The sequence below is a fragment of the Pleurodeles waltl genome, chromosome 8, assembly GCF_031143425.1.
Source record: "Pleurodeles waltl isolate 20211129_DDA chromosome 8, aPleWal1.hap1.20221129, whole genome shotgun sequence".
Taxonomy (NCBI): Eukaryota; Metazoa; Chordata; class Amphibia; order Caudata; family Salamandridae; genus Pleurodeles; species Pleurodeles waltl.
The window spans coordinates 231011509-231083597 of record NC_090447.1 but is presented as its reverse complement, the minus strand read 5'-3'; positions in this window follow the sequence as shown (position 1 = coordinate 231083597).

The window sequence follows — 72089 nt, the reverse complement described above, 5'->3', positions numbered from 1 at the left end:
AGGACCTTTGGCCTCCTGAAGGCCAGATTTAGGTGCCTGCATATGACAGGGGGATACCTGATGTACTCACCAAAGAAGGTGTGCCATATCATCGTGGCCTGCTGTATGCTTCACAATCTGGCATTGCGACGTCAGGTTCCTTTCCTGCAGGAGGATGGTGCAGATGGTGGTGTTGAAGCTGCTGTGGAGCCTGCGGAGAGTGAAGAGGAGGAAGACTCAGAAGACGACACAGACAACAGGGACAGAGTAATAGAACAGTATTTTCAGTAGCACACAGGTAAGAATCACCCATGCCATTTTACATTTCCTGAAAGCCTCCTGCATCTCAACTTTGTCTATTTCCCCCCAGAACTTTACAACTGATGTTTGATTTTCCGTTCCCTTTTCAGTGCTGTATGACCCATGCGTGACTTCTGCTTGGTTAGCCCATGGACTAATGCTAAGTGACCTCGGTATGTGTTCAGCACAAAGTTAACAGAACGTAATTGATATGTAATGTGTTATACATTTGTAAATAATACAGGCTGAGTCCTGATTGATTTCAGTGCAATGAGTGATTTATTTTTAGTGCAAGATGATGGTACATTCTATTCAAACGGTGATGGGTGGGGGTGGAGTAATGTCCATGGCGGAGTCCAGTTCTCAGTCTCACAGGTGCATTGTCCATATGCCTGTGGAAGGATGGAGCAGGGGCAGTTCAAGGTTTGACAGGGTGGCAATGTGGGACAGTGGGAGGACTTCAGGGGGTATCTGATGCTGGCGGGGGTCTTGACATCCTACTCTGTCGATTTTTTGGATCTCAGGCTCCTCTTGCGGGGTGGTTGTTGTTCAGCAGGAGGTGGGGTTCTGGTGGCCTGTCGTTGTGGTGGGGCCTCCTGTCCACTAGCGCCGGCGGAGGTGGTAGGCTGTTCCTGTTCCGGGCTAGTGACAGGGGCCCTGTGTGATGCCACATGGTCCCGAAACGTGTCCTCTATACGGTTGAGGGCCTGGACTATGCTCCCCATAGCGGTAGAGATGTTGGTTAGTTGTTCGCTGAACCCCATGTAGCGTTCCTCCTGCTGTGCCTGGATCTCCTGGAACCTGGCCAGTACCGTCGCCATCGTCTCTTGTGAGTGGTGGTAGGCTGCCATGATGGTGGTGAGGGCCTCTTGGAGAGTGGGTTCCCTGGGCCTCTCCTCCCCCCCCTGTCGCACAGCAGCCCTCCGAGTTGCCCTGTTTCCCCCGGCCTCTGTCCCCTGGACGGTGTGCCCACTACCACTGCCCCCAGGTCCCTGTTGTTGTTGGGGTGGTGGGTTACCCTGGGTGCCCTGTAGTGGCAGACACACCGCTGATTGACCTGTCCTAGAGACAGAGGCATGGGCCCGCTGGGTGGGAGCTGTGCTGTTGTTCCCAGAGGGGGTTGGGTCTGCAGTGGCCTGTGGCTGCCTGAGGGTAACCGACTGTCCAGAGGTCCCCGATGGTCCGGGCTGGTCATCAGGTTCCAGGTCGACAGAGCTGCTGTCATCACTAGGGGCCTCTTCCGGGGTGGGATGGACATTTCTGGTCCCTCCTGACCGGTGTGTTGTCGTTCGGGTCCTGCATGGGGTAAGAGAGTATGGTTATTGTTTCTGTGTGTGCAATTGCGTGCGATTTATGGGTGCCCTTGTCCCCCAGTGCTGGCATTCCCTTGGGGGAGGTGTTGTGAGGGTGTTTTGTGGGGCGGGGGGTATGTGCAGTGGTCATGCTTAGGTGATGTGTGTCCATAGTTTGTGGTGGCATGCAGGGGTTGGTGTTGGGTGGGTTGTGCTGGAGAGACATTCTCAGGGAGGATGTGTGATGGGGGGTTGGGGGTGAGGGTGGGGGTGGTGGTTAGCATGCTGGGGGGGGGTGAAGTAGTTGAGCTTGTACTTACCAGAGTCCATTCCTCCGGATACTCCAGCGAGGCCCTCAGGATGCAGGATGTTTAGTACCTCTTGCTCCCATGCTGTGAATTCGGGTGGTGTGGGTGGTGGTCCCCCGCCAGTCTTCTGCACTGCGATGTTGTGTCGCGAGACCATCGAGCGCACCTTCCCCCGTAGGTCGTTCCAGCGTTTGCGGATGTCGTCCCTATTTCTGGGATGCTGTCCCACCGCGTTGACCCTGTCCACGATCCGCTGCCATAGCTCCGCCTTCCTGGCTATGGTGGTGTGCTGCACCTGTGAGCCGAAGAGCTGCGGTTCAACTCTTATAATTTCCTCCACCATGACCCGGAGTTCTTGGTCCGAAAAGCGTGGGTGCCTTTGGGGTGCCATGGGGTGGTGTGTATGAGGTGTGGGGTGTTGTATGTGGTGATGTGTGTGTTGGTGTGTGGTGCTTTGTGCTTCTATGTGGTGTGTGTGATGGTGTAGTGTGCCTCTGTGTGATGTAGCTCTCTATTTTGTGATGTTTCTCTCTCTTCTTCGTCTCAGATTTTTGTTAGTAGGGGTTTGTGGGTGATGTGGGTGTGTCTTTTATATTGTATTGGGTCTGTGGGTGTGGTGTGTGTATGTGTTTCAGGTGTGTGCCTTTCACATTGTCCAATGTGGTAGAGTTTTGTAAAGGTGTGAGTATTTTGACCGCGGCGGTGTGTACCGCCAATGGACTACCGCGTTTGAAAGACCGCCGCGTGGATTTGCGGGTCGTAATTGCATGGGCGTATTCCTGTTGGCGTGGCGGTGGAGGTTTGGTCATCTCCAGTTTACCACTGCCCACTGATGTGGCGGACTGCAGTGGAGGTCGGATTTTTGGAGGTTTTGAAGTTGTGGGTCAGAATATCCGTGGCGGCTAACCGCGGCCGCGGCGGGATTGTGGCGGCCTTCTGACCGGCGGTAAACGGCTTTTACCGCCGAGGTCAGAATGACCCCCTGAGACTTTCGAGTGAGCTGTGGGTGTTTGCCAGGAGGGCACTCCAACTAAGCAGTACTTTTCTCACGAAGAGGCCTGAATTGAGAGGCCCATGCGAAAGAAAACAACAAAAGAAAATTTGAAGGACAATAGAAGCCTGCCAGAACGGACTCTGGGCATAATTGGTTTCACAAGAGGTTTCCGTGTGATTGTATAGACTAGGTGTTAGGAGACTGATTGTTTTGCTGGCATTGTTTTAAAGTACTATTCTGTTTAGTAAAAGCAGAATAAAGTCCATTTTCTGTGGAAAGAGTACCCCCTTTTCACCTTATAGCATTGATGAGAGTCACCACTGTTCCACCTGAACATACAAAAATTACTGAAATGCAGAGGAGCCCTAAAAATTTTACTAGATAATTTTAAGATTTGCTTTTTGGTTAGGGTTGTGAAAAATTATTATTTCATTTGTAATAGTGGTCACTACTTTCTCCAGTTGTCTATATGTTCTTAATAACGTGTTTTCTAGTGTCTTTTAAACATGACGTTGTCATTTATGGGTGGGATTGTTTTTCTCTACTCAATTGACTTCTGCACCCACTTCCCAACCTATGTCTTTTCCTACTATTGTTTCTTTGCACTTTTTTCACCCTTTTCCTGAACATGAGCAGGTTAGAAGATCAGAATTCGTAAGCAATTCTTTTGTACAGCTTCTGCATCAACACTAGTTAGTAGTGAACATCACTAATTGTTGGGTGTGTGATCTTATGCCACCTACTGCAGATAGAGGTATTCCTTATTTTGTCCTGCCATATGTGGCCTTTTGTGCTACTTCATGTTCAAGGAGACCTGTCCAGAGAGAGTTACCAAGTACTAGAATTTTGCTCCAGCAACATCTCCATGGCCTTATAAACATAGACCTGGACTCAGATTAGCATGAGAATAGGTTTATTGCCTATGTAAGGGCAAAAGGAGGGTTTGTGGTTCTAAAACTTCTGGACCCATGTAATTTACTTTGCCACAGCAGTACGATTTTAGTATCAAAAGACCGATAATGACTAGTACACTAAGCATGAGCATTTTTGCTCAATTCCAGCAGCGTTTTCACCTCGAAATCGCCATTTTTGTCCTGCACTCGTGGCTCCCATTTTATACACGGCAGCCATTTTAAAAGTTGCCCTCACATAGGCTTATAATACAGTCAGATTTGATTCCAAGGACACGTACACCTTGATTGACTTTTCTCTGACCTGGGCAAGCTGGAACCATTGCCTCAGGCCAAACCTGTTTGGTCAGTCCCTCTCCCAGTGGCCAAATCAGATAGCATCAAGGCACACCATGCCATAAAACCCTTATTATCGCTCACACACCCTGCCTAATCTTGCTCACACCTGCACCTGCTCTTTTCTTCTTCTTACTTTACGAGGGGGAGGTGCCCGTTTTTATTGGGGGTCCACACTTATCTGATGTAAAATACTAGGCCTTGCCGGGTAATTTATTATGGGTTGGATGACATGAAATATGAGGTTTCTTCATGACACTGTTTTTTCCTTTGTAGTGAAAACATGTGAATGACCAACCAAAATGTCAAGAATGTTTGCCTGAAGCTTAAAAAACTGTACATAAGGAAACCTGACTTTGCATTGAAACACAGTCTCCTGAGAACATACAAACCGTGCTGTTGTACTTCTAGGACGCTTGTTACTTGGCTGCAGCCAATAAATTCGATCTTTGACTTCACCTAGAAGACTCTGAGTTTCTGTGGTCTGAATCAGGAAAGTACCCGAGGTCTTTGGGTGTACCCTGGCACCGCTGGGTTACCGGATCAGTACCGGTTCTGAAAAACCCAGTACCTCAAGGGGGAGCGCTATCCCTCCCCCAGGGTCCCATAGCAAGACGAGCTCGTCTCTTCCTTGCCATCGGGCAACCGGTGCCGAGGGCAAGACCAGCTCATCCTGGGCACAGAAGCGGTTAAGAATTGGCACATCAAGCTCTTTCATAGCCCATGTCAATCTACAAATAATAACGTTTCACCTCAGAAAAAAGTATTAGCAGCATTGGGATGAATTGATAAAAATAAGGGGCATATTTAAAAGAAAGTGGCGCATCAACCCTGATTCATCACTTTTTTCCATCGCTGTGCACCCCTCTATTGACACCATGTGTGCGCCGTATTTACAATACAGTGCAATATGGGGAAAGTTAGGACAATAGCGTCAAAAATGTTGACACTATTGTGGCACTTTGCAGGATTAGCACAAAAAATTATAGCTCTAATCTTGCACAGTCAAGCGAGGCAGATAGAGAACAATGGCAGCGTCACTTCAAAGCCTGCCTCAGGCAGGCATAAAAAATGACACTAAAAATGGCACAGTGAAAGCCTGTCAATTTCACTGCACCATTTTTACGAGCCTCCCTGTGAGGGAACACCCCCCCTTCCACACATTATGCCTGGCACTGGCACAATGTGGCGCAAGGTGTTAAAAAGTGCTGCAAACCGGGCCAATTTGTAAATTAAGAGTGGGGAAACGGCCTTCTTTTATCCACATCACCTTTAAAAAAGTTGCTAGTGTGGCAAAGGCCTTGTAAATATGCACCAAAGTATTAACACTTTAGAACATCTTAACAATTTGATCGTTCCAGCAATTAATTTGAAAACACACTCCAATTATGAATGGTCACAGAACGTTTCTTTCGTGGAGAATCATGATTCAACTCATTGTCTCCTGTATATTATAAGTAATCCCTAAATATAGTGCATTTTGGACAGGAACAACTCTGTAATCAACCAAGAAGAGTTATATATATGTATTTAATTTAGATCTAGAAATTGTCACTGTAGAGCAACTTTTTTGTCTTAACTGCACCCACTTCTCAATGATTTGGCAGAAAATGGCAACATTGGCTGCATATCCATATTCCTTTCACTTCAGCTCTACATGCTCAATATTCTTGGTTTTAATTATTATACACAGATAGGGATCTAAGTATAGTACAAACAAAAGTGGAGAAATTGCACAAGCTTGACGTGTTCCTTGAGAAACATTGAAATACTCAAACCTAATACCCATGATGACAATTTTTGCTAGAGTATTTCTATTTAAGTGATTGAGAAGCATAGTGGACTTTGCACTGTCATGATACCTTATCACACTTTTTATTAAAAAGAAACCATACTGTCCTTCTTTACTAATCTTTCTGCATCATCAAATTTGACAAAAGCAATGTTAATATGCATGACTGTAACACTACCTGGTATAAAGCCATTCTGTTGTTTCCCCTCTCTATTACATTTGATATCTGCATGGCTAATATTTAGTAATACATTTTAGCATCCGCTTTGATCTGCACATTTGGTGGGTATGATCAATTTCTGTTGGTGTTTTGTCTTTAATCCAACCTTCTGCTGCCCCGGAAATGGTCAGCGTTTTATCTTAATCAAGGGCTGATGTAACTAGCCCTACATAATAGAAAATGAACGTGATCTCCCTCACAATAACTAGGGTTGCACAAAAAGGACTTTTGTCATGGGGAAACGTGATTTTCATTTGGAGGAAAAAACTAATTGCATTTTGTCAGGCCGTTCCATTCGATATTAGTGAAATTTCACATTATGTAGAATTAAGCACAGGGGGAGCAGGACCCTATGAGAGATATCACATGCCATTACCAGGAGTACGGCTAGAAACATTTTCTTGGTTCTGCTTTACAGGTTTACTACTGTTTAGTGAAATCCCCAAAAATGCAAAACCCAGCTGGTATATGTGCATACTTCTCTAGCTGCATATTTACTATTTTGTACATGAATAAGGTCCTAATATGTTCTAGTATGCTCAATCCTTCTTCAGATACATAACTTTCCTTTAATACATAGGCCCTCATTATGATATTGGTGGTAAAAACCGCCTTGCGCCACGGCGACGGCCTCCAAAAGACCATAGCCACAACTACCAGCCGTCCGCCATAATATGACCACAGCCGGATTTCTGCCAGAAAGGATGGGTGAAATCTGGCTGTGGCCATGCCGGTGGACGGCAGTACGGTGGCGTTGCTGCCAGCAGCAGTGCCACGCCAGCAGTCAGCCGCCAGCCGTATTATGAGAATTAATACAGCCTGGCAGTGTTCTGCTGGCGGACGCTGCTGCTGGCAGCAGTACCCCATCCCGTCTCCTGCCAGAGTACCCCCTATACAAAGGTAAGTGGGAGCTCCGACAGGGGAGATGGGGTGGGGGATGTTGTGTGTGTGGGTGTGTATGTGCATGTGTGTACGTGGGTTTGTGTTACCTGTTGTAAGTGTGTGCATGTTTGGGTGTGTGAGTGCATGTATGTTGAGTTGCATGAATGTGTGTCTGCTTGTATGTATGTAAGTGTGTGCGGATGTGTGTGTGAATGGATGTATGCATGCCTAGATAAATGTGGGAATGGGTGTGTGTATGCGTGTGTGAAGGGAGGGGCATTTAGGGAGGGGGTGGGGGGAACCTGTGGTGGGGAAGGAGGGTGGGGAAGACCCCTATCAGTGATAGGAAAGGGATTGCCTGTCACTGAGAGTACCTACCACCATGGTTTTCGTAGCGATAAGGAAGCCACGAAAACCATGGCGGTAGGCGGGGTCATAATCCTGTAGGCAGTAGAGTGACGGTAGCTTGGCTGGAGATTGATGTCTCCAGCCTGACGACCGTTACCGCCATGGCGGTTGGTGTGGTACATTGGCAGTTTGGCTTCAGCCAAACCGCCAATGTCATATTATGAAGGAAAGTACCGCCAGCCTGTTGGCAGTACTTTCCTCCATATTACCGCCGACCGCTGGGGTCATAGTGACCCCCATATGTCCTTACTGAGTTCTCATTCACAATCTTTTAATATTTTTCTGCTAAGAATCTCACATCTCATTCTCATTCTCAAGCTCTTCCTCATTGATTCTTCTTCCCATCATGCCCGTACAAAACATGTACAATTGACCACATTGTGATCTGTCAAAGCTATTGAACCCTTCATCATCGAAATGAGAGCATATGTTTCCCTGAACACTCTCAAAAATGTCCCAAGATTTCAAACTAACCACTTAAGGAAGACTCCTTAGTCTTTTGTGGACATTCATTTTAATAGTTAATTTGGTAAACGTATTGCTTGACAGTGCAAGTAAATTATGCATTGATAATTGTCTAATTAAATCATAATATCTGATGTATCACTGTTTCAATAGTCATTGTTTGATGTGTGTCTCACTTATTACACTGTCCTAAGTAGTTAACTTGACATTACTCCTGCACAAATAAAAAATAAATAGGTTACAAATACCAATGTTTTCTCATGTTGGTTGCTCTTTTGAGATCAGCAAATCTTACAATTATTTTCCGATTGCTGGTATTTTTGTGCACTGCTTTAACATCTACTTACTATGGGGGTCATTCTGACTCCCGCCGGGCGCGGTCACTGCGCGCCCGGCGGGAGCCGCCAAAATACCGTACCGCGGTCGGAAGACCGCGGCGGGTATTTTGAGTTTTCCTTTGGGCTGGCGGGCGGCCTTCAAAAGGCCGCCCGCCAGCCCAGGGGAAAACGACCTTCCCACCATGAAGCCGGCTCGTAATCGAGCCGGCGGAGTGGGAAGGTGCGACGGGTGCTACTCCACCCGTCGCGTATTTCACTGTCTGCTATGCAGACAGTGAAATACAAGCGGGGCCCTCTTACGGGGGCCCCTGCAGTGCCCATGCCATTGGCATGGGCACTGCAGGGGCCCCCAGGGGCCCCGCGACACCCCCTACCGCCATCCTGTTCCTGGCGGGCGAACCGCCAGGAACAGGATGGCGGTAGGGGGTGTCAGAATCCCCAAGGCGGCGCAGCATGCTGCGCCGCCTTGGAGGATTCTGACGGGCAGCGGAAAACCAGCGGGAGACCGCCGGTTTTCCAGCACTGACCGCGGCCAAAGCGCCGCGGTCAGAATGCCCTGCGGGGCACCGCCGGTCTGTCGGCGGTGCTCCCGCCGACCCTGGCCCCGGCGGTCTGAGACCGCCGGGGTCAGAATGACCCCCTATGTGTTTAGAATGAGCAATTTTTGTTGCAGGAGATCATCTCTAAGCTGTGATGCCAGACTTACTTGACTGTGCTTCTCACTCCATCCTCTTTTTCATTGTCAAGACCACATGGCTTCTCTTACACGAAGAAACTAACCTCTGCCTCTTCACTTCAATTCCCTCAGTAGGTATCAACAGTTGCCTGTCTGCTATGGAAATAACCATCTTTTGAGTTGCATTCCCCCAGATATTTTGCCTTCCCGTTCCTACTTTTCCTGAACCAGTTTGTGTTGGCTTTAGGGCTCTGCGTACTTTACTCCTGCTAACAAGTAGTAGAGTACTTGTGCTCTCCCTTCCAATCATGATAAAAGTGGTAGTCACCTCACCTAATTGGCGCATTTAATTTACAGATAAGTCCTTAGTAAAAGGGTACTACATGTACCCAGGGGCTCTTAATTAAGTGCTATACAAGTGGGTTGCAGCAATTAGGGTGCCACCTACTAAAGCAGTACTGTACAACACGTCTCAGGGCTGACATTGCAGCCTGCAGTGCAGTTTTAATCTGCCATTTCAACCTGGCAAATAAACCTTTTGCTTGGAAGTAAACCAGCCTTTTTAATACTTATAAGTCACCCATAAAGTAGGTTCTAAGGGCTCATAGGGCTAGGTGCTTGGTATTTTAAAAGCAGGACATGTGTACTTAGTTTTTACCGGCCCTGGCATTAAAATAAACCCACATTTTATGTTCACCATAGCACGGCTGGCAATCTCATAAACTAACACTGGGTTACCTTGTTACATTTAATAAGTGATGACTTCTGTTTTGGAACAGCTAGAGAAATACTTCTTACACTTTAATGGTAAAATTGGGTTTTACTATTTTGAAATTGCCACATATAGAAACATGTAATTTTTCAGTTTCAATCAAATGTGCCTTTCTGCAAAGTGTACATGGTCACATTGCTATTATTGGCTCTCTTGTGGTGTGATGTATATTCCATTCAGACAGGGGACAAAAGGCTTTGGTTGTGGGGAACAGCATTTCTCTCCTGAGCAAGATGTCTTAATGGATTGTATCCAGGCATTCCTGAACTTCAAAGGGTAACCTAAGAGTTATAGTCAACAGTTTCCTGACTTTAAAAGATAACTGCCATGTCACTGGCAAGTGCAGCTCACACCTGGGATGCCTGCCCTTTTTCCTTACATAGACTGGAGCTAAACCGAAGGAAAGTGGAAGAGCTTAGCCGGATCAGTTTAGGGGTTAGAGATAAGGAGTGTCAACCGCACACAGGCTGGAACTGGATATATAAGTGACGTCCTCAGAACCTCTTGTCAGAACACTCCAGGACCTATGGGGACTCAGGAGAAGGACTGCCCACCTGTCTGAAGCCTGAAAGAAGATTTGGCCTGCTATCTTTGAGCCCAGGACCCCAGAAGTGACTCCAAGGGTCAGTTAGTATACCTATTGTTTTAACTACAGGGACAGAAGCACCTTCCAGGGGCCTTTCTCCATTATTGCCCAGCTGACCTGTACCAACTGAACCTTCCTAAAGACTGCTCCTGGCCTTTGCTAGAGTGAGTCCTAATTGCACCCCAGGTCCTGGACCTTGGGCTGGTGGTAAGGTGTATTCAGCCAGCCTTTAAACTGCAATAACTGGACTCCAGGTGAAAAAACATACGCTCTGGGCCCTTTGCATCAAAAAAGAACCATCCCCGGTCTTGAGAGGACTTTACCAAGGCCGGCATGGGATGTATCTGACTGCCAACAAACACTTCCGAGATAAAGACCACAGACATCCCTGCTGGAGTTCTTTCCTTGGATATGACCTCCTGATGTTTCCCACTAACAAAAAGTTCCAATCACTGACTGGCTCTTCACGGCAATGTTGATAGCACCATCAATGTGCAGTTGCCAATGAGAGGTGGAACTTCAGCAACCCACTGTGGAGGAGCTCCTATCCAGATCCAACCTGTATCCTGACCGCCAACGACCCTATCAACAACTGCTTCTCGCATGAAACTGGACTAATTTAGAGAGTAAGCTTCACACTGTGATGAATGTGGTCTCTCTTTTGTTATACTGGGATCATTTGATTTATTGAAATGTACTATCTCTCTTCTGGTTTGGGTTTTTTATGTTGTGATTCCCATTTTAAAACTGCTTGTGTGCTACATATATACTTTACGCATTGCTTCAAAGTCAATATTGACAGTTTGGTGTCAAGGTATCAGATAGTTAAACATAGGTTAATTTAGTGTCTTTTTGTGGTGCACAAACAAGGATTATGGTTGTTGCTTGACTGGGGCTTCCACACCTCTCAAACAATAACCTAATATTTTACATTGGTGTTCATTGATGGGATGCAGTACTTGTGTTTATGCAGTGTCACCCAGTGTTATATGCAAAATCACAAATCCCATAGAAATATTTAGAAACCAGATTTGATTTTTTTTTAATTCTCTTCAATTGGCTACTTTTTCATTTTTCAAAATGTTATTCATGCCTTATATTTTCTCCATCTGTGACACCAGCTTGAGAAGATGGGGCAGGAGATTGGCAGCATTTGCAGCCTCATGATGGCAGAGCTGAGAAAGTTCAGTGATGAAAAGGAGCCAACTTTGAACAAGGGGAGCATAAAGTGAACTTTCAAGTAGTCTGCAGAGCCTATGAGGAAGTCTGCAGTATGCAAGCTGCAACCAGAGAAAGGAAGGACAATGCTTCTGAGGAGGAATTGAATGCTAAGGATGAAGATGAAGAAGAGGGAGGTGATGATATGGCAACAGACCATAGCTGCAGAAGGAGGGGGAAAACTTGACTACTGGAGAAAGGTCCTCTGAGAGGAGCAACCTGTCCCCTAAGAAACTGGATCAAAGGAAAGCTTAGAGAGAGCTGAAGCTGCAGCTGGCCAAGCTAAAGTTGAAAACAGCAAAAGAGGAGCCTACTGAAAAGAGGGACTTGGAGGAGAGGAAAGTGGACCTGGAGGAGAAAAAGGCAGAGGCAGTGAGGGCCTTTTGACAGAAGAAAGGAAGAGTAAGAAAACCCTAGCAGAAAAATGGGCCAGGGCTGAGAAAGCATTGGAGGAAAATAAAATTCTACTGGCTCATGGAATGAGTCTGAGGGAGCTGGACCTAAAAGTTAAATATCTATCGGGGTCCAGCAACAAAAATGGCAGCAATAACACAGTGTGAATGGAGATAAGAGTATCCACTTCCTAAAGATCTGGTACCTAGCTATGTCGTGGGTGATGATATTGACAAGTAGGTTTCAGCCTATGAGGTATCAATGAAAATAAATATGGTCCAAGAGGAGGATTGGGGAACCAGCCAAAATGCCTGCTGTGGGAGGGCTAGCCTGCTAACCTTAGAGGTAGGTGGCCAGATGAGCTACACCCCCAAGGAAGGCACCTGGTCACCAAATTTGGGATACTCCCAGAGAAGTATCACATGAAGTCCAGGAAGAGTCATACATTGTCATGCCAGTTGAGGGTGAATTTGGTGGACTGCTTCAGTAAGGCATTGAGTGGTTGGGTGGTGGACAGTAAAGTGAGTTATTGTGAAGTGCATTATGATTGAAGTGTGAGAAAACACATGCTCAGTAACTGCTTTACAGAGTTGTGACAATACCTGATTGGCAGTTTGGGTTGGACTGTTCATATGGCAAGCAGGGTCAAGACTGATTTGCATATGACTGGGTCAAAACTGGGATGGCATTGGAAGCATAGATGGATTTAGATCTGTACTGGGGTGTATGTTTGACACTGTTCAGCATTCCGTCCATCTTTTGCTTTTTTTTTTACATTTGTTGCACCAAAAGGGATGGGTATGCCCAGACGTGGGTTCCGTGCTTCACATGCCATTGGAGTCAAGCTAACCTGGCTGATGAGAGGTGATACTCTAAAACCGGTCCCAGAATGCTTGTATCTGGTCCAGGGGGATCTGGCCTGGTAGTTGGGGTTGGACTGTTCCCATGGGGAGCAGGGTCAAGACTGATTTGCATATGGCTTGGTCTAAACTGGAAGGGCACGGGTAGAAAACAAATGATGGATTTATGGCCAGATCTCTGTACTGGAGGTGATTGTTTGACTTTGTTCAGCATTCCATCCATCACTTGTTCTTTTTAGCATTTGTTGCCCGAAGTGGGATGGGTATACCCAGACCTGGGTCCCGTGCTCTCCATGCCACCGGAGTCAAGCTAGCCTAGCTGATGAGGACACCGAAACATGTTCCAGGATGCTTGTTTCTGGTAAGGTAGCCTGACTGATGAGGGTTAATACCCAGAAACCACTTCCTAGGATGTTTGTTTCCAGTCCAGGGAGGACCTGGCCTGGCACTTCGGGCTGGACTGTTGCCATGGGAAGCAAGGTCAAGATTGATCTACATATGGCAGAGTCCAAACTGGAATGTCAAGGGTAGCAAAAACATTGATTTAGGCCCAGATCTCTGTAGTGGGGGTGAATGTTTGATATTGTTCAGCATTTTGTCCATCACTCATTCTTTTTTGCATTTGTTACCCTAAGTAGTATGCGTATGCCCAGACGTAGGTCCCGGGCTCTCCATGCTGCTGGAGTCAAGCTAGCTTGACTGATGAGGAATAATACCCCAAAACTTGTCCCAGGATGCTTTTTTCCAGTTCAGGCAGGACCTGGCATCACAGTTCAGAATAGACACTTCCCATGGGGAGCAGGGTCAAGACTGATTTGGATAAGGGTGGGTCCAAACTGGAGCAGCATGGGTAGCAAAAAGTTGATGGATATAGGCCCAGATCCCTGTACTGAGGCTGAATGTCTGACCTTGTTCAGCATTCAGTATATCACTTGTTCTTTTTAACACCTGATTGAGAGCAAGATTGCAAAGGAGGTACCCCTCTTGATCAGCACCAGAGGGTCCAGGATAGTACCTGGGCATATCACTAAAAGGGCAGGCAGGGTCCCTACCTTAAGAAAGAGAAGGGAGACAGGGTAAAAATGAATGTGTTCTCTTAAGGCCCCCTAAAGAGTTTTCAGGGGAGGGATGCCCATGCCTTTTCTCACCAGGTGAAGGGAGGATTCCATGGGACAAATCATTTAGCTCATTTCACCTCTAAGTCCTTCAACTGCTACAAGTATGGTTGCGCTAAGCAGGTTTCAAGCTGTCCAAAAAGGTATCTTCCGTTGACTGGTGGGTAGGGCCTGGGCCTGGGCAGTGTAGGACTAGGGGAGGGAGTTGAACCAGTTAATGTGGAGGGTAGTGCAGAGGTTATCCTAGTGTCCTTATGTGACAGAGAGATGGTGCCAAAGGCACATATGCCTAACATTACTAAAAGTATATGCAGTGGGTCACCATCAATGTACATGAGACTCTAAAAGACACAGCAGCAAGCATGACTACTGTTAGGTGTCATCGTCTGTCATGAGAGCAGGTAATCAAAATTGTAGTCCATAATGTTGAGGCATGTGAGCACTGCAAGAGTTACTAGACCGTTGCTGCAGTTTATTCTGAATTGTGGAGAGGGCTCTCAAGTTCCTTAAGGGTAGTGGTGAGTCCAGCTACACCTGTGGATTGAGTGCTTGGTAATGACATGGAGCACATTGTTTGGAAAGAGTTAGAGCTCCAGTCCCACAAGGAGGTATTAGAGTTGCCTGAATGGGTGTGCTGACTACAGGGTCCATGGCAGTCTGAGAGGGAAAAGGATGTGGATCCTGGAAAAATGGCACAGGTATCCACCAAAAAGATCAATGGCAGAGGACATGGGAAACCCACCACAGATATTTTTACTCTCCAGGAGGAGGCTGATCCTTAAGTGAGGCCCAGGAACCTATAGGCGAAGATACTACTGCCCTGGAGGACCTACGCAAGTTGGCTGCATTGTAAACTGACATTGGTCATCCTGCGCAGAGTACTGCAAAGCGCAGAGAGAGTGCCCTACACTGAAGAGCCTACAACAGCAAGCCAAGGCCTAGGTAGCTGGCACCACCTCTGGTGATCACTTAATCTATTGAGAGAATGATCTCATGCTAGGGTTCTTGATCCTAGAAAAACCCATGTATTGGTGGTCCCCCAGTGCTACAGGGTCTTCTTACTGGGTCGGTCTCAAGACATTCCACTTGCAGGACAACTGGACCAAGACAAAACGTTTGCAAGATTTGATACCCACTTTTTTGGGACCTGTATGAAAATGATGTAATGTGCCTTCTGCTGGTCCTGTCCCACCATCCAGGCTAATGGGATGCATGTGCAAAGCAAAAGGAACCCCTGCTTAAAATCCCCATAATGAGAGGGTGGGTATTGATATAATTTGGCCCCTTGACTCCTTAACTGCCCTAGGCAACATGTTCCCCCTGGTCTTGGTCAACCACGCCATCCAGTACCTAAAGGCCATTCCCCTGAGGGCGGTAACCACACCAGTAGTGGACAGGGCACTGATGGGGTTATTTACTTGAATAGGTTTACCCAAGGAGTTTGTGTAAGACCAGGATACTAACTACATGTTGGCTTAAATGAAGTCCTTGTGGGATGAGTGTGGGGTAACTTACAAGTTTTTTACATCATATACACCCCAGACTGATGGGCTTGTTAACACATTTAACTTACTTGTAAGTCCTTAACAAATGGTTCTCAATGCACCCAAAGCTTGTTATTTAAATGCTACTAGTTTGGAGCAGCACACATTGTGCCTCCCACTAAGAGGGATTTTAAAACATATCTCAGACCTGCCACTGCAGCCTGTTGTGCATTTTTAAACTGACATTTCAACCTGGCAAAATAAACATTTTGCTAGGCTTAATCCTTCCTTTTTAATACTTACCGGTCATCCCTAATGTATGCCCTAAAGGCTCAGAGGGCATGGTTCATGGTACTTTAGACGTAGGGTATGTGTATTTATATTTTACATGTTTTAACAGTGAAAACCCCCTAAAGTATTTTAAACTTGTTTAAAGCCTATCTCTCTCACAGCCTAATACTGGGTTATCCTATTACATTTAATAGGTGGTGAAGTCAAATGTTACGTATCTAATAGAAAGGTGGAATTTTCTTGTCCCAACCAACTATACCTTGGTAACGTGACTGTGAATAAATCTGCTGTTGGGGATTGTGTACTGCTTCTAAACAGTGAGATAAAGGAAACCTAGGTGTGAGGGGAGAGAGTCTTAATGAGATAATGGCTGGTGGAAACACCCCATATGCCCTGATTTCAAATGGCTAGGTCTACAGCACACACAAACCTGACATCAGGCATACCCTGCCTTTTGTCACCCTAAATAGTTTGGAGTCAGGACCAGGGAAAGGGGTGGAACTCACTAGAACTAGTTTTGTGAGTAATTCAGGGAATTCCCTTGCACAGAGGCTGGTACCCATTATAAAAACAGGGCCTTCAGACCCTCTCATCAGAGTACTCCTGGACCTGTGGAAGATTCAGAAGGACTACCTTTCTGCCATGGGGACTGTACTTTTGCCTGAAGGACTGCCTTGCTGTCTGAAGAAGGTAGATTGGACTTGCTTGGCTTGATCCCAGACTACCAAGAGTGACTCTAAGGGTCACTTGCCTGACTTTCTGTGTGAAACACATGGACGCAACAAGCTTTCAGAGGCCTCCGTGAAACTACTCAGCTCACCAACATCATCTAGTCTTGCCTAGAGCTGCATAAGCCCTGCTGCTGGCTTCTGCTGGAGTGAGTCCTGATTCCCAAAAGGTGCCACCATGGTCCCATGCTCTTGGCTGGGGTCAGCAAGAGCTCCTCTTGAAGTAAAAGGTAAAACTCCTGAAGTTTAGGCTAGTTGTGACTACAAATGGACATATATGTGCCAACACCTTGCTGTCAGTATCAGTCTCCAGTGCTAAAGTCCAGTGAGACCTACTCCTCGCACTGTCAGTGACTTTTCATCTCAAACCGCAATGCGTGACCTGAAGTTCACACTAACCAGCCTTTTCATCTGAAACTCCAACTCAAACTAAACTCTTTGCAATGGACTTGAGAAGGTTACCATTAGACCTGTCGTCCTTGGCATAGTTTTGCACTGGCCTGTTGCCTCCAGTCCTCCTGTTTCTGCGGACATTACTTTTGCTGACCTAAGGAATCTCTGCACGTTACCACTGCTGAATGCTAAAGTACTTGTGTTCTTTCCCTAAAACATGGTAACATTGGCCTATCCCCAATTGACATATTTAATTTACTTCTAAGTCCATAGTGCAGCGCACTACAGGGCATATTTATACTCTGTTAGCGTTGAATGTGCATCAAAAAGTTTGACGCACAATCGGCACAAACCGTGCACCATTTTAAAACTTTGACTCCTGAGCCCGCGAACGCCAAAATTCCTTGCGTTAATGACATGCAAGGTAGGCATTCCCATCCAAAAAATGACTTAAACTCCTGTGTGCCTTATTTATGCTACCACGCAAAAATGGAGAACGGCCGGGAGGCGGAGGCGGAAAATGACGAACAGCCCGATTTGCGTAAAAAAATAACGCCTGGGTCAGGGCAAGGGTTAAAATGGGGCAAACACACCTTTACTTAATGAAAACACACAGAAGCAACAGCAGAGATCCAAAAGGAAGACATGGAGGTGCTTTTCATCCAACAGGCACGCAGACGCAGAGCACAGGAACAACAACAGCAGCTTCCACAACACAATCATTTTCGCATAACATTATCTCTAACTATCAGAATCAGAGTGTAGCCTCATGGAGCATTGCTGAAATATAGATTAGGACACAGAAAATTCCAAATCTATTTTGATGCGTATGAATGTACAGCCACATTCACCCACGCTGTAAATTACATATATGCTGTACATTTCACAATTGAAGGATAATAACAGAGGACCACACCTATTTGCACACATACTTGTTGGCAACATGGTTCATCACAGCATATGGCACACAACTAAGACACCATCAGTCAATAAGAGAAAAAAATGCCTCATACATGAGGCAATGGTGGGCTATTGCATTGGTGACAAGAAGGTATGACCAGACCCTTGACAGCAGTAAGTCTTACATCACCTATCTTTGCAAGGACTATGTGTGACAAGATTCCCATATAAGCAGCAAATAGCACACATGCCCCAGGTATGACTAGCATTGCTCACATGACATCCCCTGCACATGGCAGCCCATGTCCTAAGTCCAGCCACACCCATGTTCCCTGCCTCAGCCCACCCTTCTTCCGAGGTCCCTGGAATGGGAATATGTGCCCCCAGATAATCCTTCCTCTACACACATCCAGACTCACAATGTTAATCCGGTGTGCTTCCCTTTTTAGTGTGGTATGCCGTAGTCCTTGTACTTCTGTCTGCATGGACGCCATATGAAATAATGCACTGGCTTGTAGTCTGTAGGACCTGTAATCACCTGTACATTGCTACCCATGTGAAAGGTACTGTTGGTCCTTTGAGCTTCAATGTCACCTACAGGACTTGTGAGAGACTGATGCTGCACACACCTGTGAGCACCTCCATGGAGACCAGCCATTTAAACATGCACTGCCCTTGCAGCTGCCTGGAAAAGCATAGAAGCTGCCATTTTATCTATAAAACTGTTATGCATTGCCATAAAAAATCCACTGTGTAACACAGCCCTTGGGTTAATGTGTTACGTTCCAACACACAGGAGAAACACAGTTGTCAGTTTCCACAGTGTTGTTCCACCTTTGACCAATCTCAGTCTGACCACTGTATATTTACCTTGTCAAATGTTGGGATCCTGATTGACCTTGCATCCTGTTAGCCTGACTGGCTCCTATCTTTACGTTACCCTAAAGGTTCCTTGTGGCTACATTTGTGTCATAGTTGCTTTCCCAACCCTCACATTCCTCCTGGGGTATTGTGTCAGGTAGGTCTACAATGCTTACTCAGATACACTGTATAGCATAATCAGTTTATTTATCATACCATGGGGGGAACTTGTCTCCAAATAGCTGAATGATGGCCTATCCCTTGTCTGGGTTTCATGTATGCATAAGTGACAAATAGTGACAGTGTACCATGGCTGTATTCATGGATTGGGAATGGTGCATCCAGCACAACAAACAACGTCAGATAATGTGCATGAAATGTCTACACATGTTAGGACCCTGAAAGTCCACACGCTGATTCACATTGCTCCTAACATCTTGATGGGGCTTGTGTTGTGATTAGCTGTGAGATTAATCAGCACAGAGGCACTGATGTTCCCAGATGCAGTGGGAATTTTAGAGTCCAACCTGTGTACCAATGTTGTGAGGACACCTGCCGGAATGAGAATCCTGAGACAGTACCTTTGTCAGCACACCAAGTTTGCCCTGTTGCCAGTCTCATAACACGTCTGCAGTGACAGAGCTGGACCATCCCCATGTGTGTTATCAATTCCTCATTGGCTTTCCTTCTATTGATCTGCAATGGATACTTTGTAGATACAGGAAATGGCTTCACAGACTCATGACTAGACCTGCACGTAACTGTGACAACATAGACCCCAATAATGAGACAGGCTAAACAATGGCCCACACACATGAACCAGACACCTCTGTGCATTTTACCACTGGAAATATGTGAACACGTGCTGCTTGGTCTGCTGGTCCTCCACTGCCACAGGAGAGACATGGCTCAGGTGTATGACTCCAACTGTGGCGTAACATTACAATTGTGCATTATATTTGGGACTCGGTGTCACAAACACGGTACCCACATTGCATTATCCCATGCCTGACTCATGGTGGGTAATGTAGTATCCAATATTCCAGGAAATATGATGGCTAAGTTTTGGAACACTGCCATTAACAACTGTCTGCTATCTGTCCTGTGCATGCTTTGTCATTGGTTGTGCTTAGGTTCAAAAAAACCTAGGGAGTGCACAAAGCAGTTGTTGCTACATGTATGACTATCACATGTCCTCTCTCATTTCCACACTGACTAGCATCTGAGGGTTGGACACATTGACTCCACATGCATAGAAGCAGATTTGCAAAAATGCACCTTGTGATGGTCACACAGTGGGACAACAATGTTAGTAGCCAAATCACACACATTGACCCATAGGCATTGAGTTACTGTATTGAGTTGCATCGCCTTGCTATCCTCTCTTGACGCAAAACATACTCAAACTGGGTAATACCTAATTGTATCCCACATGTTTGGCCATCTATTGCATCAGTGAAAAGTGCAAATCCTGTATAACAACTAGAGGATCATGGTCCACAGTTGTATGATCTGTCACACATGTCCATACACTAGAATGCCCAATGTGGGAGCAATTAGCCAAACTCTGTATTGTCACAACTGTCATGTACTATTACAAATGAGAAATGACCCAAACCCAGTTAAAGACAGAAATTTTGACGCATCAAAAAATTACGCATATGCGTCGAAATATGACGCACATTGCCAGGAAACATCCATTGGCCCTGAGCAGTAATTCCCACACTGTACCCCCTGAAATTGGTTAAGTATGAAACATATTTCAAAATATGGATGCTGGGTTATTTCTAAGCATGTGCGTAAAAAGAAAAAATGACGCACAGACTGTAAGCGTCATAATATTTTGACGCATAACAATAAAAACACACCGCATTTGAGGCAGGAAGTGATGTAATAGGATATCCTCTTTACAGAATTGGTACAGTGGGTGTACTTTCACTTTCACTTTGCGGTCTGTCAGTCAGTCAGTCAAAGAACTTTATTCGGCAATTACCATAAAAGTACAAATTAAGATCAGATTTCCAAAAGAACAAGCAGACAGAAAAAAAGTAAAACACATCTTACATATGTTACCAAATAAAGATGGCAGAATGATCTTATCTAAGTTCCTCTTTCACAGATATTCCAATGTTCTTATGAAATAGTTTACTAGTTTCGTGCAATATAATACTAAAAACTGTTTAAATACCCTAAAGTATGATAGAAACCTTTCTTCCTCTGCAATAAAAACTTTCCTAAACCACATATATAAGGCATAACATTTTGAACATAAAAATAGAATTTAAAAGTCAACATGAAATGAGGTTAATAAGTTACAGGATATTAATATTGATTCCTAATAGCAATAGATGATCTAATAAAATGTAAAACCTGATTTTTTTTTAATCATTTAATAATTTCTGAAAATATATCAAAGCTTCCTTATAATGGATTGGTCTTAATGTGCGTAAAATAGGTAAAATGAAAGTATTTCTAGGGGAGGCATAAAGAGAGCAAAAGAGAAAAAAATGAGAAGTGCCTTGCTTTGAGCTGGCATCGCAAGGGCAGGGTGGTAAATCTTTTTGCCAAATACACTGCTTGGGAAAGGCCACCTTAAAAAGAATCAGATTTAGTCTAAAAAAAGTTAAAAGAGAATATATTTTTGGGCATGAAAACCAGGTCAAATAAGGTTCAATATGTAAGGCTGTAGCAATCTGGGTATAAGAACCTAAAGATTTCAAGTTAAAACAGCTATGAAGTCTTATGTACAAAGTATGCTCAGGGTGACGTTCTTTCAACAGGGGCCTTGCAGTTGTAGTAAGCAGTTGCGGTACTTCATACATATTCCTAAGCCCCAGCTTATCAAAAGATGTTCGCAAGTATGAAAGCCAGGGGATCCTGTTCGAGTTAGCCAACTGTGTGCATTCAGTAATACATTCCTGCACAAGACTTGCCACTGGGTTTGTCCAACATCTAATCCACAGCAAAAGGGGGAAAATAGAGACCGTGTCCTCTAAAGAGCATTGGCCCACCTCCTCGTGGATAACGATGTTTGCTATACACTTAGGTACCATCAATAATCTGCGCATAAATTTATTCTCAGTACGTTGGAGAGTGGGTATTTTAATGTAGCCCCAGACTCCGGCCCCATGTAGGTCTGCTGAGACACACTTGGAGTTATATAGAGTCATAATCTGAGAAGACGGTTTATGGCCCTGTTTACGGGTAAAACGAAAGATTGCTTCAGTATTCCTTGACATTTGCTGAGTCTTAAATTTAAGGTGAGTATTCCAGAGCATAGAAGAGCATATATGCATACCTAGATAACAGAAATCCCTCACCTTATTAATGACATTGCCCCCATAGTAAATGTTTTAGATTTTGTATTTCGGGGAACACTTGTCATAACAAATGTCTTAGAATAATTAACTTTTAAATCTAAGTCCAACATGAAGTTCAAAAAAAGATCCAACAGGCCTTGTAAACCATTTGCAGTGTGTGCAATAAGTACAGCATCATCTGCATATAATAATACTGGGAGCAATCTCTGACCCATCTTTGGTACATCCTTCCCATTTTTTTTCAAAAAATCATAAAGCCCATTAATATATATCAAAAAAGGAAAGGGGGCCAAAATACATCCCTGTCGCACTCCCCTAAAAGAGGAAATGGGGACGGTTCTCTGTCCCGATGGGCCAAACTGAACTGACACCTTTAAATCCATATGGCGCTTTATGAGATCCAGTAGAGTCACATCGCATCCCAGAGTTTCCATGATTTGCCACAACTTCTCCCTATTTACCAAGTCAAAGGCGCTGGATAAATCAATAAAAGCCATATGAATTGGCTCCCTTTTGGCAATTACATATTTGTTAAGAATGAGATGCAAGTTTAATACTTGCTCAACTGTACCCAAACCGGGTCGAAAACCAAATTGAATTGGAGACAAAATCTGTGTCTGTTGCACCCAATCCTCCAGGCGAGATAAAATCACACTACCCAGAATCTTAGCTGTGGAGTCAGAGATATTGGTCTGTAACAGGAAGGGTCTTGCCTATTACCCTTTTTAAAAATAGGGATAATAATTGCCAGTTTCCAAGAAAGGAGTATATTAGTTTTAACAGCACTTCTGAAAACGTTTGTTACTACAGGGCCCCAAAGATTAGGCATAGATTTAAAAATGTCAATGGGGACACCATCAGGGCGGGGGGCCTTCCCTTGTTTTGAGTGATTTATGGCTCCAAGGATCTCATGTAGATCAAATGAAATATCTAAGGCATTTATATTGGGGTCTATATTAGTCCGATTGTTGATGTTATCCTCCCTGATCTGGAGATCATTATCTGGATCAAATACTTTCCTAAAGTGGTTCAACCACACTTCAATCATCAACCTTAGTATTACTATCCGTAAAATAGGAATGATTGACCACTTTCCAGAATTTTGAGGAATCCTTCAGATCGGACGCGGTCTGAAGCTCTTCCCATGCCTTAAACCTTATCTATGATTTCCTTTTTTCCAAGGTGGCCTTATACTCGGCCCTGACTGATTTAATTAAGTGATGGGAAGAAGAAACTGATTTAAGGGTATCTTTTAATCTTTTGTGAGCAATAGAACATGCAGAGTCGAACCATTTATGACCGGGCAAACCCATAGTAGGCCTGTCCACCACGAGGGCATGTGAAATGGTCTTACTTAGTATTTCAAATTCTTGAACGATATGGTCATGGTCAAGCTGCTGAGATAAACATATATTAATGGAGTCGAACCTAGATCTTATGATTTCTTGATTAAAAATTGTTGGGTTTATTTGATCCCACTTCAAACGTAAACCAGAGTTTATGTGAAAAGTAGCATTTCTTCTCAATCCCTTTTCCCTAGGTATCTGATTTACTATTAAGTCTAGGTTGATACACAGAGGATTGTGGTCACTGGCACAGTGAGGGATTATCTTGAACTCACAGATTAATTGATAATCTGGGGTGCCAATAAGAATAAAATCAATAGTACTCCCCTTCACATTCCCTGTAAACGTTGGAACATTTAGAAAATCTAGTGGCATTTTCTCCCTGACATAAACCAGATCAAAATTACATAAGAAGGAGTTCAGAGCTTCTCCTTCAGGTGAATGAGTAAAATGAATTAACGATTCTCTGCCTTCAGTAGGAATAGCGCACAATTCTAAATTTTCCTGACAACATAAGGAGGTATTAAAATCGCCGATCCATAAGTCTACTAAATATTCATCCTGCAATTCAATAGAGGAATCAATAAAACCTACAGCGTTGTCTAACGTTCCTTTAAGGAGACCGGGTGGGACATTATTATAAAACTTTAAGATCAAAATACCTTTACACTCCCTAATAGATAATAAAACAATCATAAAATAAGGAGAGGACCAGATTAAGGAAGCCTTCAGCGATGGTAATCGTAAAGATATGAACATTAAAAGACCTCCACGTGCTCTTCCCATTGTAGAGGTTTCTGCCGGCTGGTAAAGAATTGTATACCCATCCAGAAAAAACATATCTTGGGACCAAGTTTCCTGTAGGCAGATTATGTCAAAGGATGATATAAAACTCACCCAGTCCGGTTTATTTATTTTAGATTGAAGCCCCACAATATTCCAACTAATCAAGGATAGAGGCTTTGATCCCAAGTGTGGCACCAATCTATCAGTATTGTTTAAATGGGAGCTGTCAGGAATCTTAACTCTAACTTCCTGTACAAGTTCGTCATGGCCATCATCAGTCGTTAATCTCAACAGGTTTTTGTGACCCGGACTAGCGATAACTTTAAGTCAATCATTCTCGTCAAGAAAGTTAAAGAGCAGAAGACAATTACTAGTGGGAACATTTACCAGCGTGTGTGGCCTAACAGGAGCTAAACTATGATTGCTAGAGACAACACTGGTACATTGAGGAAAAAGGGAATGGTCGTAAAAATAATATAAGAACAATCTGAATTTGCCAAAAGGTGTTCAACTGAACACGGGTTAGCAAAATTAATTACGACACAGTCTCCGTCGTCCCTATGTCTTCGATGGCCCACCTGCTTCACTCTACGTGCCATAAGGATCTTGTTATTCAGATGATATTTAGTCTTAAATTTAGATTTCAGCCAGTGAGCAGACTTCCTAATCAAGGCTTGGGTGTCTTCTTTTTTGTTGCTGTCTAGAGGAGGTACATTTGATAACACCAAAACATATGGAATACAATCAGGAGGTAAATGTAAGACATCTGCTTGATTTATAGAATTATTAGGTAATGGCCGATTTCCACCAGGAGGGGTGGCTTCTTTAGGAGTTACTTGTGGCAAACTAGTCACAGCATTACCTAGGCCAGGTATAGCCGAAGGTCAGGCCACAAGTGTACCAGCATCGTGGGATGTCAATATGGGTAGTTGGTTTACCTTTGTTGGCACATCCTGGCTCGGTGCCGTTCCCTTGGTTAGTACTCCTGAATTTGGTAACTGAGCAAAAGTACTAAGCACGTTATCACAAAAACAATCTAGTTTTTTTAGTAATCATGATAGCAAGTTTCTCCTCTAGAGTAGTGCAAAAAGATTTAAGTATAGAGTCTATTGCATCAAAAGGGTCGCTATAAGCATTGTTGCTTTTAGGATGTTCATTTGTTGAAACCAAAACAAGTGATTCATTGGGACTAATTGCCGGTGAAATGTGTGTTCTCTTTTTTGAGTCTAGCGTCTTTTTTATATTCCTGGTCTTTTTACCCGCCCTCCTCTTCTTCAATGGTGGGGAAAGGGCCGGGGAGCGTTCCAAGGACGAATTAACACTTTGGACCAAAAGTTTAGGTAAAACTGGTGGGGGCATATTACATTGAGCAGATTGTTTTATGTTGATAGGCGAAGCAAACAAAGGTGACCCATCCTTTGAATTAGTAGTTATATGGACAATAGGTTCCAATGGGGGCTGCTGAGCAGTGTTTCGAACAGCCCCAATCCTTTCTTCAACTTGCTCTAGTTCAGATTCAATGACCCCAATCACAGAAGATAAATAGCTGGTAATAGAAGACTGACATAAGGAGCAAGGCCCACCTTCCCCCTTTTGAAGATTAATCTTTCTCTTCCCCATTTTAGATGTCGGTCTCCCACACCTCCTTTGAAACTTCCAAGAGAATTTACCACCAAATGGAAAAAAGAAATGTTAGAGGGGTGGCCCAGCCCAGCCTATTCCAGTCAATGACGGGCGAAGGACGGGCCCGCCGTTGACCCGGGCTTTGCCTGGGTGCCACCCGTGCGCTTCAAGCACATCTCGCGAGGCGGGAGCGCAATAATGAATTTAAACGGCTCCTGCCCTCACAGACAGCCTCCTCCAGCAAGCGCGTCCTGCGAGGCGGGAGTGCGATAATGAATTTAAAGGGCTCCTGCCCTCACAGCCAGCCGCCGCCTCCTCCAGCAAGCGCGTCTGTCATATTTCCTGACGGTGTGGCTGTGTTTTGACTTGTCTCTCTGTGCGTTTTGTGATTTTGTCTCCAGTGTGGTCTTTAAATTTTCTTTTTGTGTTTCATAACTGTCTGTGGTTTCCTGTGTTAGTGTTTGTTTGGTCATCTGTAGTGTCAACGTTTGTCTTTGTTGTGATGGGAGTCTGTTGTGGGTAGTGGTAGTTTGGGTATAGTTGGGCTGTGTTCTTAGTTATTTTGGATTTCCCTGTCCTACTTTCCCGCTATTCTCCTCTGTACCCCTTTATTCCCTTCTTTTTTTTATTGCAAGCATGTTGGGAAGGCCTCGTCTGGGTAGGATGGGAGAGGAGGAGCTGGGTGGGTTTATTTGGCTGGTGTGCCACTTCCTGCCCTTAATGATAGAGGCCGGTGGTCATGTGATACAAGGCTATCACACAGAGGCAAGGAGGCTCCGGGGGGCAAAGGTGTTGTACCATCTCCAGAGAATTTACTACACACCGTGCAATGACCACCAGCTGAAGCACCTCTCGGCTGCCTTGATGCCAGGGAGTAAGACCTGCGGGACCACCTGGGGATTGTGATTGGTGGCCCTGTTGGTGAGTACAAATCAGAGTAATGTGCACGATTAAATGCTCTGTAGTGACAGTAGCTGATTTGTTCATATTCTTCAGGCAATGTTTTTGAATATGTGGAATGCTAGCTAAACATACAGGGCCATAGTTCTACTTTCTTAGCACCGGAAATGCAACCTGTTTTGAAGCAAGAGCGGTGCAAACTTACAAAATACAATTGTATTTTGTAAGTTTGTGCTGCCTTTGTGTCAAAAAGCAGCACAAATGTGGCGCCAATTTTGTATAAATATGGCCGAAGTTGCCTGTGAGGTATACAATATTTCCTACACATTACTGTAATTTGTTGACGTAACAGCTAAACTAACTTTCAAAGCACAACAGGAGCCTGTAAATTAGTGCTGGCTTCACGTCAATTGATGTGAATTTGTCTGCTAACTAATGAAGGAGCATGTGGCCACCACATGGTAGTTAGGGCCACTGCATGTGTGCAGATATGTGTGTCTCACTCACTGGAGTCCCCGGGTCTGTACATGCTTGCACTGGTATGTAGGATGCAGTATCATCATGTCTGAGAGGCTTGACTTGAGTAAATATTACACATAATATTTGTATTTGGAAGTGTTGTACAGTGCACAGACATTGAGCACATTTCTCCCTTCCATGCCTTACAGGAGGACCTGCACCCTACACTATCGGAGAAGTGGCTCGACTTGCGGACCCAGACATCTGCAGTAAGTGTTGATATTTCTGTTCTGTGTTGTGTTTGCTGATGATGTGTGATTGATTCCTGTGTGTTGGACACATAGCAAGGTGTAATGTGCTGGTCAATGATCGGTTTTGTTCCTTGAATGGAGTATCATTATTTACCCATCTTTGAGTTGGCCAATCATTAGCGTATTGTCATAATTTGAGATTGTTGGTCAGTTCTGTAGGCACAGAAATGTGAATAGGGATGAGTTATGTGGATAAACCTTGAAATCAGAAAATGAAGCAGTGGACCATATTAGTGATTTAGTCAGCAAGTAAGACCCTGATTCTCCCAGAATAGGGATGCCAAAGTCTTACCCACAGACTTCATCTTCCCTATTCACTAATGAACATGTTTGACTGTATATTTAACTTCCTAGCGGCATGTAGCTCCACATGTTGTGCTACGAGTATGAGGCACTTCAGTACAATGACCTAGGTGTGCATGCAGCTCATGGCCAGAGGTGTGCTTGCATCTATCTGTTTGTTGTAATTCATGGGTTACTGGTAGGAAATGATGTTGACAATGGTCTGCATTTCCAAAGATAAGTGTTGGTGGGATTGTCCAAGGTTTGGGTGTATCCTAGTTGGACTTACTCCTTACCTGTGGTGTGCTGGCTAAACCCATGTGCAGATTTCCAAAGCTTCCTGGGTATCCTTGTTTGAAATTATTTGTTGCTTGTCCACCTCCCCCTATCAGGCACAGGCATAGGGTTGTGAACAGTGTATCTAGGACTGATGATCCAAGTTTAGTACACAGACATGTAAATCTGTAAATCATTTGTCCAAACCTAGGATACCCACTCATGATTAGCAACTGCATTCTATACTGGCAATTCCATTTACAACTCGCAGATCTTGTGGCCCAAGATTGTCACTAAGAACATAGTAATTTGTTGCCTGTCAGTGGTGGAGGATTTGCAGCATGGTTTTTACCTGACAAATGGCTGAACAATGCTGCCAAAGTCATTCCAGTTGTTACCCATTGTTTAGAGTTTTGATGTGCTGTTTGATGATAGGACATGTGTAGGCTGGCTTGGCATGTACTGCCTCAGGGACAATCAGTGATCTGTATGATGATATGGGCTGTTTCAGGTACATTAGATGTATTGTCTGACTTACTTCTTGAGCCATTTCACACAATGAAGTACCTAATGTTTGGTTTTCTATTTGTCTTAACAGCTGCCAATATGACTCCTATCCCTTCGAGAGTTTCAGCGCAGGGCGATGTGTTACTGCCACATTCTGGATGTGGAGTCTGGGTACTGAAACATGGTAAGGCATTATTGCCATGAAAGAGTCTCCGGAGTGTGGCAGGCATTTGCCCAAGGGGGCCCTTCCGTGTCCACCACAGCCACAAGCACCACCACTACCACCCAGGTGGCACCAACATCAGCAGGGACCTTTGCTGGACCATCAACATCCACAGCTCCAGGACCTGTCACAGCACCACCTGCACCTCCTCCTACAGACATGGCACCGACAATGGCCCATACTTTCTCCACTGGCACCCAGACCACCCCTGCTGCAGTCATAGACCCTGCAGCTTTTAACCAGATGCAACGGAACTTGGACCGTGTGTTGCGTAAAATGACCAGGCTGCAGCAGGAGGTGGCACAAGTGCATCAGAGGGTGCGTGCCATCACAAAGACCCTGCGGAGGTCCAACTTGTAGGCTTATACTCAGCTATGATTCCCTCCCCTCCCTCCTCTTTCCTGGTTCTTTAAATTAGTTTGCTTAGGGGGCTTAGTGTTAGGTTAGTATAGGCTGTTAGTTTAGTTAGTAGTAGTGGGTGGGGGTATCATACTTTTTACAACTGTTTTTTATTATGTGTGTGGGTGGGTGGGTTGGTGACGATGTTGGGGTTTTGGTGTTTTAAAAAAAATAAACAAAACAAACAAAAAATATATAAAAAAAAATACAAAAAAATATATATTTGTTTAGTATAAGATAGTATCTCTTTAGGTTAATATATGTTGTCCTCCATGTGTCCTGTCTTATAAGGGGGGTGGGGGGTTGATGTTTAGATTGTTTTGTTAAATGTGATAATTAATTTTAGTTTAGGTTAGTTAGGGACAGTTGTGGGTAATGTGTAGTTAGAGTAGTTTAGGTTAGGTAAGGTGTTTCCGCTGGTTTTAGCTTCTGTTTTTACTGTTTAATAAATATCTAGGTAACCCTTTACAGTATGTGTCAAATGCTTGTAGATCAGGGCCTTGGCATGGGTGAACAGTGTCTCTTTTGTATTAGCTTTTGTGGCCCATGCTGCAACCATATCCCAACTGAGCTGTTACATTGGCAACTACACCAAAGCTACTTAGCTAAGATTCGGACATCCATTGCACCCACGACTCACGGTTACTATGGATCCAAAAGTGTGGTTATTTTGTGATGTATGTTTTCAATGTCACAAACTTTGCCAACAGATTTGGTATTGAGGACACTGTGTTAAGTCTGCCTGCAGCCTGCTGTCCAAGTGAATCCTTATAAGGTGAGTGGTAGTATGCTCTCATGTAGTATGGTATACATAACTCACACCTATCATTTGTTACAATGTTCAGCCCAGTGACTTATTTCTATGGAAACTCATAGACATCCATTCATGCTTTATGGTGTGTGTTAGCTAAAAATTGGGGCAAATGTCACATACGTGAGTTTAAACTTTCTGAAAAAAATTGAAGGCCTAGACATCCTTTGAAGAAGTGTTATTCTGCCCAATACAGTATTATGGTGCATAGTTTATTTTTTCCAATGAAATAACCCTTAGGGAGGGCAGATGATGGTACAGTCCAGACCACTGTGCATACTTATCAGCCAAGATTCGTTTTGGTCAGGTGTATTGAAAATCAATAATCATTGACCTGAGGTAAACATAACCTTTTAACCGGTTAATGTGTCACATTACACAGAGACAAAGTTGCTGTGTAAGTGTTATTTATTTGAAAGTGCTGTACTGCTATATGTACATTGTCCATGATTGTGAGTCCATTAGTGTGACAACTTCCATTGTGATCCTACACAAGTGCAAAAGGACATGTCATTGGACATGCTGGGGTGAAGTGTCAGACAGTGCAGAGGGACAGGATTTGCCAATGAGATAGTGAGAGACAATCACAGGGCAGGATGACAAGATAAACAGTGGGTTGAAGAACAGTGCTTGTGTGCAGTTGTTGTAAGACTGGCATGTAACAAAGCACAGGACCTTGGTAATAGGTGGCCATGTGGCAGGGACTAGTGCTACCGGGTACTCTTACAGGTGAAGGTGATCTGTTCCACGTCTTCATCTTCTGATGTGTGTGCTGTCTCCTCTGCCCTTGGTGGTGATGGTTGTGAAGGGGCAACACACACCTCAGTGTTTGAAGACGTGGAATCAGACATCCCAGTTGCTGCCAATTGTGGGGCTCTTAAGGGCAGTACTGCAGCAAGGAGGAGCTGCTGGTTCTTAAGAATAGCAGCCACATCACGGTGGTAGGCAGCCAGGTCGGTCCGGAGGGGTTCAATATTGCATTTGTGCCTGCGTTGACAGGATTGTTGTTTTAGGTGTTGGGTCAACTCTATTACAGCTGTGCTGATTTCCTTAAACCTTTTTTTAACTTCCTGCAAGATTTTTGTTCGCCTTTGCATAGCTGCTGCCTGTTCTTCAGTTTACATCATGCACAAATGCACCCCCTCTAGGCTGGCTGCCATAGTTTGCATCCCCACCCTCACCTCCTTGGCCAGCTCGTGCTGTACTCCAAATACAGTTCTCTCAAAGCTGGTGCCAGTGTTGTCAGAGTCCTCAGCTGTGTTGGAGCTGGCAGGTCGTACAATTGGGGTGGTGGGTGGCTCCTCTGTGATGGCTGTAGTTCTGCGCTCCTCCTTGTGACTGAAGGTGGGGTCTGGAGGGTTCCAAGGACATCTTGGAGGGTCTGCTGGCTGATCTTTGTCAGCTCGTCACCGATGTCATCAGGGTAGTCCTGGACAGGCATATCCGCAGGAGAGCCATCGTCCTCTGCAATGAGATATGGTACAATTAGAGTGTCTGTGTTGTGGATTTGTAATGTGACATGCCTGCCTTCCAAATATTTTCACATTGTGATCTTGGTTCCTGTTCATTGTTCCTGTCTTTCAAATTAGCATTCTCCCAGGCCTATGCCCCACCTGCATGTCACATGTATTGTGGTCAGTTTGTGGACTTGTCAGCATCACATTCTCTAGGTGTTGGTTCTGGCAAAATTGTCAATTGGCACCTTCTTGTCCTACTCAACCCTCCGTCTACTTCCATTCTCATGGTGAGGCATGCTGTTGTCTGAGCAGTATGACATTTGGGATGTAGTATGGTGTTATTGGAGCTATTGTGACCCAGGCACAGGGTGGACCCTGACATATGCAGCATGGGTACGGCATTAGTGCTGTGTACCTCCTAATGTTTATGACAATGGCTGATGTTTGAACAACTTTGGACAATCACATTTGACAGGATTGGAACATTTGTATTGATTTCAGGGGATTGATAAAGTAGTCATCCTGAACCCTCTAATTTGGGTGTGTCTGATCCATGGGGACCTTATTGCCATTAGTTACTTGACCTGCACACACAGCAGAGGTGGTAGTGGCAACTGTTGTCAATGTTACATTTCACATGCAGATATGGCCAGAGGTTGTTAATTGGGCCATAGTTAATGTAGGGAGAATACTGGCTGACGTGTGATGGGCTGCCAGTTTTACATTGTACCCTGCCCTCCTGGCCTGGCTTTACCTTTGCAACATCCTTGGCATGGCAGCATACCACCATGCAAAGGTTGTTGGTGTTGTGTAGTATTGTGCCCCAGGTTTCCTCTGTGCAGCCCATGCCCCCGTGCCGTGCCCCTTTACCCATGCACTCCATGAATATCATGACTTACATGCATTGTGTAGTAGGTATGTCCAACCTCCCTGCTTACAGTTAACATTTGTGCATTTTAATTCTCCATGTGACTTACCCTGCATGTGTGTTTTCTCTTGGTAGTCTGTGCTGTCCTATCCTTGAATCCCTGTGATGATCTCCTCAGGGATGACAGCTGCCAAGATCTCCTCCATGTGGTCCAGGGCCTCCTGCGGTGCTGGACTCCCACCTCCAGTCTGCAGTGCTGCCTTCCTGTTCCTGGCCATGCACTCGATGACTGTTCTCTGTACTTCCGCCACACTGTTGATCTTGTCAACAATTTGTTGCCATATTGCCTCTCTCCTACTGATTAGCAACTTTGAGGAGACAAAAAGTTGGTGCTGGTGTTCCGTCACCTCTTTCACCAGAATTTCCTGCTCATCTGCACTGAAGTGACACTTTCTTTTCTTCTTCTTCCTGTCCTGGGCCTTGTGTGGGTCCTCCTGGCTGGTTCCTGGTCTGTTGTCATCTTCCTGGGGTCTGTGCAAGCAGCTGGGATCCATTTTGGCTCTCCTTAGCACATTTTGCAGTGTTTACGCCATCAGAAAACATCGCATATCCGGTTTGCGACGTCGTAAACCGGCTCACAGTAATTTTCGCTGTGTTAACATTGTTTTCCTTTATGACGTGGCGCATTGGTTTGAGCAAAAAAAAAAGACTCACACCTGTGGTTTGCGCTGCCGTGCGTCAAAGTATACATTTGACGCCTGCACGTCGCAAAGAAATGGTGTTAGCCGGCGGTAATATTTTTGGCGCAAACCAGCGCTGGTTTGGGTCAAAAAGTATAAATATGGGCCTATATGTGCCCATGGCCTGTAAAGTAAATGCTATTAGTGGGCCTGCAGCACAGATTGTGCCACCCACTTCAGTAATCCTTTAAACATGTCTCAGGCCTGCCCCTGCAGATCCTGTGTGTGCAGCTGTAAACTGCCATGTCAACATGGCAAAGTGAACCTTTTAACAGGCCCTAACCTTCCTTTTTAATAAATATATGATGCCCCTAAAGTAGATCCAAGAGAACCCCAAGGGCAGGATGCAGTGTATTTAAAAAAGTTGTACATGTACGCTTGAGTTCCACGTCCTAGTAGTGAAAAACTTTAAAACTATTTTTTCATTACTGCAAAGCCTATCTCTCCCATAAGGTACCATTGGAATTACCTTAGTACACCCCTATAAGCATAGTTTCAAAATGGGGCCGGGATAGCCCCTCCACCCCACCACCAAGTTTAATGCCTGCAATTGTATATCCTAACTTATGGTGAAGTCCTATTTTAAAATGAAATTCAGCAAAATGCCACATTTAGAAAGTTGGCATTTTCTTACTTTCGCCATTTGGTGCTTGCTGCCTGTCACTAGCCACATGTCAGGGGTGAGGTGGCAGCCGGGCTTTGTATATTATTTTAGACAACCACACACAATGGGAGCTTGGGTGTGACCTGAAAGGCCTTGATGGGCCATCCTTGGCAGGATTGGAGGGAGGAGCTGGGAACAGTCTCACACCTGGAGCCAGGAGAAAAAGGGCAGGGACTCTGTGCATTTTAAAGGTATGTCTTGAAGTATTCCACACTTCTAAGGCCTAACTGGATGTAAGCACTGGATCTCTGACACCACCACTTAGTATTCTTATGATGATTCTTGATTTCTCATGAAGCTTGGTAAAAATGGTTTGTATATCCGCTATTCAAAGGTCAACATAAATGGGCTCATGAGATTAAAATAATGCTCTTTCATATAATAGGTGAACATGGTTAATATTTTGTTTACATACTCTGGGTACTCTGCCAAGAAGAAGGACTGCTGTGCTGCTGAACTACTAACCCTCTGCTGCACTGCTACTCTGCTGGACTGCTGCCTTGCTGTTCTGACCTTCTGTATGCTACTCTCTTGCCTGGGAGTGAGAACGACTGGACCTGAATTTCTCCAACTCCAAACCCAGAGTTACTACAAAGGCTAGTTGGCTGGCTAGTATCAGGGATATAAAAGACTTGCAACCACCCTGTTCCTCCACCTGGACTGGGCCACATGTGAGTTGGCCCTGCCATGTGGCACACCCCAGTCCTGGACCTTTGGAAGTGGGCCTAAGGTGCTTGCTCCAGCAGAACCAAAGCATTCTCTGCTGCAGGAGCAGAACCAAAGCATTGCAGCTGTTGCATGGAGGTTCCTCAACGCTACTACGTGTGTCGGAACTGATGCAATACACTCGCCTTGCCACATTTTAGAACCAGCGGATCACCTTCAGAAACTTCCACTATGTGACGCTTTCCTGGGCGCAAACTCTTCTCATCCCTTGTTAACAGGAGCCTCGCTCCTGAACATCCTGATGCCCGCTACTGCATGAATCAAAACCAACACATCGTCTCAACTATGCCTAGAATCCTCGACACTGGTCTTCACATTGCAAGCCCCATCAACAGGATCCTCAACATCAACATATCAGGGTCTTGCATCGCAGTCACGCCGCATCTCAGAACTGGCACATTGCCCCAGCTGTGCAACTCATCTTTGTTTCAGACCCACACAACTCTCTGCAACCAGGATTTAAGGGACTTTGGTTCAGTGGGCCTATGTGGGTCCCTGAACTTTTAACCTGTCCCTGTCTGGAATGAACAGATATTCCTGACTGCTGCTTCTTACTTCCAAGTACTGTTTTACAGTTTTTTCCATAAAAATTCATAACTTCAGTAGATTTTTGTTGTTTTGGTCTTGTCTTATTTATTAAATTAAGGCCCATATTTATACTTTTTTGCGCCGCATTTGCGTAACTTTGTGATGCAAAAGCGGTGCAAACTGACAAAATTAAATTGTATTTTGTTAGTTTACACTGCTTTTGCATCAAAAAATTACGCAAATGCGGCGCTATAAAGGTATAAATAATGGCCAAAGTTCTAAATTTCGAACCTAGTGTGGGATCCTTTTGTGTGGTATTTTCACAGTTTTACTGTTTGATGTGCTGCACAAATACTTTATACTTTGCCTTCAAGTAAAACCTGACTGCTATGTGCCAAGCTACCAGTCGATGAGCACAGGTTTATTTGGAGTTTGCCTGTTCCTTACCTTGACAAGAATTGCAATGACTGCTTGAGCAGGGCTCACACCCCGGTCAATGGACATCCCAATGTCTCACAGTAACTCTGCAGTGGGACTACCCTGGTCTCTGTGCTTGATGTATGCTCAATTGCATTCACCCTGAACTTGTGACTTTCCCCAGACTAGCACAACCAGATAACTGCGAGTTGCACTTAATGCTTCTTGTTGATATTTTTACTTAAAATAATTTAAATGAATGTCTCCTGTTTTAATGCTTGGCTGCTTATCATCGTGGTATCATTCTATTTATTAGATTTTAGTATATTTCTTCGAATTGGCATTTTGTCTTGTTTTTTTCCTTTTATGGCCGTTTGTGTTCTGCATATATACTTTACTCTTTGGTATATTAACCCTGCATGGTACCACGTTATCAGAGGATTAAGCACAGAATATTTTAGAGACTTTTTGTGTTTCACCCTGACAAGGATCATGGTTGTTGATTGAGTGGATCTTTCACCCCTCTCAACTATTAATCCAATTTCTCATACAATTGTATATACTCACCCTCGTACAGGTGCTCTAACACATATATGTTTTTACAGATTTGCTGTCACACCCTCCCACAATCACTTACACTTGCTTACACTCTGTCACACACACTCTCATGTCAGTCACACACACTTACACTCACACTTCCATTTTTCCAATCCATTTACGTTGTGTTAGAAAGGTTTACACTGCTGTCCCTACCGTCTCTTTCTTGATTTCTCATGAAGCTTGGTAAAAATGTTTTGTATATCCGCTATTCAAAGGTCAACATAAATGGGCTCAAATGATTAAAATAATGCTCTTTCATATAATAGGGGAACATGGTTAATATTTTGTTTACATACAGATGGAGTAGAAATAGTGTTGAAGATGGACCACTTTGTAAAATGTAAAATTATGACGTTCATCTGAAGTCATGCTTGACGCCTGAAGGTATTCCTAGCTTTTTAGCCAGCAGGTTGTGTTTTTCACCCCTGCTTAAAAACACAAGCCCCAGAAGGCAGCAATTTGGTGCCTGAAAAGCTAAGGGTTGTTTAAGGGCTCACTGAGAAATAATGATATATTTGAAAAGTTTAAAAAATAGGTTCCTGCATGTGATTTGTTGCCTTTATGATTGACAGCAATCGAAGATGAGAATATGAAATGAAAGGGAATATGAAATGAAAGGGAATAAAATACATTTCATGTCCAGATTTAAACATTCCAGTACTAATGGGCAAACTTTCACACTCCACTAAAAAATGGAACTTGTTAATAACGTTACTGCCCACCTCAATGAGAGAACCTGCGGAATGCTTTCTCCTTAAGCAACCCCAGCCTTTCCTGTGCAACGCTCTGTAGCAGCATCAGCTGCAACAGAATGTATTTGATTTAACGGAAAAAAGCCTTGCTGCTGGTGGCTTGGTGCGCTTTCTCGATATCTAGAGCTGAAATATTGCTGGGGCCTAGGCCATGGTGCCTCACAAAAGTTGTTGCGCATGGAATTCCCTTAAAGAACACAATCCTCACCTGTCTAGATATCTTGTTTCCACATCGAACTAGTGCTTAGTTTGAGCAGGTGGATCCGGTGCGGGGCACCAGCACCTATTTTTGAGGGCATGCACTTATTGTTCTGCCTTAAGCATTTAAAGCATTTAATGCAAGCAAAAGATACACATGGGAAAGACGGAGATAGAGAAAACAACGAAAAAACGTTACGAAAGGAAAAAGCAGAAAGCTGCAAGAGTGAGCTGAAGGAAAGGGAGTGACTATTAGAGAGTCCCGAGATGGCTTCATTATTACACTGCCTCAATATTCAGTGCTCGCACATTTAAGCGTAGCAGCCGCGTGTTTCAGAGGAGTGCTTCGGGCACCTGCACGTTTTTATTCACAAATTAATCACTGCATCAGACCCCCCTCTCTAAAGAGATGCATAGGAGACATTTTGAATAGATGGAACTGAGAGAAATAAACATATATGTGGCACTTCTAAAGTGTTAATGTTATCTTCCCTATTCAAAATAAAACATAGCCTTCAGCTAAGGTTCTTGTTCAAGGTTAGATGATTGTAACCCTCTTGATAATAAAAAAAAAAGATCTACAAAACCAATATATGACATGGGTTTTCAGTAATAATTTAGTGATTGGTACTGTTATATCATGCAATATTTGGGAGAGAAGTAAAATCGACAGAAATAAAAGTTGAGAGGTATTATTTTTTCCAATGTTGTAATCCGTCCAATTCAGGAGACTGCTGGAAATTAAAATTTTATTTGTAACAATTATTTCAAAGTGATCATTGCCAGTAAGGATTGTTTCAAAAATATCAAAGTGATCTCTAACTAAGCTTTTTGTTATTCTCCATTGCTTGCCAGAAGTGGATACAAAAACAGCTAAAAATGTAGGGCATGATATATAAAGATATTTTATGTCATAAAGCCTGCAGTTCATTGTTGGACCTGACAGCATTAGGGTGGTCATCCCCAAACTTTTTGCCTGCATCCCTCCACGTTTCTGACACTGTTTTTGCTGGTTTTAGGATTCTGCGCACTTTACGACTGCTAACCAGTGCTAAAGTGCATATGCTCTCTCCCTTAAACATGTTAACATTGATTCATTCTCAATTGGTATAAATGATTTACTTGTAAGTCCCTAGTACAGTACACTACATGTGCCCAGGGTCTAGAAATTAAGTGCAACTAGTGGTCCTGCAGCACTGGTTGTGCCACCCACATAAGTAACCCCTTAACCATGTCTCAGGCCTGCCATTGCAAGGCCTGTGTGTGCAGTTTCACTTCGACATGGCATTTAAATGTACTTGCCAAGCCTCAAGCTCCCCTTTTTCTACAAATAAGTCACCCCTAAGGTAGGCCCTGGGTAATCCATAGGGCAGGGTGCTATGTAGGAAAAAGACAGGACATGTACATGTGTGTTTTATATGTCCTGGTAGTGGAAAACTCCTAAATTCATTTTCCACTTCTGTGAGGCCTGCTCCTTTTATAGGCTAGCATTAGGGCTACCCTCACATACTGTTTGAGTGGTAGATTCTGCTCAGAAAGGAGTAACCAGGTCATATATAGTATGTCCAGAATGATGAGCATTTCTCTACAATTAAAATCCATCTGTGCCTTGCAGCCTGTCTCCAATCAATGTCTGGGCTGGTTGACAGCTTCTTTGTTCATTTCACCCAGACAACCACAACATAGGATACTCAGTCCCACCTAAACTCATCTGCATACTGAATGGGTCTTCCTGGGCTGGAAGAGTGAGGGCCTGACAGTTACATTTCAAAGGCTAGTGGTCTGCCCTCCCACAATTGACTGCCAAACCCCCTACTGGGACCTTGGCAGACAAACCTGTACTGAAAGGGGAACTTGTGCACTTCAAAACCACTCTTTGAAGTCTCCCCCACTTCAAAGGCATTTTGGGTATATATCCGGGTCCCTGACCCCACCAAATCAGACATCTCTGGTCCTGAACCTGCAACCTGTCAAGAGGAACTGCCTGGCTGCCCAAAGGACTCATCTGGACTGTTGAGCTGAGAAGGACTGCTGCCCTGCTGTTGCTCTGCTGCCTTGCTGCCCTGATAGTGTGCTGAGAAGCGCTCTCCAAGGGCTTGTATTGAGCTTGCCTCCTGTCTTCTGAAGTCTCAGGGCCAAAAATAGTTAGGCCCATATTTATACGCTGCATTTGCGTCATTTTTTGATGCAAAGCAGCGCAAACTTGCAAAATACAATTGTATTTTGTAAGTGTGTGCCATTTTTGTGTCAAAAAGCAGCGCAAATGCAGCACTAAAAATGTATAAATATGGACCTTCATCTCTTCAAGGAACTCCTTGGGCGCCGAAAATCAATGCACAGCCTGTGGGAAACAATGCACAGCCGAGCTGCGACCGAGAAATCACCCACAGCTGAACCAGAACGACACAGCCCGACTTCCTGAGTGAAGAATCAATGCAGCACCTGCCTTGCGCCATAAATTTGGTGTACCGCCCTACCGGATCAACACAAAGCCAACCCAGAACAACGCAGCCCGACTGCCGAATTGAAGAATCAAGGCAGTGCCTGCCATGCAACAGAAAATTTGACACAACACCTACTGGATCGATGCAATGCCTGTGACTTAATCTGACTATTCAGTGTCAAGCTATCAGAGGGTGGGCACAGTATAATTTGGATTGTGTGTGACTTACCCTGATTGGGACTGTGTTCCCCATTTTGACACAGGTGGATACCTCTGCCAACTAGTGACTCCATTTCTAACATTCATAAAATTAACTAATGGCCATTTGAAACTTACCTAAACCCATGTTACAAGTTGGCAAAGCATTTCTGACTTGCAAACAGGGTTTAACCACCTATCCCGAATCACAATTTGGATGGGTTATACAAGGGAATTCCATCTTAAACGTGAATCTGCATGGAATGTATCAATGGTTTACTGTAATTTCAGCTGCAAACCGTTGATGAAAACTCAAATGATGGTAATTTCATTACAAAGGGAAGAAGTCCCCTTCTGGTCAAGTCAGCCACTGACAACACTCGTCACTTACATGACAAGAGCTGCTTGAAAAAATAATTGTTTCTAATTTGGAAATGCAAATGCAGGGTTTGGAAGCTTGCTGTTTCTTGTAAGCCTCTGTCCCTGCCTTTGTAGCCAATCTTAAGGGAGCCGCTAACTGTGGCATACCTAGTTAACATTCATTATGGAAATTGTTTTTCAACCCTCTGTGAATACACAATTTGCAATGTAACCTATTAGTACATAGGTCGACAAATTTCATAACCCTGGTTTCCAAATTGGAATTGTACATCAAGTCTTAAATTAATTCATTCAACAATAAGTTAAATTAAGCTTCTCTTAATGGTGTACATTTATTTTCCTTCTGCAAGGGTCAGGTGTATTAACAAAATGTTGCTTTCCATTGTGTGAAAAAAAAAAAAAGTGCAGCACCATATTTACAAATGTTGCATATCAACGATGTCATCAGTGCATGTACAACCAGCATTTTGAGTTACTTTCTGATGCAAAGAATGGGTAAATATTGCTCGAACACCCACAAAGCCTTTAGTAAATCTTGGCACATTTCAAGTGAGAAATTGGGCTGATTATCTTCATGTGATATTTAAAAACTACTCATAGCAAATGATTTGAAAACAAAATCTCGCTCTCTATGAGGGAGATCATAACAAAAAGATAAACAAAATATTCTTGAGGACATCATTAAATAAATGCGTATTTTACAGAATGAATAGCGTGAATTTTATCATTAGATGACAATCATCTCTTGCAAACCATGGGGCATATTTACAAGAGAGTGGCACATCATAGATGATGCATCAATTTTCTTGCGTCACTCTACTTGCACCTAAGGACACCATGGTTGCACCGCATTTACAATAGGCTGCACCAAGGTGGTCGTTAGCACAATAGCGTCAACATTTTTGACACACTAGTGTCAAAAATGTTGAAGCTAGTGCAGCAAAGCACAGGGAGGCCATTGGACATAATGGGTGCGTAATTGTATTGCCTGCTTTGAGCAGGCGTTAAAAATAATGCAAAAAATGGCACAGTGAACTGTTGTAAATTTCACTGTGCATTTTTTCGCTCCTCCTAGCGCTGGAACACCCCCCTTCCATACATTTTGTCTGGCGAAGGCATAATGTTGTGCAAGAGGTTACAAAGTGATGCATTGCAAGCATTGCACAGCTTTGTAAATATGGCCTGTTGGAAATGCCTGCCTAACGTCACATAAGTGTAAAAGAATTACACTAATGTGATGCAAGGTGGCGCAAAGGGCTTGTAAATATGCCCCTATGTAGCCACTGTTGGAGTGTGTCTTTTAAAGCCATATTAACATGAGAAGCTTGCAATATATTGTATAATGAAGCGGCATAGAAAATGTGCTAACGTAGAAAAATAATGTACGCGTTTGAAATGTGCCCACGGGGAGTGGCCACCAATGTATACGAAGACTAATGGAACTTGTTAATGATGAATTAATTATGTACTAATGTTATGAATCTGTATTGCAGTATTATAATTAGCATCATATATTATAGGTTTGTTAACTAAATTACTAGGCCTAAGTTAGCGAGGGTCTGGGCCTAGCTGCCTGGTCTCATATTAAACTGTGTTTTTTCTAACATGCAATGTGCTGTTTTCCTGAAAGACACAAAGCTGTACTTTTCCAGAAGCTAGATATGTGAAGCCGTAGTAAATTCTTTCTCATGAGAACTGACTTGCTCAAGGAGACATTCTTGCTAAATGCAACAGTGTAATTCGCAACAGGTGTGAGGCCGCCTGGAGTAGGGAAAACAATGGGACTACTGACTGGAGCATAAAGTTTAACTTTTGTTACCTGACATTCCACCCGATGAAGACGTCAATTACAGAAGCCAATCAACGGCATGAGAACTGTGTTCTGTGGAAAATTCTAGTGAGGTGTGGAAGAATTATTGGACAGGGATAATGATGCACCAAATATTATCCAATGGGGAATTATGAGTTGGTTCAACAGTTTTAATATAACCGCATGACCCGAGGAGAAATCAGCCATTATCATTTTATTAGCCATAACTGGATATTCTGCTTGAAGCCATACTTTGCAATTTTGAGACTTTGCTGTTCATTCTTCCTTATACTTTAAATCATCCTCTATCAAAGTCCTTACTGATGCTTACTTCTCCTCCATATGAGGGAAGAGCTTTATTCTTTAGCTATGCCGTACTGAGGCTTTGCCCTGTCCTATCCTTGCTGATGGTGAATCGACTGATGTCCTGAGGACGAAGTCTGAAGCTGTTTGCTGATTCATTTGGAGGGGTAACTATCCAAAGAAAATCATAATTGTATGTTTGCCTTTTCTTTCTAGGTACCAACTGCTCTTTTGATAGAAGCCATAGATTGGGTTATTGATACATTGATTAGTGATGTCAGAAAGATACCTTGTACTGGGATGTCTCTGAACGTGGTCAAAAGGTTAATCGGCCTAGGCGTGTCTCCTTGTAAGTATACTTATCAAGGTTTTGACGCACTAACAGTTTTTGGTAGCAGAGGTAATGGTTTGGCCCTTTGGGGCCCCAGGACGAGTTGACTGCTGTTTGATTAGATTGTTGACTCGAAAGGTATGAAGGTCTTTTAGAAATTGATGAGCGAAGTTTGGAAGTAAGCAAGGTGTATCGGAAAATTGGATTTTGGGAAAAATGTTCTTTTTCAATGATGCTAATTGGAGAAATGATGTGCCCCTAAGTCCCAAATGACTTTCCCGGAATCTTGGAGCTTGCTGAAGGGAGTTTGGGTATGTTCTCGGCATTCTAGTGGTAGTGTGAATGAAGTAGGGTTTGCGCTTGCACAGCTTATGCATACCGCAGGTGAAGTGTGAAATCTGTGAGGATTTTAGGCCAAATGATGATGTTTCAGTAGGAATGTGCGTACTCCGCAGTATGAGAGTAGGGAAGTCGATGAACTTCATGTGAGTGTGGCGCTTTGTGCTAAAAAATTGTCCACGTGGTTGTTGGTGATGTACGGACCCTGCGTGGACTCCGGAGTAGATTGATAAGTGTATGAGACACTTGGTTCATGTTGTACTTTGTGCGGTTTAATAGGTCAATCGGGCGTGGTTGACGAGTCAAGTATGAGTCAAAGTGAGTGAATGAAAACTTCGATGGCGATTTGGTGAGTTCTAAGGTGCACTAGAACAACCCATTGACAAGTCGAGAGTAACATTTGTGGGTCAAATTTTGCTTGCGAATGCAGGATCTGAGAAGGAGAGAGTAGCGGGCGAGGCTGAGCAAAATCTCCTTAAAGTTCTGAAGTGATTGTGTTACCCTTTCCTGTAGTAAACGTCAAATTTGAGTTTTTGTTGATGCTCTCAATATATTGCATTAGTTTCGTGTGAATTGAGAGTGAAGAAGACAAGCCACAAGACTTTGTCAGCCGCAGTATGTGTGAGTGTGACTTCATTGGAGCTGCGCTGGGATAGGTCGGTTAGTGAGAAGGGTCGGGCACGGATTGGCAGCCGTCCGTGAGAGGCAATTGGTTGAGAAGGTAGGCGAAGAGAGTTCTGGGAATTAAAGTCACTTCCTGATTCAATTGTGAACAAAATAAAAGATGCAAAAATTTAATTTTTCAAGGCTTTAAAGAGCGCTTTGATGGAAGATGTATACATTACTGTGAGTGTAGGAGAGGTTACACCGCCAGAGGATACACTGGCTTATGCCGTAATGGAGGAAAGGGGTGTCACGCCATGTCTTTGGCTAAAGCAATGGTACGACAGAGAAAGAAGGGTGTTTGGCGTTTCTGAAACACAGAACGTTCAACATGAGGATTTTGGAAAATTTGCAAAGGATGCTTAATGAGCTAAAGCCACCTCTGAGGCCAGCACAGTTTGAGGCGTTAGCAATTTGGGAACTGATGGCAATACGACAGCAGCATCAGAAAATTGAGAGGAGAATGAGGAAAGCACAAAAGACACTAGCGGTGGCTTGGTGGGATAGTGCACTGAGAGTTTGGAGGAGAGAGACAATAGATGGGGTCAGGATGTTCCCTGTCATAGCTCAAGAAGGTGAGGACAATGGAGGGAAAGCAACTTGTACGACTGACAAAAGCTATTCCAAAGACAAAGAGGCTAAGAAGCCCTGGTCAGAAATGGATGACTCAGACGATGATGAGTTCCTTAACCAGTTACTGAATGACCGACCACCGCCATATGCGACAGATGATAATAATACTAGTACATGTCCTGTAAGTTCGACTCAAAATAAAGGGACAGTGAATGCAGTACAGGTTAGCCCTGTCTCCATACCAGTTAGGGTGTAGAGTAGTATTAGAGTGTCCACTGCTCCAGAGATGCAATCTCAGCTGCAACCACCGCAGGTGCAGAGACTTTACCCTGATGTCCCAGTCTTAGAGACTACAACAAATCTGATGGTACTGACAGAGCAAGTGTATGGGAGACCAAAGTTGATTCAGACTGATCCCACTCCACCTTCACTGCCCCAGGTGCAGCAACAAATGATTCCGAATTATACTTCGGTCACAAGACCGCAGTAAGCCATGGTGCCAGTGATGAACCAGAATATGGGAGATGGTCCTCCACAGGTTTTGGGAAATAGGCAGCCGCCAGACGCCATATCTTTGCCCATTACAGTTGGTCCTCCAGTACCGTTGTATGCGCAGGCGAAGCCTAGTGTATGCGATCAAGGGGTGATGACTCAAGAGATGACAAATCAAATCAAATCAAATCATTAGCATTTATAAAGCGCGCTACTCACCCGTGCAGGTCTCAAGGCGCTAGGGACAAAGGGGGTGGTTATCGCTGCTCGAACAGCCAGGTCTTTAGGAGTCTCCGGAAAGCGGAGTGGTCCTGGGTGGTCATGAGGCTGGTGGGGAGGGAGTTCCAGGTCTTGGCCGCCAGGAAGGAGAAAGATCTCCCACCCGCCGTGGAGCGTCGGATGCGAGGGACGGCGGCGAGTGCGAGGCCAGAGGAGCGGAGGGGGCGGGTGGGGACGTAGAAGTTGAGGCGTCCCTTGTCGTGGAGGGCTTTGTGTGCGTGGGTGAGAAGTCGGAAGGTGATCCTTTTGCTGACTGGGAGCCAATGCAGGTGTCTCAGGTGTGCGGAGATGTGGCTGTTGCGGGGTACGTCGAGGCTGAGGCAGGCTGAGGCGTTTTGAATGCGTTGCAGGCGATTTTAGAGTTTGGCGGTGGTCCCAGCGTAGAGGGTGTTGCCGTAGTCCAGGCAGCTCGTGACGAGGGCGTGGGTCACGGTTTTTCTGGTGTCGGCGGGGATCCAGTGGAAGATCTTGCGGAGCATGCGGAGGGTGAGGAAGCAGGCGGAGAACACGGTGTTGACTTGCTTGGTCATGGTGAGAAGGGGGTCCAAGATGAAGCCGAGGTTGCGGGCGTGGTCTGCGGGGGTCGGTGCGGTGCCGAGGGCCGTGGGCCACCAGGAGTCGTCCCAGGCGGACGGGGTGTTGCCGAGGATGAGGACTTCAGTTTTTTCAGAGTTCAGCTTTAGGCAGCTGAGCCTCATCCAATCTGCGACGTCCTTCATACCCTCTTGTAGGTTGGTCTTGGCGCTGGCGGGGTCCTTGGTGAGGGAGAGTATAAGTTGGGTGTCGTCGGCGTAGGAGGTGATGATGATGTCGTGCTTGCGTACGATGTTAGCGAGGGGGCTCATGTAGACATTGAAGAGTGTCGGGCTGAGTGATGAGCCTTGAGGTATGCCGCAGATGATCTCAGTGGGTTCTGAGCGAAACGGAGGGAGGTAGACTCTTTGGGAGCGGTTTACGAGGAAGGAGGCGATCCAGTCCAGGGCCTGGTCTTGGATCCCGGTGGAGCGGAGGCGGGTGATTAGGGTGCGGTGACAGACGGTGTCAAAGGCAGCCGAGAGGTCGAGAAGAATGAGGGCGACTGTTTCACCGTTGTCCATCAGGGTTCTGATGTCGTCTGTGACTGAGATGATTGCGGTTTCAGTGCTGTGGTTGGTTCGGAATCCGGTCTGTGAGGGGTCGAGCAGGTTGTTGTCTTCCAGGAAGGTGGTCAGCTGTTTGTTGACGGTCTTCTCTATTACTTTGGCTGGGAAAGGCAGAAGGGAGATGGGGCGGAAGTTTTTCAGGTTCAAGAGGAGGGTTCGTAGGGAGCTCTCAAGGAATGACTCCAGTAGAACAGGCATTCAAAGGATCTAGGTCTTTATTAGACTTCAGTCCGATTGGGGTTCCTCCAGAAACAATGAGACAGACAGGTTTGAGACTGTTAACTCCGCAGATCACGAGTGCGAATATACTGCAGACACCTTTAGTGCAGGCTGGAAATATCTCCTTACAAGGGTTAACTGCACAACAGCTGAATGTTTGGTTAGACAAGCTAAATTCACCACAGACTACTCCTGCAGCCGCAGGGAGAACAAAAGGAGAAGAATATTTTGTGAGGTGGGGCATGGAGGCAAATGAGCTGGTTGAGGGTAGCATGGGAGTGAACAGGTTAGAGTCATACACGGAAGCAGAATTGAGATGCTTGTGTCCAACGATAACCAAATAAGTGAACAGGGTGCACCAGAGGTTTGCAAATTTGGCAGATACATATGGAATAGACTTAGAAAATACCAAACATTTGAAGAGGAGTTCTAGGTTAGACTTTGAGCCTAAGAATTCTGAGCACATGAAGTCTACTGGGATGAAGGCACACCTTAAAGAAATGCTACAGCGTGCACAAGTTTGGGGAGCCTTAGAGAAATGGGAAGGCAGATGGGCAAAGAAAAGAGACAAGAGGAAAAGTGACTGCATAGAGCAGCCAGCCAAAACCTCACTGGATGTAGGTGCAGTAAGGATGTTACCAATGAGAGAGACGGCAGAGGGGTTCTTGTCCATGTACCAGGGGCTAGAGGTGATATTCTGTCATTCATGAATGACTTTCACATGCTGAGAGAGAAGCCGATAGAGTGGTATCCTGAGTCGGACAGGTTTGTGAAGCTTGCGAAATGTCTCTGGGAAGACCTGAATACTCTCTTTGAGATCATAGTCCAGGCTGATTTGTGGCTTGAATGCAAGAGAAGAGTGGATTGGCCAGCAGCGGAACCGGCAAGGGATAGAGTCACAGGAGCACCATCTCCTGAGGTGATGAAGTACTATTATAAGGTGATTGAATTCCTGAAACAGAGGGTGTCGCCGCAGAATGTTGATTGGCAAAAGATTGATCAGACAGCTCAGGAACCCAAGGAGTCCATACATGCCTATCATGAGAGGTTGTTGAAGGCATTCAAGCACTACAGTGGTACAGAGGTTGTTGAAGTGAAGGACATGAATCACTTTGTGTTTAGGTTTGTTGAAGGGTTGAGACCTGAGATTAGTCAGATGATTAAGAATCACTTGATTTGCTGGTAAGCAAAGCCGATTGATGAGGTGTTGCAATATGCGAAGTACTGTAATGACGAGATTGAGTTGAAGCAGAGAAAGTTGAAAGAGAAAGTGATGGTGATGCAAATTAAGGCAGCACAGTCAGGGATGCAGGGAGGTTGTCTACAACAGATGGTACAACAGCTGCAAGGAAACGGGATGTTTCAGGTGCAAGTGTCAGGCAGAGGTCGAGGAGGTTTTGTGAACAGAAGTCCAGATGTGAACACTGTAGTAGTTCAGAATGATGTGCAGGGGATGAAGAAGATGTTACCATGTCATGCTTGCGGGGTCATTGAACATTGGAAGTGGGAGTGTCCAATGATGGTGCAGGAGGGTGTTGTTCAAAAAAGCAATGATGTCAGTGCATTCCAAAATGTGAAAGGACCGAGGCTGAGAGGTCCTAATCCGAACTTTCAGAATAACATGAATCAAATGCAGGGTTTCCAACCCATGCAACAGGTGCAGATGTCACATATACAACCAATACAGATGCAGCAAATGCAGCAGCAGGTTCCTATGGTACCTAGACAGCAAATGCAATTGCCTTTAGCGCCAATGGACCAGCAACAGATGATGCTTCCTCAAAAGGTCACAGGTCAAAGGATGAGTCAAAATAACACAGTACAACAGTTCCCATTGCGTGGTGAGAACGGAATAAACAATGAATGGTCGGATGAGAGTTCAGATAGTGAGGAGTGTAGGGTTGCAGCATCCTTAGATGTAGATCAGAAAGGGCCCTGTGTTCAGGGGAAGGTAATGGGTCACAAGGTTTCATTCCTGATTGACACGGGGGCTACGTGCTCTACGGTCAGAAGTGCAGAGGTTCTGAAGCTGTCTCTTTCAGGACGAACAGTCAAGGTAGTAGGAGTGGCAAATCAACTCCTGACTAACCCGATCACAGATCTGGTTCAGCTTGAGCTTGGCACTTTTCAGGGATTGCACAGGTTTGTGGTTTGTGAATCGCGTCCTGTGTCCCTACTGGGAAGAGACTTACTGTGCAAGACAAGATGTTCTATCACATGTTCCAATGAGGGGATTGAGGTCCGGACAAATAGTGATGATGAGGGAGATGAGGAGCAGGTTTCAGAGCCTGAAACGGAGACCACAGACGAGGAGTATCCCCTGATTAGCTTCTTCCCAATGTTCACAGTGGCTGATCTCCAAGCAGACATGCAGGGAACAGTCCATGAGAAGGTGTGGGATTTGACAGGAAAAGAAGTAGGACTGATTAAAGGGGTAGAACCAGTTAAGGTCAGTGTGAAGCCAAATGCTGTGTATCCCCAGGAACCGCAGTACCATGTGGCGCAGGATGTTCTTATAAAGGTTGTACAATTAATTGCAGACTTTGTGAAACAGGGAGTCGTGAGAGAGGTGATGAGCAATCCATGTAATTCACCAATAATGGGACTGAGAAAGCCTTGTGGGAAAGTTCGAATTGTCCAAGACTTGTGAAAGATCAATGACATAGTGGTGAAATGCTGCCCAGTGGTGCCAAATCCAGCTGTGATTATGTTCCAGGTTCCATGTGATGCAGAGTGGTTCTCAGTACTTGATTTGTCCCAAGCGTTCTTTTCTGTGCCTCATCATGAGGACAGCCAATTTCCCTTCAGTTTCAAATTCCTGGATAAGGTTTACAATTGGTGTCGAATTCCTCAAGGGTTTTTGGAATCACCTTCCATCTTCAATCAGATACTGAAGAAGGATTTGGAGCAGTTGGAATTGCCTTTCCAGTTGACTCTAGTGCAGTACATTGACAATCTGTTGATCGCATCCAAAACGAGGGCTGAGTGCAAGTATGATTTGATTGCCTTACTGAACCACTTGGGAAAGAATGGGCATAAGGTGTCCCCGAAGAAGATGCAATATTGCCAGAAAGAGGTGAAGTATTTGGGTCATCAGATTGAAAAATGGTTGAGGAAATTATCATAGGATAGAGTAGCTGCATTGTTACAGATGAATCCCCCAACTTCACGAAGAGATGTTAGGATGTTTCTGGGAATGGTGGGCTACTGTCGTCAGTGGATCCCGAATTTCTCAGTCATCTCCAAGCCATTGGTGAGACAGACAGTCAAAGAAGGGCCAGATGTCATAGTGTTGACAGAGAAAGAAATGAAGGCGTTTACTGAGCTAAGGGAGAGCATGTGCAGGGCTCGAGCTTTAGGTATGCCTGATTACGCAAAGCCTTTTGTTCTGCTTTGTCACGAACGTGATGCATGTTCTTTTTCTGTCCTGACACAGGTCCATGGAGGTGTAAACCGACCAGTAGCATATTTTTCAGTTGCAGCAGCCTTACCAGGTTGTCTGCGTGCAGTAGCAGCAGTTGGTCAAAGCCTCACACAGTGTGAAGGCATATTAATGGGACATCCTTTAACAGTCATGGTCCCTCACTCAGTTGAGATTCTGTTAACCCGTACCAAAACGCAACACATGACAAATGCAAGACTGACAAAATATGAAACGATTTTATTGGAGTCACCAAATGTAACGTTGCAAAGATGTACATTGTTGAGCCCGGCAACTTTGCTTCCAAATGAAAACACAGAAGTTGAAGATGTTGAAGATGTAGAACATGATTGTCTTGAGGTAACAGAAATGTGCACCAAACTGAGGCCTGATATTAAAGATACCCAATTGGAAGAAAATGACAAAGTTATCTTTGTAGATGGCTCATGTTTAAAAGACTCAGTAGGAGTGTTAAGAGCCAGATACGCTGTATGAACAATCCCTGGTATCCTTGAAGCGTCTTGGCTTGAGAGAGTATATTCTGCTCAAGTGGCTGGATTGGTTAATGTTACTAGAGCTTGCCATGCTGCTGCACAGATGAGAGTGACTATCTATACTGATAGTAGGTACGGATTCGGAATTGTCCATGATTTTGGCTAGCTGTGGTCAAAGAGGGGTTTTCTGAAAAATGGTGAGAGAATCAAGGAGTAGTTGCACGCGATTCAGTTACCTCATGAAATTGCCATGGTGAAATCCAGTGCTCATTTGAAATCACAAGACTTTGCTTCAATGAGAAATGGATATGCAGATCAAGTCGGAAGGTTTTGCGCATTGAATTGTATATCGTTTAAGGATCAGTGGGAATTGTTACCTGAAACAGAAAATGAGACACGCACAGGTTATGCATTAAAGGTGATTGACATGTTAGAAGAATTGAGATTGTTGAAGGGATGCGCCAGCAAAACTGAGAAGCGTTCTTGGGTTAAAATGCAATGCGTACAAAGACCAGATGACCTATGGGTCTCAGACGAAGGGAAGATGGTTTTGCTGAACAGTCTCCTGTCACAGTTTGCAAAGTTTAATCATGGTTAAGCAACTGTTTTTTGCTGCAGAGCCTGTATATATATACATATATATATATATATATATATATATATATATATATATATATATATATATATATATATATAGAGTACAATATTTTAATAACAGTACCAAATCCCTTTCACACGTAGAGTAGGTACAGTATGGACATAAGTAGTTGTTCAACTGAGCTTCAAACTAAGGTTGAACGAAGCTAAAGAATGCAAAGAATGCAGAAAGAATGCAGTTTAGGTAATTCGTTTATTAATGCAGTTCCCATGTCTCAAACGAGGGTATACAAAAATATTAACGGGAGCATTTAACTTGGAATGCAGAAAAACATATGCAGATACTGAAATAATAACAACAGTTGAATAATAATGAGCAGAAAAAGTGCAATACATATGCAACAATGAATATGTATGCAGTGCATATATATATATATATATATATATATATATATATATATATATATATATATATGCGTATATATATATATATATATATATATATATATATATATATATATATATAAATATATTGTTAGACCTGACACCCTTAGGGTGGTCACCCCTAACTTTCTGCCTGCCTCCCTCCACTTTTTGAACACTGTTTATGCTGGTTGTAATACTCTGCGCACTTTACCACTGCTAACCAGTGCTAAAGTGCATATGCTCTCTCCCTTTAAACATGGTAACATTGGATCATATCCAATTGGACTATTAAATTCACTTATAAGTCCCTTGTAGGGTGCACTATGTGTGCCCAGGGCCTGTAGATTAAATGCTACTAGTGGGTCTGCAGCACTGGTTGTGCCACCCACTTAAGTAGCCCCTTACCCTTGTCTCAGGCCTGCCATTGCAAGGCCTGTGTGTGCAGTTTCACTGCCAACTCAACTTGGCATTCAAAAGTACTTGCCAAGCCTAAAACCCCCCTTTTTCTACATATAAGACACCCCCAAGGTGTGCCCTAGGTAACCCATAGTGCAGGGTGCTATGTAGGCAAAAGGCAGGACATGTACCTATGTAGTTTACATGTCCTGGCAGTGTAAAACTCCTAAATTCATTTTTACACTGCTGTAAGGCTTTCTCCCTTCATAGGCTAACTTTGGGGCTGCCCTCATACATTGTCTAAGTGGTAGCTGCTTATCTGAAAGGAGTAGGAAGGTCATATTTAGTATGGCCAGAATGGTGACATTAAATCCTGCTGACTGGGGAAGTTGGATTTAATATTACTATTTTAGAAATGCCACCCTTAGAAAGTGAGCATTTCTCTGCACTTAAATCTTTCTGTGCCTTACAATCCAAGTCTGGCTGGGTTTAGTTGACAGCTCCTTGTGCATTCACTCAGACACAACCCAAACACAGGATACTCAGCCTCACTTGCATACATCTGCATTTTGAATGGTTCTTCTTGGGCTGGGATGGTGGATGGCCTGCTCTCACACAAAGGACTGCCATACCATCTACTGGGACCCTGGCAGACAAGATTGAACTGAAAGGGGGCCTGGTGCCCTTCTAAGCCACTCTTTGAAGTCTCCCCCACTTCAAAGGCACATTTCGGTATGAAAACAGGGCCTCTTCCCCTACCATCTCAGACACTTTCTGGAGAAGAAACTTGTAACCAGAACCTGCATCCTGCCAAGAAGAACAGCCTGGCTGCTCAAAGGACTCACCTGACTGCTTTCTGTGAAGGACTGCTGCCTTACTGTTGCCCTGCTGCGTTGCTTCTCTCTGGCTGAGGTGAAGAAGTGCTCTCCAAGGGCTTGGATAGAGCTTGCCTGTAGTCTCAGGACCAAAAAGACTGAAAACCCCGTAACCCGAAGAGGATCCACGACCAAATGCCGGAAATCGACGCACAGCCGTCCCTGCATGGAAACTAAACAATGCATTGCTGTGTGCAGCATGAGAAATCGATGCACTCCCCAGTGTTTCCACGCTTCTCCTCCTCCGAGGCCCTTTGTGGAGATTTTTCACGTGAACCAGGTACTTTGTGCTTGAAAGAGACTCTGTTTGCTTTTAAAAGACTTAAGAAACTTTAGATCACTTTTCAGTGATATCTCTACATTTACTGATTGCATCTTTGATCGTTTTCACCTGCATTTATCCAGATAAATATTATTTATTTTTCTAAACACTGTGTGGTGTATTTATGAGGTGTTATATGGTGGTATTGTATGATTTATTGCACAAGTACTTTACACATTGCCTTTTACATAAAGCCTCACTGCTCAGTGCCAAGCACCAGAGGGTGGGCACAGGATAATTTGGATTGTGTGTGACTTACCCTGATTAGAGTGAGGGTCCTTGCTTGGACAGGGGGTAACCTGACTGCCAACCAAAGACCCCATTTCTAACATTGGTGATCAGCGGTGAGGATAGGACTTGCATTTGTGCAATGACATACAGTAGCTAAGTATTTCACTACCTACCCACAGTTGAAGGTCAACTTGATTTTGATCCTTTTCTGCAATTTCGTTTTTCCTGTCAATCTTTTGACCAAAATCCTCACTCAGCACGTCTCAGGCTGGGTCTCAAGCAGGAGATTTTGACCTGGCCCTGTTGGAGACATATACTGTCAAACACCCAAAAGGGTCCTGCGGGGATATTGGAGTACCCACCCAAGGTGCCTCCAGAAAGGGGGAATTTCAAATGGCACTGAGGGCCTGGTCAGAAGCCCATTCATAGGGGGGTGATAAGGAGGAGGAGCCAGAAGATGGCCTTCAGAGGATTGTTGGCATCAGTAAATGATGATACCATTGCAATTGTGCCCCCTGCCAAACCAGGGAGCAGTGTTTCTGATCAAGGCCTGACCACAGAGGAAAGGAGAGAGGAGAAGGAATTTCAATTGCATATGGCAAGGCTGAAAATTGAGGCTCAACAGGAGGAAAGGAGGGCAGAGAGAAAAGCAAAAGCAGCTGAGAGAGCCTTGGCTGAGAAAAAACTTTTGTTGGCTCATGAACTGAGCCTCAAGGAGCTGGAGATCAAGGCTTGACAGTCTGAGTCCAGCAGTGATGGTGGCAGCATACATGCAGGACCTGTTGGGGAGAAAAAGGCTTGCATACCCAAGAATGTGGTGCCAAGTTTTGTGGTGGGAGATGACATTGACAAGTGGTTGGCTGCCCATGGGACCTCTGGGGAGCACTGGGGCGGCTTTGTGGTTTTATGGACCAGCAGTGGGGAGGGAAACACTTCTTACACTTGCTCCACAAGATAGATATGTCTATGCACCCATGAAAGTTGCTTTACTGGCCAAGTTTGGGCTGACCCCTGAGAAATACCTTCAGAGGTTCAGGGACAGCAGCAAACATTCATCACAAACTTAGGTAGATTGTTATGATTTCTCCAACAAGGCACTGGATGGATAGGTGTGGGGCAGCAAAGTAGATGATTACAAAGGGTTGTGTGACTTGATTCTGAGAGAGCATATGTTCAGTATTCAGCACTTAGTAGATAGCAAGGTGACTGATCCCAGGGGGACAGCCACAAAGGTGGTCATGGTTCCCAACAGAAGAAAGAGGGGGGGAGAAAAACTTAAAGATAAGGAGTTCTCAAAAGGTGCCCAAAAGAATTCCAAAGGGGGGGGTGCTAACCATTCCTCTTCTAGATTTGGGAAGAAGTCAGGGGTCTTTGATAGAACATTAAGGACATTCATCCCCAAATGCTTAGAGTGCTACCAGCATGGACACTCTAAGGGTGACTACAAGTGTTCCAAGAGAGCACAGTCCACCACTGGACAGACACCTGGGTTGGCTAGTGTAGTACTCGGGGGAAGCAGTCCCATTTAGCTTTGGGACAGGCAGAGGTTTCCCTAGTGTCCCTGGGAGAAAAAGAGATGGTGTCTAAAGCCCAATTGCCAGAAAATACTTCCAAGCATAGGCAGTGGGTCACCATTGATGAGAAATGGGTGGAGGCTCTGCGTGACACAGGATCCAGTATGACTACCGTCAAGCGTCAGCTGGCATCAGCAGAGCAGATAGTCTCTAATACATTCCAACAGGTCATAGTCGCTGACAATCGTGAGAGTCACCTACCGGTGGCTCTGGTTCCCTTTGAGTGGGGGGTGTCTCTGGTACTCTGAAAGTAGCTGTGAGTCCTGCCATGCCTGTGGATTGTCTGTTAGGCAATGATCTTGAGCATACTGCCTGGAAGGAGGTGGAGCTCACATCCCACCTGGAGATGTTAGGTTTGCCTGAGTGGGTCTGCATGACCACAAGGTCCATGGCTGCCCGGGAAGGGAGTCAAGGGTGTCTGTAGCCTGGAACATTGGCACAGACAGCTGCAAAGAGGAAGGGCAAGAGGCGCTGGAAACCCGCCTCAGAAGTTCCCATGGTGGTGGATGGGGTCCCTGAGAAGGAGGAGACCCCTGAGCCACCTGGGGAGGACATAGCTGACCTGGCAACCTACCTGAACTTGCTGGCTGGCAAGTACAGGGTGGGCCAACCAGGGCAGAATTCTTCAAGGTGCGGAAGGAATGCCCCACCCTTGATGGTCTGAGGCAACAGGACACAGCCCAAGCAGCAGGTAACGCCTCTGGCGCTCACCATATTTACTGGGAGAATTATCTCCTTTACAGTGAGTCTAAGGTTCCGGGCCACGGGGCAGCACATGTGCTGGTGGTCCCCCGGTGTTACCCAGCATTCCTACTGGGTCTGCCTCACGACATTCCCCTGGCAGGACATCTGGGTCAAGACAAGACCTTTAACAGGCTTGTCACCCACTTCCATTGGCCCAGAATGAGGGTAGCCTCTTGTTAGAAATTGGGTTTTTGGTTGGCAGTCAGGTTACCCCCTGTCCAAGCAAAAGCCCTCACTCTAGTCAGGGTAAGTCAAACACAATCCAAGATTATCCTATGCCCACCCTCTGGTAGCTTGGCACAAGCAGTCAGGCTTAACTTAGAAGGCAATGTGTAAAGTATTTGTGCAATAAATCATACAATACCACCATATAGCACCACAAAAATACACCACACAGTGTTTTAGAAAAGTATATAATATTTATCAGGATAATTGTAGGTCAAAAAGAATAAAGTTGCAATGGGAAATTGTAGAGATATCACTGAAAAGTGATATAAAGTGTCTTAAGTCTTTAGAATATAAACAAAGTCTCTTTCAAGCACAAGTACCTGGTTTAGCGTGGAAAAATCTCCTCAGAGGGCCACAATAGAAGAGATGCGTGGAAAAAGGGTGTGTGCGTCGATTTCTCCCCAGCACACACAGACTTGCGTCGTTATTTTCCACGCGGGGAAGTCGGGCGTCGTTTTCCGGCGCGCGGACAGTCTCTTTCTGTGGATCGCGGGGATTACCAGATGTCCCGGGTCTGTGCGTGGATTTTCCTGCTTGTTCTCCGGCTGCGCGTCGGTCTGCGGGGCTGCGCGTCGAAATTACGATCTCACGGCAGGCGTCGCGTCGATTTCTCCTCTAGACTTCGATCTGCAGGGCTGCGCGTTGAAATTACGATCTCACGGCAGGAATCGCGTTGATTTCTCCTCTAGAGGTCGGGCGGCGTTGTCCTTGTGAGGCTGTGCGTCGGATCTTCGATCGTCCCAAGAGCGTTGCGTCGATCAGCGTCGGAGTGCGGCGTTTTTCTTGCCGCGAAACAAGCTGTGCGTCGAAATTTTTGGCGCACGGAGCGTCCAAGTAAAAGAGAGAAGTCTTTTTGGTCCTGAGACTTCAAGGAACAGGAGGCAAGCTCTATCCAAGCCCTTGGAGAGCACTTTCACAGCCAGACAAGAGTTCAGCAAGGCAGCAGGGCAACAGCAAGGCAGCAGTCCTTTGTAGAAAGCAGGCAGCAGCCAGGCAGTTCTTCTTGGCAGGATGTAGTTTCTGGTTCAGGTTTCTTCTCCAGCAAGTGTCTGATGAGGTAGGGCAGAGGCCCTGTTTTATACCCAAATGTGCCTTTGAAGTGGGGGAGACTTCAAAGAGTGGCTAAGAAGTGCACCAGGTCCCCTTTCAGTTCAATCCTGTCTGCCAGGGTCCCAGTAGGGGGTGTGGTAGTCCTTTGTGTGAGAGCAGGCCCTCCACCCTCCCAGCCCACGAAGACCCATTCAAAATGCAGATGTATGCAAGTGAGGCTGAGTACCCTGTGTTTGGGGTGTGTCTGAGTGAATGCACAAGGAGCTGTCAACCAAGCCCAGCCAGACGTGGATTGTAAGGCACAGAAGGATTTAAGTGCAAAGAAAAGCTGACTTTCTAAAAGTGGCATTTCTAGAATAGTAATATTAAATCCGACTTCACCAGTCAGTAGGATTTTGTATTACCATTCTGGCCATACTAAATATGACCTTCCTGCTCCTTTCAGATCAGCAGCTGCCACTCACTTCAACAGTGTATGAGGGCAGCCCCAATGTTAGCCTATGAAGGGAGCAGGCCTCACAGTAGTGTGAAAACGAATTTAGGAGTTTTACACTACCAGGACATATAACTACCCAGGTACATGTCCTGCCTTTTACCTACACAGCACCCTGCCCTAGGGGTTACCTACGGCACATATTAAGGGTGACTTATATGTAGAAAAAGGGGAGTTCTAGGCTTGGCAAGAACTTTTAAATGCCAAGTCGATGTGGCAGTGAAACTGCACACACAGGCCTTGCAATGGCAGGCCTGAGACCAGGAGAAGGGGCTACTTTAGTGGGTGGCACAACCAGTGCTGCTGGCCCACTAGTAGCATTTAATTTACCAGCCCTATGCACATAGAGTGCACCTTACTAGGGACTTATAAGTAAATTAATAGTCCAATCAGGTATGATTCCAGGTTACCATGTTTTAGGGGAGAGAGCATATGCACTTTAGCCCTGGTTAGCAGGGGTAAAGTGCGCAGAGTCTATAAACCAGCAAAAACAGTGTCCAAAAAGTGGAGGGAGGCAGGCAAAAAGTTAGGGGTGACTACCCTAAGGCTGTCAGGTCTAACATGTGTCCCCCCCAGCTGAAAGTGGGGAGAGCTACCCGACCTCCTGGGAGCTCTCATCGCTAAGGCGGAAGTACCTGGAGAGACCATCAGCATTGGCGTGGTCAACCCCTGGGCGATGTTCCACCGTAAAGTCCATCCCCTGTAGGGAAATGGACCACCTCAAGAGTTTTGGATTCTCAACCCTCATCTGCATGAGCCATCTGAGGGGCCTGTGGTCTGTCTGAACCCGGAAGTGAGTCCCAAACAGGTAGGGTCTTAGCTTCTTCAGTGCCCAGACCACAGCAAAAGCTTCTCTCTCAATAGCACTCCACCTCTGTTCCCGTGGTAGTAGCCTTCTGCTAATAAAGACTACCGGTTCATCTCTGCCCTCCTCATTCAGCTGTGCTAGGAGTGCCCCTATGCCATGCTCTGAAGCGTCTGTCTGCACGATAAATTCCTGGGAGTAGTCAGGGGCCATGAGCACGGGGGCCGTGCACATGGCTTCCTTCAGGGCGTCAAAGGCTTTCTGACAAGCCTCTGTCCAATTCACCAACCTAGGTTGTTTCTTGGAAGTGAGTTCTGTCAAGGGTGTTACAATGGTGCCATAGCCCTTGACAAATCTGCGGTAGTATCCTGTGAGGCCTAGAAAGTCCTAAGTCTGCGTTCGCGGTGGTTGCCAGGCCTTGATAGTTTCAATCTTGGCCTGGAGTGGCTGCACCTTGCCACCACCCACTAGGTGTCCCAAGTACACCACGGAACCCTGCCCAATCTGGCACTTACTAGCCTTGATGGTCAGGCCTGCCTGTTGCAGGGCCTGAAGCACCTCCTTGAGGTGAAGCAGGTGTTCCTTCCAGCTGGAACTGTAGACAGCTATGTCATCCAGGTAGGCTGCACAGAAGGCATCCTTGCCAGCTAGGACCCCGTTAACCAACCGTTGGAAGGTAGCGGGGGCATTTTTCAACCCAAACGGCATTACCCGGAACTGGTAATGGCCATCAGGGGTTGAAAATGCGGATCTTTCCTTGGCCCCCTCAGTCAGGGCGATCTGCCAGTACCCTGAAGTAAGATCAAACGTACTCAGGAACTTGGCAGCGCCTAGCCTGTCCACGAGCTCATCAGCTCGGGGGATGGGGTGAGCATCAGTCCGTGTGACTGAGTTGAGACCCCGGTAGTCCACACAGAACCGGAGTTCTGGCTTCGCACCTGGGGCAGTAGCCTTAGGGACCAACACCACTGGGCTGGCCCAGGGACTACTGGATTTCTTGATAACCCCTAGAGTCAACATCTTGGAGACCTCCTCCTTGATGCTGGCCTTCACCTTATCCGACAACCTGTAAATTGTGTTCTTCACAGGGAGACTGTCACCAGTGTCAATATCATGAACACAGAGGTGGGTCAGTCCAGGAGTAAGGGAGAACAGGGGGGAAAACTGCTCCAACAGCTCATAGCAGTCTCCTTTCTGGTTTAGAGTCAGGGAGTCAGACAGAATGACCCTGCTTACTGACCCATCACCTTCTAGGGCAGAGAGGAGGTCCTCAGAGGGCCACAAGAGAAGAGGTGCGTGGAAAAAGGGTGTGTGCGTCGATTTCTCCCCAGCACACATGGACTTGCGTCGTTATTTTCCACGCGGGGAAGTCGGGCGTCGTTTTCCGGCGCGCGGACAGTCTCTTTCTGTGGATCGCGGGGATTACCAGATGTCCAGATGTCCCGGGTCTGTGCGTGGATTTTCCTGCTTGTTCTCCGGCTGCGCGTCGGTCTGCGGGGCTGCGCGTCGAAATTACGATCTCACGGCAGGCGTCGCGTCGATTTCTCCTCTAGACTTCGATCTGCAGGGCTGCGCGTTGAAATTACGATCTCACGGCAGGCGTTGCGTCGATTTCTCCTCTAGAGGTCAGGCGGCGTTGTCCTTGCGAGGCCGTGCGTCGGATCTTCGATCGTCCCAAGAGCGTCGATCAGCGTCGGAGTGCGGCGTTTTTCTTGCCGCGAAACAAGCTGTGCGTCGAAATTTTCGGTCCTGAGACTTCAAGGAACAGGAGGCAAGCTCTATCCAAGCCCTTGGAGAGCACTTTCACAGCCAGACAAGAGTTCAGCAAGGCAGCAGGGCAACAGCAAGGCAGCAGTCCTTTGTAGAAAGCAGGCAGGTGAGTCCTTTGAGCAGCCAGGCAGTTCTTCTTGGCAGGATGTAGTTTCTGGTTCAGGTTTCTTCTCCAGCAAGTGTCTGATGAGGTAGGGCAGAGGCCCTGTTTTATACCCAAATGTGCCTTTGAAGTGGGGGAGACTTCAAAGAGTGGCTAAGAAGTGCTCCAGGTCCCCTTTCAGTTTAATCCTGTCTGCCAGGGTCCCAGTAGGGGGTGTGGTAGTCCTTTGTGTGAGAGCAGGACCTCCACCCTCCCAGCCCAGGAAGACCCATTCAAAATGCAGATGTATGCAAGTGAGGCTGAGTACCCTGTGTTTGGGGTGTGTCTGAGTGAATGCACAAGGAGCTGTCAACAAAGCCCAGCCAGACGTGGATTGTAAGGCACAGAAGGATTTAAGTGCAAAGAAATGCTCACTTTCTAAAAGTGGCATTTCTAGAATAGTAATATTAAATCCGACTTCACCAGTCAGTAGGATTTTGTATTACCATTCTGGCCATACTAAATATGACCTTCCTGCTCCTTTCAGATCAGCAGCTGCCACTTCAACAGTGTATGAGGGCAGCCCCAATGTTAGCCTATGAAGGGAGCAGGCCTCACAGTAGTGTGAAAACGAATTTAGGAGTTTTACACTACCAGGACCTATAACTACCCAGGTACATGTCCTGCCTTTTACCTACACAGCACCCTGCCCTAGGGGTTACCTAGGGCACATATTAAGGGTGACTTATATGTAGAAAAAGGGGAGTTCTAGGCTTGGCAAGAACTTTTAAATGCCAAGTCGATGTGGCAGTGAAACTGCACACACAGGCCTTGCAATGGCAGGCCTGAGACCAGGAGAAGGGGCTACTTAAGTGGGTGGCACAACCAGTGCTGCTGGCCCACTAGTAGCATTTAATTTACCAGCCCTATGCACATACTGTAGAGTGCACCTTACTAGGGACTTATAAGTAAATTAATAGTCCAATCAGGTATGATTCCAGGTTACCATGTTTTAGGGGAGAGAGCATAGGCACTTTAGCCCTGGTTAGCAGGGGTAAAGTGCGCAGAGTCTATAAACCAGCAAAAACAGTGTCCAAAAAGTGGAGGGAGGCAGGCAAAAAGTTAGGGGTGACTACCCTAAGGCTGTCAGGTCTAACACCTCTGATAATTTCTGCAGAGCTTGTCCTACCTACCAGGCTATTGGGAAGACAGGGAAAAAGCTTAAGGCTCCCCTGGTCCCACTCCCCATCGTTGGTACCCCCTTTGAAAGGGTGGGCATCAACATTGTTGGTCCCTTGGACCCCAAAACTAGCTTGGGCACCAGGTTTATCCTGATTTTGGTGGACCATGCCACCCGCTATCCAGAGGCAATCCCTCTGGGAACAGTGACTGCATCGTTGGTGACCAGAGCCCTGCTGGGAAAATTTACCCATGTGGGATTCCCTAAGGAAGTTGTGTCTGACATGGGCACAAACTTCATGTCTGCGTACATGAAGTCCATCTGGGATGAGTGTGGGGTGACCTACTGGTTTACCCCCCTTTATCACCCTCAATCCAATGGGCTTGTTGAGAGATTCAGAAAGGGTTGGAGTTCAGCCCCTTTGAACTTCTCTATGGTCAACCTGTCAGGGGACCACTGAGCATAGTTAAAGAGGGCTGGGAGAAAGCTCCCAAGATACCTCTCCAGGATGTGGTCAGCTACATGCTGGCCCCCCGCAACCAAACCCAACGCTTCTGGAAGCAGGCCAAGAGTAACCTCGAGGCCAGTCAAGAGGAGATGAAGGAGTGGTATGACAGGACGACCACTCTGGTTGAGTTTTCACCTAGAGATAAGGTTTGAGTGATGGAGCCAGTAGAGCCTAGGGCTCTCCAGGACCGCTGGACTGGCGCATTTGAGATTAAGGAGTATAAGGGAGAGGCCCCTTCCCTAGTCAACCTCAAGACCCCTAGGCACCCCCTAGGGGTAATCCATCACAACATACTCAAACCTTTCTTTGAGAGGTCTGAGTTGTCTCAAGGTATGCTCCTGGTCACAGATGAGGTCACAGATGAGGGCATGGAAGAGTAGAGTGAACCTCTCCGCGACCTCTTCTCTGCCGAAGAAGGTGATGGGTCAGTGGAGGATGTCATTCTCTCTGACTCCATAACTCTAGACCAGAGAGGAGACTACTATGAGTTGTTAGAGCAGTTATCTTCCCTGTTTTCTCTTACTCCTGGAGTTACCCATCTATGTGTCCATGATATTGACACTGGAGACAGTCCCCCTTTGAAGAATAAAATGTACAGGTTGTCGGATAAGGTAAAGGCCAACGTCAATGAGGAGTTCTCCAAGATGTTGATCTTAGGGTTTATTAAGAAATCCAGTAGTCCCTGGGCCAGCCCTGTGACGCTGGTTCCTAAGGCTGGTGCCCCCGGTGTGAAGCCAGAACTTCCGTTCTGTGTGAATTATCGCAGTCTCAACTCAGCCACACGGACTGATGCTCACCCCATCCACCGAGCTGATGAGCTCGTTGACAGGCTAGGTGCTACCAAGTTCCTGAGTATATTTGATCTTACCTCGGGGTACTGGCAGATCGCCCTGACCGAGGGGGCTAAAGGGAGATCTGCATTTTCCACACCTGATGGCCATTACCAGTTCTGGGTGATGCCCTCTGGGTTGAAAAATTCCCTGCTACATTCCAACGGTTGGTTTACGGGTCCTAGCTGGCAAAGATGCCTACTGCACAGCCTACCTAGATGACATAGCTGTTTATAGTTCCAGCAGGGAGGAACACCTGCTCCACCTCAAGGAGGTGCTTCAGGCTCTGCAACATGCAGGCCTTACCATCAAGGCTAGTAAGTGCCGGATTGGGCAGGGTTCCGTGGTGTACTTGGGACACCTAGTAGGTGGTGGCATGGTGCAGCCACTCCAGGCCAAGATTGAAAATATTAAGGCCTGCCAACCACCTAGAACACAGACTGAAGTGAGAGACTTGTTAGGCCTCACTGGATACTACCGTAGATTCGTCAAGGGCTATGGTACCATTTTGTCACCCTTGACAGAACTTACTTCCAAAAAGCAACCTAGGTTGGTGAATTGGACAGAGGCTTGTCAGAAAGCCTTTAATTCTCTGAAGGAAGCCATGTGCACGCCCCATGCTCAAAGACTACTTCCAGGAATTTATTGTCCAGACAGATGCTTCAGAGCATGGCATAGGGGCTGTTCTAGCACAGCTAAATGAGTAGGGCTCAGACCAACCAGTAGTCTTTATTAGCTGAAGACTATTACCACGGGAACAGAGGTTGAGTGCTATTGAGAGAGAAGCATCTGCTGTGGTCTGGGCACTGAAGAATCTGAGAGCATACCTGTTTGGGACTCACTTCCGGGTTCAGACAGACAACAGGCCCCTCAGATGGCTCATGCAGATGAGGGGTGAGAATCCTAAACTCTTGAGGTGGTCCGTTTCCCTACAGGGGATGGACTTTACAGTGGAGCATCACACGGGGACTGACCACGCAAAGGCTGATGGTCCCTCCAGATACTTCTGCCTTACTGATGAGAGCTCCCAGGAGGTTGGGTAGCTCTCCCCACTTTCAGCTTGTGGGGACACATGTTAGACCTGACAGCCTTAGCGTGGTCACCCCTAACTTTTTGCCTGCCTCCCTCCACTTTTTGGACACCGTTTTTACTGGTTTTAAGAATATGCACAGTTTACCACTGCTAACCAATGCTAAAGTGCATATGCTCTCTCCCTTTAAACATGGTAACATTGGATCATTCCCAATTGGCCTATTTAATTTACTTTAAGTCCCTAATAGAGTAGTAAGTTAAACAGGAGGAAGCTGGTGTGTCTGAGAATCGAACACCTTCTCACCTCCTGATCACGACACGTCCTGCTACCTTATGAGCCCTCATGGGGGTACTGGAGGTTGACGTGTCCATGGCCGGCTGTCGGGTGGTGTGACCAGTGCCACCACAATGGGTGCTTACTTCAGATACAGGCACCATGTTTGCAGGTATATTATGGTTTTAAAAGAGCCTGCTGCGGCATTCATTGTCTCCAGCAATTTTCAGGCAAAAGTAAATACGTCAAGATGACTCTGGTGATTAATGTTCTGCTTAGAGAGAGATCGGAGTTTTCTCTAGTGGAAGTTTTAAGTTAACCCTGAGGGTTAATATGCCTGCTGCAAAGAATGTGCACCATGCAGCTCACAAAGTGCATACAATGAAAATAGGTCAGTGGGTTACTACCTTTTGCCAGAAAGGTGCTTTTGTTACTTTCAGTTTGATAGTTAGAATCTTACTATAAAACAGTAAGCTATAAACTGTCATCAGAGAAATGCATGCATACTGCAAGGTATTAAAGCGTTGTGATTTTTTCTCTAGTCTTTCATTATCCTAATGTTGCAAAAATGGTTCATTTGGGTAGAAATCAATTTTTATCTTTAAAAAGAACTACAAGCTATGGTTTACATTTTAAATTTGAAGTTTGTGCTTCTCCAGACCAAGCACTCCTAGACTATACAGCCTACCAGTATGGATGACGTGACCCCCACATCTTGTAGTCCTCTCTCTTATGTGACATATCATTTACACACATACTGATTGGCTCTGTGTAATATGTGTGCAATGTAAATTGCTCTGACACCCTACACATTTATGTGTGGTGTTATAAAACTAATTAAATGCATGTGAGAGAGAGTGGTTATTGAGACTTGAGGGGCACTGGTAAAGGGTGGTGGTGAAGGAAACCATGGCAGAGGTGTTCATTGGGGGTTGCCAACAAACATTGTTACACAGTGCATCAAAAGTGTTAAGGCCACCTCTGAGTGTCCTTTAGGCACAGGCAGTGCACAGCTCTCAAGATCACTGTAATGCCACATCACTTAGCAGATACTCTCACAGCCTCATCACTAGTATGTGATGTCCAATGAGATTTTATCAGATTCCTAACTGTCTGTCTGCAGCTGATCAAGGGCAGGAGCTGAGCATGACAGACTTCAAGAGACTTCTCAGCAACAGCTTTTCCCAAATGAGCTGTAGTACTGTGACTCAGAGACTGGAAGGTTAAAAATTAATAATCTCCTGGTTGCCTACTTACAAATAGTTATTACAAGAATGGGCTGGGGGTGGAGCGGCACCAGCAGGGAATAGCACCATCCAAAAGATGGTACATTATTACTACATGCACACTAGCAAAGTGGTCCTCTAGGGAAATGCCTGGTGCACTCCACTTAGGTGTGAAGTAGAGGTTTGCTTCCCTGCAAGCTGAGGGTGTGTGCACCTTTACAGTGACAGCAGAGGGTTCTAGAGAATGAGCCCCACAACATTGTGAGTGGTTCCCCTCCAAAGGCAAACCAGGCTCCATCACACATTGGAATTGCAGGTAGTGACTTGGATAGCATTTCTTTGTGTCACTTTTGCATGCTCTCCAGCTCGAAATCTACTCAGATTTCACACTTATTGGAGTAAACTTTGAACCATTTGAGCTAGAGACAATGGTTTTTGGTTAAAATCTGTGGATTATGCAGCAGATGATCAGTTCTGTAGCAAATCTATAATTATGTGAAAATGCTGCAGCCACACATTCACATAATTCCATTGACACTGAATATAGTGCATCTCACATACTGAAGTCATGGGTGCTCAACAAACAGTAAAAATTAAGGGGTAGGTTGCCTAGTCCTAAAATCGCCAATGCGAGCAATGACTTTAGTCTATCAACAATCCTGGATATTCCTCACACTAATCTGCTAGCTAATCCATGACCTACCTTACAGAGTACATCATTTGGCACTTATCCTTTTTGTGTTCTCCGGACCAACAGCATTTTATCAAGACCAGGCCCTCTGATTATTTATAGTATAGTTGCAAATCAGTCAATTTGAAGGACCGCATACAAAAGCAAATAATCAAGGTCAGAGAGCACTGTAGTTATAGAAGTGCAAACTGTGGCTGAACCTCAATCATCTTCTGCCACCCACCACTTGCCCTCCTCAACTAACTCTGGTCTAACTACGCATAGAGCAGTGCAGGTCAAGGGAAAAAGTGACTGCATCTTTCGATAAGCACAAGCTTCAAGTTTGATAAGCAAAGCTGGTGGTAAATTGTCTGCAGTGGCTTTTTAAAAGGACGCATTGCTTAACTTTCAAATTAATTTGTTTACTTTCAAATGTGACCCGTGTTTGGCTCTAACAACTCTGGTCCATTTACAGGACTATTAAACCAAGACCACACACAGAAGGTCTTTGGTCCAAGCTTGTCTCACAGCTTCCTATAGTACTTGTATAATCCTCTGCACTCTCTTGTTCCAGTCTGTGGGCACTAGTTTAGTATTTCTTTAGCTGGCTGAGTGCCATGACTCACTAATGAGTCAAGCAATATTTTGGGGAAAAGCTGGAAGCTTTAACTACCTCATTGTGTCATATAAGCTTTTAAACATTTTCTACATTTTAAGGCGCACTGTCCAAAACGGGCATTTTGCAAAGTGATGTAAAGAGTGTTTGGATCACATTTACTCAAAAATGCAATCTGCCAGCTGCTGCTGGGCAAAGCCCTGGTATGCAAATCGAGCTGCGACCAACACAGATATGGCACACAAAAAATAGAAACACAACACAAAATTAAATTTAAACAAGCCATGCAGTGCTTACTTATAGTCGGTGTTTGCCTGTGGGGGGGGGGGCAGCCAGACTTAATTTTCTGCATAAGCTTTTTACTGAGTGAAAGAGAGAGAACACACAGATTGGAAAGATTGGACAACCACCACTGCAGGAGAAAGCAGCGATCTGAACAAATGAAAATAGGGACCAGAGAGTACCTGGTAGTGAATTAAAGACTGCCAGCATTGGTATTTGGTTTACAGATGGGCGCACAGACATTTAATTGCTCCAGTTGCCGGCTCCTGAGAAGAGCTTCAGGAACAGGCAATAATACATTAAGCACTGAATCCACACAAAAAATTGAATATGGCAAATCTTTAAACTGGATATATATATAAACCTAGCCATGTCAGTTTGGTGAAAAACTATGAAAGCAGATCGACAGCATGGGAATCTTTTATGCTCAAGGGCGTAGAGACGGACACAATGCCCTCAGCGCAATGGTAAAAATAAAGATTGTATCCATGACCCATGCACCGGATTGTGTAAATATGTGCTCTCAAATGCAGCACACATAGAATGCAGCACAAGTAGAAAGAGGAAAAAAATTAGAAATACAAATGTTTCCTCATTATGCCTCACCTGGGCAGGTGAAAGGTTTTGGCACATTCCCAGGTTTACAGTCCCTGTAAATCTGGGAATGCATCCAAAACCACAGGAGTTGTGTGGTAACATCCATAGAATGCCTCCTTTGCACAGAGTAAGGCAACACAGTGATTTGCACTGCATTGCCTTATTTCAGATACTTGAAGCCATTTAAATCCACGAAAAATGGCTTTGCATGAATCTGACTTAGAGGCTTGGGTCACATTATTGTGGCACTTTGTGTGGCGCAAATGTGATGCAGGCTCTCATGAATATGCCATTGGGTTTCTGGTTGGCAGAGGTATGCACACTGTTCATGCAGGAACAACAGTCATAGTCAGGGAAAGTCAGATACACACCATAAATTAGATTGTGCTCAACCTCTGGCAGCTTGGCACAGAGCAGGCTTGCTTAGCTCAAGAGGCAACATGTAAGTATTTGTGCAACACTTCAAACAATAACACAGTAAAAACACTACACAAAAATATTCCACACCAACTTGGAAACATAGCTCTTAATTTAATAAATACAACAAGACCAAAACAGCAAAAATCCAATAAGTAGTTGTCAGGCTATAATTTTTTAGAGAATGAATGTAAACAATAGTCCATAGAGGCATATGGCATCTATTGGACTATGTGGTTGCGCTGGACTAGGACAAAGTCAAAAGTTCTGGCTGACCTCCATGGAGTGCAGGCCTGATAAAGGACCCATGCACCACCCACTGAGCAAAGGTACCTTATTCCTGGTCACAATCAATGAGATTTGGGGTGCTGTTGGGTGGCGTGCAGACATGGAGATGTGTTGGCTTCTCTCCCTGTAACAATAGTGATGCGCTGGTTCTGAAGACGAAGTGCCGGTTCCAAGCTTCATTGTTTCCTAGGCTGATGCGCTGTCTTTCTCAATACATTCAAGGGGATGCCCCAAGCGTCTTTTTTTTCTGTTGTTGTGGTGACAAAGTGGCAGTTCCGCTGCAGCAGTTATGATGACAGTGCACTGGTTCTGAGAGTGATGTACCTGTTCTGTTCCTGCATCAGCAGCAAAGAGGGATTTCTGCTGCTGCAGCAGAGGATGCATCAGTTCCATTGGAGCAAGCACTAGGGTTTACTGCCAATGAACCAGACACAAGAGCAGGATGGAAGACTTTGATGTCCCTGAATCTTCTCAGAACAGGAGACTAGTCAGCCCTTGGAGTCACTCTGTGTTCAAGTGATGAAGGTCCATTGAGGGGAAGCAGCAAGCAGCAGTGCAGCACAGCAAGGTAGATGTCTACCAAAGCAGCAGCTCAGCAGTGTTGCAGTACTTAGCAAAACAGTTCATATTCGTGACAAGTTGGTTTCAGGATCAGTAGAGTACTGAGTTGTTAGGGTCAGAGGTCCAGTACATATACCCAGTTGTGCCATTGAAGTGGGGGTGACTTTAAAGAAGGGTCTTTGAAGTTGCACACAGGTCCTTTTTTCTGCCCTAGCTGTGGACTCACTACAGGGGGGTGCACCCCCTTGTGTGTGTGCAGGATACAGCGCATTCATGTGTAAGTGTGAATCTGTGTCCAGATCCTTCCTCCCATCTTGCCCAGGATGACCCATCAGGATCTGGATAGCCCATCAGACACACCTAAGCTTTGGTTGTGTATGGCTCTCTAGAGGGGATAGACAAAGTGAACTGCCATCCAGACCAGCCAGTGATCAGAGACAGGCAGCAGACACCACATGGTTAAGAGCAGGAAAATGTGTAACTTTCTAAAAGTGGCATTTTCAGAATAGTAGTAACAAATCAAGCTTTACCATTAAAACAGATTTATCACTACCATTCTATTGGTACTAAACATGACATTTCTACCTTCTCTCAATTAGGAATTACAATTTTTTACATGTAATAAGGAATATCAAACGTTAAGCTATGAGAGGGATAGGCCTCTCTATGAGAAGGGAAGACCACCCTAAGGCTGCCAGGTCTAATATGTTGCTCCCTAGATTAAAGTGGGGAGAGCTATGCAACCTCTTGGGAGTTCTCATCAATAGGGAGGAAGAACCTGGAAAGACCTTCAGCATTGGTGTGGTCTCTCTCGGGTCTGTGTTCCGCTTTAAAGTTCATTCCCCGTAGGGTGATGGACGACCTCAACATTGTGTATTCTAAAACCCCATTTGCATTAGCCTCCTGAGGGGCTTGTGGACAGTCTGAATCAAGATGTGAGTCCCAAACAGGTATGATTTCAACTTGGTAAGGGGCCAGACCACAGCAAAGGCTCCCCTTTCAATAACACACCAGTTTTGGTCCCTGTGAAGTAACCTCCTAGAGGTAAATGCTACAGAATGGTCTAGGCCCTCATCAATTAGCTGTGATAAAGCTGTGCCTCTGCCATGTTCTGCTTGTACAATTAATTCTCAGGAAATGTTAGGGGCCTTGAGCATAGGGACTGTGCACATGGACTCCTTTAGGGGACCAAATGCTTTTTGGCATGCCTCTGTCCATATCACATATCTGGGCTTCTTCTTTGACACAAGCTCTGTCAATGGGTCAACAATGGTACCCTATTCTTTGACAAACCTCCTGTAGTACCCTGTGAGGCCTAAGAAGGCTCACACCTCAGTCTGGGTTTTGCAGGGCTCCTAGACTATGATAGCCTCTAGCTTGGCCTGGAGGGGCTGCACATTACCCTTACCGGTCAGGTATTCCAAGTACGCCAAGGACGCCTGCTCTATCTGGTATTAACTGGCCTTGATAGTCAGGTCTGGCTGTGGCAGGGCCCAACGGACTCCCTGCTTGTGAAAAAGGGAGTCCTTCAAGCTAGTATTGAGGACAGCTCTTTCATCCAACTAAGCAGCATTGAAGGCCTCCAGATCAGCTAAAACCCGGTTCACCAGCCTCTTGAAGGTGGCAGTGGTATTCTTTATTCCAAAGGACATTACCTTGAATTGGTAGTGACCCCCGGAGTGGAGAAGGCTGACCTCTACTTGGCTTCATCACTCAAGGTGACCTGCCATTACCTTGTAGTAAGGTCAAAGGCATTCAGGAACTGGGTAGCCACTAACTGATCAATCAGCTCATCAGCCCGGGAAATGGGATGACTATCACTCTTGATGACTGGATTGAGGTATTAAGAGAAGGTGTTTCCAAAATACTTCACAATGCTTTTAGATCCATTTCTAGGCATTTATCCATGCTAAGTCCAATTGCTCCTCTATTGGGGCTCATTTTATCAAAGCATACGGTTGCAGTTAAAATGTAGGGTTGTTCAAAACTAAAGTAAAACCAAACATTAGAAGATGAACATAATGAAGCACCTTTCTCCCTTTCATTATTTCTATGTTCATCAGGCCTTCTTAAGCAAGATTTTGAATTACAGGTATGAAAAGTGTCTGCCCTTACTGTTGTAATAATTTTTTATCAAGCATGTAGATTCTGTTTAAACATACTGTGCAAATAACCACAGCATTGTCCAAATCTTTAAGTACGGACAGAGAGCACACATGCCAAATAAAATGCTATGCAACCTATTTGGCTGTGTTTTAAATGTACATATGGCACACTTTGCAATACCTACTTTGTAGCTCTATTTTTTGAATTGTCTTGTTAATGACTTTGAGATCATTGTGAATAATGGGGTGTCTGGGTGCTCCTCACAGCACGAAGTTACCACATATAACAAAACCCATGTCAGAGTGCTTAACCGCACAGGGGCTGCTTTAGCCAACCTTCCCCCTGCAGTAGTGCACACAAATATAGGCTAAATGATCACATTAGCATATATATGCCCAGCAGGGCACTGAAAGGGCCTCAGAGTTCACAATTCTAACTACTCGCCACTAAGTTTTTATATTTAGGACCTAGTTCTATATAGAAAGCATTTTATTACTTGCATATATTTTTCCCCAGGGACCACCACCCTGGGGCAATATTGAATTGATTTGCAGGGGCCATGCAGCCCCTATGCACCAGGGACCACCTTCTGAGGGGGGGCGCAAGGCCCCCTGATGCCCCGGAGTCCACCCCCCCCCTCCCCAGGGGTAAATATAAAAAAAAAAAGATTGTTGGTCCCTATGAGACCCCCATTAGCCCCAGGGACCACCACCCCCTGGGCTATTATCGTTGGAGGAGGTGCCAATCCCAGGACATAGCTGTTTGCTGTGGCTTGGTTGCAGCGCTACAGCCAAGCCAAGCCACAGCAAACACTCTGTTGTTTGACAGCAGGACCTTTAAAGCAGGTCCCGCTGTCAAACAGCAGAGCTTTCATCTTTCACCTGCATGCATGCAGGGGACAAAGATGAAATGTTTCAACAAGCAGCTGTCAAAGCAGCTCCATGATTGCTGAAGCAATAGCACTGCAGGGGAAGCCATAAGACTTCTCCTGCCGTATCAGGTAGCCCATAAAGAGCATTTTATTTATTTTTGTTTTTAAATTAAATATAAAGAGGGACCACGGGGAGCTGTTAAGGGCTCCCTTGTGGTCCCAAATAGCCTGTAAGGGCATTTTGTTAGCGTATGTGTCTAGTTTATTAATATATAAATAAAAAAAGGGGGACTGGGGTTAAGGGCTCAATCACTCTTCCAGATGGCAAATAAAAGGCTGAAAACAAAAATGAAATCCCTAGTTGAATGTGAAGGTCACAGACCTTCACACTGAGTTACAGGGGTTTACATTCAGCTGGACTCATTACCTTTTCTTTTTTTTAATTAAGTATTATTTTTCCAAAAAAATGTTCAAATACATTTTTTAGTTTTACTTGCATACAAATATATCATTCTAAGTATAACAAATATCATAGCCTAAAATACTCTATTTCCCCCCTCACTTTCTTTCTCTTTCTTTCTCTTTCAGTCAACGCTTCCACTCACACACCCACTCAGACATGTACACACTCGCTCACAGTGTTACTTAGACACTCACGCACCCACCCAAAAACCCACTCAGACACTCAACCACTCACTCACAGATCCACTTAGTCCCTCATACACTCACTCACAGTCCCAGTCAGACCCTCATGCACCCACTTAGACCCACTCAGACAGTTTTGCATCCACTCACACACCCACCCAGACCATCAGACACATCTCAAAGACCCACTGCCACCCTGATGCACTCACTCACAGACCCACGCTCATACTGACGCACCCACTAGAACACTGAGATATGCAATCTCACACCCAGACAGACACTCTGACAGCCGCTCTTACCCCCAGATATAGCCTCTCCTATTCTCACACCCCATACACCTATTGTCACACCCAGAGAGACCACGGACAACTTTCTCAGTGCATGCACAAAGGGCCATGCACAGCATCGGGTTGGGTGGTTAGGGGGTTTGGCAGCAGAGACTGGCTGCAGGCCAGCCCCTGTGGGCAACCTCTACTGTGCACAGGAGAAGGCCGTGCACAGTGGAAGGTTGGGTGCTTATACGGGGCTGACCCTGTGGACAAGCCCCACAATGCCTGGTCGAAGTCCGTGTGTGGCGATGGTTTGATTAACTTATAGTAATGAAAGTTAC